The 64,676-nt window shown below is 35.0% G+C and overlaps 3 protein-coding genes across 4 annotated transcripts in view; all 3 read right to left on the bottom strand.

Annotated features, from left to right (window-relative positions):
• Positions 1-26,194: 26,194 nt before the first annotated feature.
• On the bottom strand, positions 26,195-32,271 carry LOC113770882. Of its 2 annotated transcripts, XM_027315497.1 has the most exons (11): positions 32,091-32,271; positions 30,366-30,544; positions 30,137-30,264; positions 29,940-30,048; positions 29,773-29,812; positions 28,908-28,997; positions 28,721-28,820; positions 28,472-28,611; positions 27,913-28,015; positions 26,775-27,454; positions 26,195-26,659 (listed from the first exon to the last, which is right to left on the bottom strand). In XM_027315497.1, the coding sequence occupies exons 2-11, from the start codon at positions 30,502-30,504 to the stop codon at positions 26,377-26,379; spliced, it is 1,812 nt and encodes a 603-aa protein (XP_027171298.1). In that variant the 5' UTR covers positions 30,505-30,544; positions 32,091-32,271; the 3' UTR covers positions 26,195-26,376. The 2 variants fall into 2 exon arrangements, with proteins under 2 accessions (XP_027171298.1, XP_027171299.1); XM_027315498.1 differs by lacking the exons at positions 30,366-30,544; positions 32,091-32,271 and having other exon boundaries at positions 30,145-30,263.
• A 2,655-nt stretch (positions 32,272-34,926) lies between these two features.
• Positions 34,927-35,839, bottom strand: LOC113771179. The gene is made up of 2 exons (XM_027315792.1): positions 35,713-35,839; positions 34,927-35,486 (listed from the first exon to the last, which is right to left on the bottom strand). The coding sequence occupies exons 1-2, from the start codon at positions 35,837-35,839 to the stop codon at positions 34,927-34,929; spliced, it is 687 nt and encodes a 228-aa protein (XP_027171593.1).
• Positions 35,840-57,656: 21,817 nt separating this feature from the next.
• The window catches only part of LOC113771177 (auxin response factor 6-like), a 41,424-nt gene continuing 34,404 nt past the window's right edge, over positions 57,657-64,676 (bottom strand). The window contains exon 9 of the mRNA XM_027315791.1: positions 57,657-57,994. Within this exon, the coding sequence (XP_027171592.1) occupies positions 57,657-57,994 (338 nt within the window). The remainder of the gene's footprint in view (positions 57,995-64,676) is intronic.

The following is a 64,676-nucleotide window of genomic DNA, read 5'->3' as shown; positions in this document are numbered from 1 at the left end:
CAATGTTTTACGTCCGAAGTGTCGCAACGTTTGTCAGACGTCCGGTACTCAGGTGTTGTACGTCCGATCGGGGTCAATGAGCTTAGAGGACTTGGCTTATCATCTTCGGACGTCCGAGAGTGGGTTTTTTATGAGTTCGAAGTTATTCAATGGTTGTCGGACGGCCGATGCAGTCTTTATGTACGTCCGACAGCTATTTCAGCATATGTTAGCCTTTGAACCTATTCTGCTCCAATTCTGAAAAGATCTAATCAGAGAATATTAGTAATATCCATTTGTTTTGTAATCATCAAAAGTTACGGATTGAGTTAAACACATTTATCAATCAAAATTTTAGACATAATTGTCCCTATTTTACTAGATATACTTTCTCACATGCAATAAGCCTAATTACATAATAATTATTTCCAAATCAAGTAAGAATTGAACTTTCAAATTACTTAAATCATCTCACCCAAATAGGAGAAACTGACACTAAAGAGACTTAAACTTCATGCATTTGTGGACTTAGTGAAGGAGATATGAAAATTTTGTGGCAAATTTGAAAATTTGGACAAGATGTTGAAAAAAAATTAACAGAGTTTCCCCTTAATATTGGACAAAACTTCCTGCCAGCGAACCCAAAAATCGACATTTCAAAACATAGGCCAAATTTCCAACATCAAGTCCAAATATTACAAGCAATATAAGCACAAAAGTATCTACTTAGCACCATTTCGTCCCCCACTACTTAACATACACATTGTCCTCAATGTGTAGGGAAAAAAAATATCTAAGTAAGAACAAGTTACTCCCCAGTTTAATGGCTGAGGTCTAGTTCAACCTTGAACCACGAGCCATCGACGTTCTACATCCAATATCTACTTAAACTGCGACAAGTCCCAAATGCAAAATTAGTGGTGCAAATTAACTCTTACAATGAAAAGAGAAAAGGAAACATGGAAGCAAAAGTAAAAGCATCTAGAGATCGGCACGTTGTCTTCTTGCGTATCACGTCACTGTCAATCTAAACGCAAGTGATCCTTTATCCAACTTGTGCGAGCTTCAATCTAGGCCAGATGAGTCTCTATGTCATTAAGGTGACTAAAAAGCCAATGCCAATTAAATTGAGGTGGTAGAGGAGGTTAAGTAGAAGTGGAGGGTCCAGCTTCCTCTTGACTATGATGCACTTTTTGTCATCTTTCCTCCCATGGTGGAGTAATGTGGACTGTGGATATGCCCATCCCATGCAGGGTAGAAAACTTCATCTCTTCACTGGAACGGACAGCAACTCGATCAACTCCAGTCAAGTTAACCCCAACGCTATAAAAAATTAGAGAAAGAAGACGTGAAAATCCATACTTAAAAGAGATAGTGTGTTTCCTCGCTGTCGTCCTTATGTAGCTGATAATGATATTTAGGAGTGGGATGCCGGCGTAGGAGGATTCCCTATTGCGAAACATCTAGTTCAGAAAATATATGTCACTTTTTCGGACCTCCCTGTGACCACTCTTCTTTGGAATCACATTGTACGCCATCATGTAGATTAGAAGGCGATGACGAGTGTCAAAAACACTAGCAACCATTATCTCTCTACAGGAGATCATGAGTAAGATATATTCAAGTACTTCACACTCAAGAATCCACCAACTCTCCATTGTGTCTTGTCTTGTTGACGGTGTTAGCATAAAACTCGTGCACCAAATCCAAATAGTAATAAGAAGGCAAAGTGAGAATTGGCACCCATCTGAGTTGGTTAAACACCTTCGTGATGCGATAGGCTGTCTCAATCTCTGGGTGGATGTGCTTCTTGAAAATGAACTCCAAATTAGCATGCTCTTTGTGCCACTCTTGATTTTTTAAAGTTCAATCTCTGGGTGGATGTGCTTCTTGAAAATGAACTTCAAATTAGCATGCTCTTTGTGCCACTCTTGATTTTTTAAAGTTGTGAATCTACCGCTATCCTAGAATGTAGCTTCAAAGTGTCAAGACGTGCTTTCCCATTGATGCCGAACCACAGGTTGGGGTGAAGGGGACCTTTCTTCCTTACTCTCCTCAAATTCTTTGCTAACTTCTATTTCTTCACTTCCTTCACTATCCTCAGCACTAGAAGAAGAATGCTTGTGAATGACAAGCCTTTTTCCTCTCGTCATAGTATCTAAGAAAAAAATTACAATTATCCTCCAAAACTAGGATAATTATTTGCACACATCACATATTCCCTAAGAAATAATTCTTATAACATACTTAAAGAAAAATCCTTTCACTTATAATAACCGTAGGTATTTTATAGAATTATCATGCATGTATAAGGATTAAAATTAACTCAAATAACCACAATTACACATTTTCATGCCATAAAGAATCAATTAAATACTAAAAAATATCCAATAATATGATATTAAAGACATGACATTAAAATTGTCAAAAAATTTTCAAAATCACCAACTAATGAAAAAGAACAAAAAATATGATCAATTTAGTGATTTTATCTATAGTCATGTTTATATCAATTACAAATTAGTCACAATAAACAACAATTTGCCATCAACATAATTATGCAAAAATTATCCCCAAAAATCACAAAATTCATCAAAATTACTCTCTATAAGCAATGTACATCCTAAAATATCATCAACCAACCAATGTTAGCTAATAGCATCAATCGAATGGGCTCAATAACAATCCAAGCTAGTTTTTCAATTTTATCCAAATATAGCAAATTGAAAATTTTTAATAACTAATAAAGCATCAGATTGTTACATTTGAACATGTAAACATGTTTAAACATCCTTAATAAGCAAATTGGAAGCCATTAACATCATCAAATATTATCAAAAATTTGAAATTAGAAAATGTCAAAAAACTCATGAAATTGAAAATTATCAATTTCTAAAATATAAAGATTCAATAAAAAAAACTTATCTCAATCACGTAGAAGGATGTTTGTAAGGATCCGAAAAATTTTCTTATTTTTATCTTATTTTACTGGCTTATTTAATTATTTATTCACCCGTTTTCTCCGAATAATTTATTTCAACAATTTTAAATCCATTTACATGGAACTGTGACTTACATATATTTTTAAAACATCCCGTTAGTAAATTTAATTTTCGGAAGCTCGTTTAGTAAGATTTAGTGAATACGCATTTGGAAGCAACATTCGATCTGAGAGTACAGTAACCTTGGAGATTTGAGGACTCATGCATTAGTCTTAAAATAGTTATTTTTATGATTAATTACCCAAATATTAGTTACTTATATTATCGTTACAAGAATTTCTTTTAGGTTTTGCTTTATCGCACGCGAATTGGAAGTTCGCGTAAATCGAGCCAGAGCGGTTAATTGGAGATTTAAGAAATTTATTCTAGACTACTAAGAGTGAATAATTATAATGTTAAAGGAAGTACATTAGAGGTTTAGTGCACAAGTGAAACAAACCTGAAAGAAAACGAACACAAAACACGCGCGTGCGCGCACTATTAAGAGTTGACTTTTGAAGGAATTTTAACCACAAATTCTTAAGTTTCTCCGAGAAGCTTCATTTATCAGCCTTCTCTCTCTCTCTCACTCACCATAGCCGGCCAACTCCAAGCAAGGAAGAAGAAGAAAACTCCTCACCATTTCACTCCAAATCCTACTCCAAATCACCTTAAACTTTGCATCCAACCTCAAAATTTCTTGGAGATTCACTTAAGATAGAAGTAAGGCATCATCTCACAGTTTTCTTGGGGCTTTAGAGGTGCAAAAATTTCTGATTTGTCTCAAGGATTAGGAGGTAATCATCTAATCTTTTAATCTTGGCTAAGAAGCTTGTAGCTCCATTATTGAGGTTGTTATTTGAATTGGAAAGATTGATGGGGCTTTATGAAATTCTAACTTGGATGTATGGGCTGTTATTATGATAATAAGTGTTGTTTGTGTTAATTATGTGTTAAACAAGATGATATTAGTTAGAAAAGTGAAAGGAAAATCGAAGGAAATTGCATAGGAAGACCGGCCAAAATCTGTCCTGTTTTTGCCAGGCCTTTGGTTCAAATTTTTATTGGTCAAATGACTTTTAAACTGATGCAGATATGTTGTATATGAGGTGAGGAAAGTTTCTACCAAAAATCATTTGATTTGGTTGAGTAAAAGTTGAAATTTCGAAATTGTAGAAATCTGGAAAAATGTGTTCAGGTGGTCCGGACAGAGCATCTTTGAACGAACATAAATCTCTGCTCAAATGTCAGAATTGAGTACCGTCAGTGGCATTCAAAACTAGACATCTGTAGTTTTCTAATGGTGTATCATGCACCTTATAATTCGAATTGAGTCATCTGTAGTGATTGATCAAATTCAGCTGCCCTGTTCTGTTAGTCCAACCGAGAGGAAGTTAGAAGCTGCAACTTTTAGCTCTAATTTCTCTCACTTTTTAACTGAATTTCAAAATAATTTCTTCTGATGAAACGTATACTTGTGAATCTAGTTTCCAATGCCACTGACCACGCTCAATTTTAAGTTGTATTGAGTGAGATGTAGCCCAATTCCCAAACTGTACCAAAGCTGGAAAACCCTAATTTTGCTAGCGGAATGGCCTAGTTTGACTTGGGACATGTTGTTTCAAACACCTACCAAATGTATATTAGATGTTTCCTGGACCTTAGTGTCGCCAATGAGCCAAATTGGAGTTGATTTCATTGGGCAATATGTTTGAAAAGGGAAAAGGAAACAAGAAGATAGATTTGCCTTCGAAATTTCTTGAATTTTGGTAGTTTTGTTAACTACCTTCCCATACGAGTTTTTATGTGAAATTTGATATAGGAGTATCCCTCATATGGAAGTTGAATTGTACCAATTTTGGTGTCATTCTAAGACTATTTTGATATACAAATGATAGGCCAAATTGTTCTTCAAAATCTGGAAAATTTACCAGCAGTCTTCATTTTTTGGCCAACTTTGGGCTGCTATATTTTGACACTTAAAACTCCGAATTTAGTTCTATTTGTTGTGTTTGAAACTTTGTCTAGAACTCTTATTGTAGTATGAATTTCAGAGGCTAGTTCACTTCCTGTGAATTTTGCCGAATTTCTAAAGTTTGCCGAAAAACAAGACTAAAACTGTCTTGTGTGCTTATAGCAGCCACTTTGGGCTGAAATTTGAATATCTTCCATTTAGAATCCTGGAAAGATGCCTTCTAGGAACTTTTAGTATTTTGAACCAAGATTCCAATGGTATAAAGTTTTCCAATTTTGGACCTATTGAGTGCAAGTTCTGAATTTTCTAACTTGATGTGCAAAAACTGAAATTTTCCGAATCGATGGGAAATGAGTTTTGAAGACTCTTCCCTATCCGTTGATATTGACTGACCGTTTTAAACTTGATTTCATGAAGGAAATCAGTTTTTCCTTGTGTTATTAAACCCCACTTTTGAGTCTCGATTCACGAGTAATTAAGGTTCTCTTTTATCATATTTTCTTAGTATTGTACAAGTGTACAATCTCCCTTGTTAATAGGGGGTTTATAAGTGATAGTGTGTGATTGTAAATTATTAATTGTTCAAGCGCTCAAGGGGACCTTCAAGAGGATCTCGAAGCGGACGCCTAACGACTTACTTGCTCGTTCACTCACTCTTATCTTGACTTGGTGAGTGTCAAGTGTGTAAAAATTGTTACGTGATTAATTGTTTTTATTGATTGAGTATTTTGAATATGCCGAGTCGAGTGTATACTTTATCGCACTCGTTCTCGTTTAAGTGAAGCGTATTTGAATTGTTTGAAGTGAATTGCTTAAAGTGAATTGCTTGAAGTGAATTGTTAAGTGAAATAAGTGAAGTGTTGAAATGGTTAATTATGTTATGGCTGCATAATTCGTTAGAGTGAATCTCCTCTACTCCTAGTGATAATGTTGGGGGATGCCCAAATCTTATCGGCCAACCTTGCGATTCGAGCCGGCATGGGTTTGGTCGAGAAGTTTGGTGAGCCATGGGAAAAGTGTATAAGTTTGATCTATTGGAGAGATCTCGCTTGACATGCTCGAGTAATATTGCCTTATATAAAAGAAGTGCGGGCCCGAAACAGGGGGAGTAACAGTGAACAGGGAACGTGTAAGTGAAGTTCTACGGATTATAACCTACCTGATTGACGGAGTATCAACTCGTGGAGGTACTGGATCGAGCAAGTGAAAAATTGCTTCTGAGAGCTCCCGTATCCTTATCAAGTGTGTTTTATTGTTAAATTGTGAACTACTTGAATGTCATAGCTTTCATTCATGTTTAAGTGATATTGTTATTTGAATTACGTGTTTTGCATGTTTTCTTGGCCTCACGAGCGTTAGCTCACCCCCTTAGATTTGTTTTCCTTAGCAGGAGTAGAAATGGAAGGAATTATGGAGAAGCCAACTTGATGGCTCTTTTGGTTGGGATTTTGATTGTAATTGTTAAGACAACTTTTGGAGGTTGTATACTTTGAAAAGTTGATGTATTTTGAAAAATTGTGATGTAAGATTGAACGTTTGTGTAAGGAAGCGACTTTCTTCATATTTTTGACTTTTATTATTTAGTTATTTACCTTAAGCCTAGATTGGATGGTATCGAGTCCTGGCGAGAGCTGGCAGGCGTCCCGCTGATACCCTTAGGTTCGTCCTTGGGAGAAGTGGGGGCATTACAGTTGGTATCAGAGTCTAGGATTCAGATATCTGTAGTGTATCTTTGGCTTGAAGTTTAGGATGCCGGACTGTAGGAATGGTTCAAAATTTAAGTAACTGTTTGTAGGGATGAAAATTAGAACCTAGGTTTGAATTGATGGACAATTAAGAGTCTCGATCTTGTAAGAGATATGTGGAATAGTACGAGATGATCAAATCTAGTTTATTTAGTGTATTTGGACCTATCTAAGCTTTTAACTTTAAAAGTAAGTTATGAAAGGTAATAGTGGTATTGAGCCGTCTTGGAGGTGCCTTAAGGTGGCCCATTGTCGAGAAAGGCCCAAGGGAGCTCGTTGGAGGTATAACCCAACTCGCCGAACTAGGACTCCATGTGATTTCCAGAGGACTCACTTGAACCCAAATAACGTGGTGTTAGCAGAAACTAGAGTAGTTTGAGAGGATAATCAAGGATTGAGGGCAATTGTGGATGCCTAGACTACTAGAATTCCTGAAATGGAGACTGAGGTACTTGAGGAGCGAAGAAAAGACAAGGGCTCCTTGTGAGCAGCTTCAAAAGCTAAGAACCGACTTGTTAGGGTAGTATACAAAATTAGAGACTGGACGAATAAGTCGATGGCTGGATGTGTACCTTGGTCAAACAAGTGGTAAATGGCAAGATACGTGACGGAAAAAAAAAGAGAAAAATTCCTAGTGCTGAAAGTGAGAACAATCCTATTGAAGTAATAGAGACTTCTAGTTCTGCCAATCACTAAGCTAGTGATCTGGTCTACTTTAGTATGTAGCTGGGATTAGCTGGGGTGGTGCTAGTCCAAAGGCCATTGTATTTTGCTTAACTGTGTGACCTACCTTTTGAAGAACTTGGATCTACTCTTGACTTGCTTGATTAAATGTACTTTTGTAGCACCTGTATGCTATATTTTGTAAATGCCCATTACTTGCTAATTGTATGAACCTTGAAATGCTAGTATATGCAAGTTGGCTTTATTTCAAATGTTTCTCATGTTACCTTTTCTTTTAAGTGTTCCCTCGTATAATTGTTTTTAATTTGCATTTAGACATACCTAAGACTATGAACGGCCGTGGAGGTGTAAGGGACAGAGGGCGTGGGGTTAGGCAACCCGAAACCCATAGGGATGATCAAGGATTGGCAACTGATCCGAGCCAAGGGCAAGTGAATGAAGAGGATAATCAAGTGGCTACTGCCATTAACCGAATAATAGATATTTTTGAGTGGTTAGCTAAACACTAAAGCCCTAAACCAATCAACCAACCTAAACCAAGAGAGGAGTGAGGATAGAGCGATTTCTGAAGTTCACCTATCTAAGTTTCACGGAGGGTCTAACCTCAAAATAGTAGATTGGTTAGAGGGGATGAAATGAGGCACTAGTGAAAATAAGAGGTTAGGGTTTCTTCTTGAGCAACTTTGTAGATGAGTATTGGAGAGTGAACTAGGGCATGGAACTTTTATATTAGGGAATAAGGTCTCCATATTTTGTTATGTTTGTAAGTAATGATAGTAATCGTGTGGAGTCTCAAGAGCTCATCCATATCAAGCAGAGAATAGTTAAAATTTATATTTTGGGGTAACCTATAAGCCGAAGAATGAAAAAGTAATATAGTCAGAATTTTCATTGTGAATAGTTACTCATTTTGATCCTTTGATTTGCCTGGCAGGCTAGCATTTGACTTAAACCAACTAGTAAGATGACAAATTTGGAAGAAATGCGTAAAAAAATGGATATTCTTCGAAATAAGGTAGAATTTCAAAAGAAATTGGCTGACTACTGGGAAGAACGGTGGAAAAAAGAATATACAGAGAAAATTGAGTTGCTACACAAGAACGTGGAACTGGAGAAGAAATACAAAGGAAATTCTCAAACTAATCAAGCCGTGACTTCTCACATAACTTGTGGATATTGTGGCAAGATTAACCACGCTGAGGCCGAGTGCTGGAGAAAACAAAAAAAATGTCTGAGGTGCGGTAGTACCGAGCATAAGTTTTCGAATTGTCTTGGAGCTTCTAAGAAAAGAGGAAATACTCAGCAGTTTGCTAGATCCACTGCAAAGCAATCGAGGGCCAGAATGGGTGATTAATACTATTGGCTATGAGAGAAATCCAAGTAATGGAAGTAATACGAGTGGAGGATGGATTTGACTCCGCTCGAGGAATAGGAGTTGTAGTTTTACCCTAGTCTAGACTAGCACTTTTGGAGGTTGTGATCTTTTGAAAAAGGGAAAGTCTTTTGTTGTTTTGTATCTTGGCAACTTGGCACGTTTTGTTTTAGTCTTGTTGTTTCCCTTTTCCTCTTGAAATGATTTGATAAACCTATTCCAACTTGATGTAACTATTATGATATTTTATGAAATATGAAAATTTACCTTGTTTTTAATTGATTTCATGGCTTATAGGTATATTTACACTTTGCCCCACACCTTTAGATTGGTAATAAGACATGGACGGTAATAGACGTGGTCGAGATTGTACTTGAGAGCGTAAGCAACCCCGAGATCTTGGAGATGACGAGGGATCGGTGGTGAAAAAAAATTTGAGAGCTTAGGGTTGAAGTTGGGACCCAATATTTGATTGCCAAATTGATATATTAAAGTTATGAGACTTGGGTTAGTGAAAGGAAATGTTTGATAGATTGAATGAGCCTAACAATTAAGGGACATGATATAATATTTGGGATGGAAGTTTGAGCCTATACATAGACTATTGAAACTTGAATAATGTGACTATTAAGAACGAATACCCTTTCGTCTCATATAGATGAGAGTTTGATCAACTGCAAGGGTCGTGGTATTATTCAAATTGGATTTAAAATAGAAGCCATTACTAGTTGAGGACCCCAGAAACTAATGTACTCAAGATCACTTTTAATTTAAGACATGACACTTTGAATTCACAGCTACACCTTTGGGTCAACTAATGCACTAGCAGCAATTATGGACTTAATGCATTGAGATTTTAAACCGTATTTGGATCAATTTATAGTGGCATTCATTGATGACATATTAGTATACCCTAAAGTTCGAGAAGATCATGAAAGACACCTGATAATAGTTTTACAAACCTCGAGAGAGCGCCAACTTTTGTTAAGTTTAATCAATGTGAGTTCGATTGGAGAAGTAGCCTTTCTAGGTTATACAATATCTAAGGAAGGAATTGTTATAGACTCAGCTAAAATGGAAGCTGTTTAAGAGGAAACGACCAGAAAATCCTACCAAAATTCGGAGTTCTTAGAGTTAGTCGAATATTACCTTTGGTTTATTAAGGACTTTTCTAAGATTGCAAGACTTGGTAAATTATTTGGGATTTTAAATGTAAAGAAGAATTTTAAAAGTGAAAACTGCTTAACCGATGCACCTGTGTTAATCTTACCGAGCGGAAAAGGTAGTTTTGTAATTTATACAGATGCTTCAAAGGATGGTTTAGAATGTGCATTATTATTGCATGATAAGGTGATTGTATATGCCTCTAGAAAGTTAAAAAATCACGAGAGAAATTATCCAACTCATGATTTGGACTTAGTGGCTGCGATATTTACATTAAAGAAGTGGAGACATTACCTGTATGGGGTAAACATGAGACCGATTAAGTTGCCCTATAATTTGGAAGTTAAAACACCTATTGGGGAAAATCAAAGTTTGATTGCTAGTTGGATGAATAGAAATTGCGGAATATGGGTTGGAAAACGTAAGTTAGTGATTGATCTGATAGATTTAACCACTAAGGGAATGATATTGTTCTAAATGTGAATTTCGAGGATGAAAATCTTTTTAAGGAGGGAAGGATGTGAGGACCCGAAAAATTTTCTTATTTTTATCTTATTTTACTGGCTTATTTAATTATTTATTCACCCGTTTTCTCCGAATAATTTATTTCAACTATTTTAAATCCATTTATATGGAACTATGACTTACATATATTTTTAAAACGTCCCGTTAGTAAATTTAATTTTTGAAAGCTCGTTTGGTAAGATTTAACGAATACGCGTTTGGAGGCAATATTCGATCTGAGAGTACAGTGACCTTGGATATTTGAGGACTCATGCGTTAGTCTTAAAATTGTTATTTTTATGATTAATTACCCTAGTATTAGTTACTTATATTATCGTTACAAGAATTCCTTTTAGGTTTCGCTTTATTGCACGTGAATTGGAAGTTCGCTTATATCGAGTCGGAGCGGTTAATTGGAGATATAAGGAATTTATTCTAGACTACTAAGAGTGAATAATTATAAAGTTAAAGGAAGTACATTAGAAGTTTAGTGCACAAGTGAAACAAACCCGAGAGAAAACGGATACAAAATGTGCATGTGTGCGCACTATTAAGAGTTGACTTTTGAAGGAATTTTAACCACAAATTCTTAAGCTTCTCCAAGAAGCTTCATTGATCAGCCTTCTCTCTCTCTCTCACTCACCATAGCCGGCCAACTCCAAGCAAGGAAGAAGAAGAAAACTCCTCACCATTTCACTCCAAATCACCTTAAACTTTCCATCCAACCTTAAAATTTCTTGGAGATCCACTTAAGCTAGAAGAAAGGCATCATCTCACGGTTTTCTTGGGGCTTTAGAGGTGCAAAAATTTCTGATTTGTCTCAAGGATTAGGAGGTAATCATCTAATCTTTTAATCTTGGCTTTAGTGAGTTAAACTTGGCTAAGAAGCTTGTAGCTTCATTATTGAGGTTGTTATTTGAATTGGAATGATTGATGTGGGCTCTATGAAATCTCACCTTGGATGTATGGGCTGTTATAATGATAATAAATGTTGTTTGTGTTAATTATGTGTTAAACAAGATGATATTAGTTAGAAAAGTGAAAGGAAAACCGAAGGAAATTGCATAGGAAGACCGGCCAAAATCTGTCCTGTTTTTGCTGGGCCTTTGGTTCAAATTTTTGTTACTCAAATGACTTTGAACTGATGTAGATATGTTGTATATGAGGTGAGGAAAGTTTCTACCAAAAATCATTTGATTTGGTTGAGTAAAAGTTGAAATTTCGAAATTGTAGAAATCTGGAAAAATGTGTTCAGGTGGTCCGGACAAAGCATCTTTGAACGAACATAACTCTCTGCTCAGACGTTAGAATTGAGTGCTGGCATTCAAAACTAGACATTCATAGTTTTCTAACAGTGTATCATGCACCTTCTAATTCGAACTGAGTCATTTGTAGTGATTGATCAAAGTCGGCTGTCCTGTTCTGTTAGTCCAACCGAGAGGAAGTTAGAAGCTGCATCTTGTAGCTCTAATTTCTCTCATTTGCAAACTGAATTTCAAAACAATTTCTTCTGATGAAATGTAGACTTGTGAATCTAGTTTCCAACGCTACTGACCACGCTCAATTTTAAGTTGTATTGAGTGAGATATAGCTCAATTCCCGAACTGTACCAAAGCTGGAAAACCCTAATTTTGCTAGCGGAATGGCCTAGTTTGACTTGGGACATGTTGTTTCGAAAATTTTGGTGTCAAACACCTACCAAATGTATATTAGATGTTTCCTGGACCTTAGTGTCACCAATGAACCAACTTGGAGTTGATTTCATTGGGCAATATGTTTGAAAAGGGAAAAGGAAACAAGAAGACAGATTTGTCTTCGAAATTTCTTGAACTTTGGCAGTTTTGTTAACTACCTTCCCATACGACTTTTAAGTGAAATTTGATAGAGGAGTAGGCCTCATATGGAAGTTGAATTATACCAATTTTGGTGTCATTCTAAGACTGTTTTGATATACAAATGATAGGCCAAAGTTGTTCTTCAAAATCTGGAAATTTACCAACAGTCTTCATTTTTGGGCCAACTTTGGGCTACTATATTTTGGCACTCAAAACTCTGAATTTAGTTCATTTGTTGTGTTTAAAACTTTGTCTAGAACTCTTATTGTAGTATGAATTTTAGAGGCTAGTTCATTTCCTATGAATTTTACCAAATTTCTAAAGTTTGCCAAAAAACAAGACTAAAACTGTCTTGTGTGCTTATAGCAGCCACTTTGGGCTGAAATTTGAATGTCTTCCGTTTAGAATCCTGGAAAGGTGCCTTCTAGGAACTTTTAGTATTTTGAACCAAGATTCCAATGGTATAAAGTTTTCCAATTTTGGACCTATTGAGTGCAAGTTCTGATTTTTCTAAGTTGACGTGCAAAAATTGAAATTTTCCGAATCGATGGGAAATGAGTTTTGGAGACTCTTCCCTATCCTTTGATATTGACTAACCATTTTAAACTTGATTTGATGAAGGAAATCAGTTTTTCCTTGTGTTATTAAACCCCACTTTTGAGTCTCGATTCACGAGTAATTAAGGCTCTCTTTTATGATATTTTCTTAGTATTGTACAAGTGTACAATCTTCCTTGTTAATAGGGGGTTTATAAGTAATAGTGTGTGATCGTAAATTATTATTTGCTCAGACGCTCAAGGGGACCTTCAAGAGAATCTCGAAGCAAACGCCTAATGACTTACTTGCTCGTTCACTCACTCTTATCTTGACTTGGTGAGTGTCAAGTGTGTGAAAAATTGTTACGTGCTTAATTGTTATTATTAATTGAGTATTTTGAATATGTCGAGTCGAGTGTGTACTTTATCGCACTCATTCTCGTTTAAGTGAAGTGTATTTGAATTGCTTAAAGTGAATTGCTTGAAATGAATTGTTAAGTAAAATAAGTGAAGTGTTGAAATGGTTAATTATGTTATGGCTGCATAAGTCGTTGGAGTGAATCTCCTCGACTTCTAGTGATAATGTTAGGGGACGCCCAAATCTCATCGGCCGACCTTGCGACTCGAGCCGGCATGGGCTTGGTCAAGAAGTTTGGTGAGTCATGAGAAAAGTGTATAAGCTTGATCTATTGGAGAGATCTCGCTTGGCATACTGGAGTAGTATCGCCTTATTTAAAAGAAGTGCGGGCCCGGAGCAGGGGGGTAACGGTGAACGGGGAACGTGTAAGTGAAGTTCTACGGATTATAGCCTACCCGATTGACGGAGTGTCAACTCGTGGAAGTACTGGATCGAGCAAGTGGAAAATATCTCTTGAGAGCTCCCGTATCCTTATCAAGTGTGTTTTATTGTTAAATTGTGAACTACTTGAATGTCATAGCTTTCATTTGTGTTTAAGTGATATTGTTATTTGAATTACGTGTTTTGCATGTTTTCTTGGCCTCACGAACGTTAGCTCACCCCGTTAGATTTGTTTTCCTTAACAGGAGCGAAAATGGAAGGAATTATGGAGAAGCCAACTTGATGGCTCTTTTGGTTGGGATTTTGATTGTAATTGTTAAGACAACTTTTGGAGGTTGTATACATCAGAAAGTTGATGTATTTTGAAAAATTGTAATGTAAGATTGAACGTTTGTGTAAGGAAGCGACTTTCTTCATATCTTCGACTTTTATTATTTAGTTATTTACCTTAAGCTTAGATTGGATAGTATTGAGTTTTGGCGAGAGTTGGGCAGGCGTCCCGCTGATATCCTCGGGTTCGCCCTTGAGAGAAGTGGGGGCGTCATATATTTAGTGATGCTAACAGTGCAAAAAATCCTATGAAAATCACCCCAATTGACGTCCAATTGATGGATTTAGAAACGAAAAATCCTAACCCTCAATCTCTTAAAACCACATTTGAAGGTGTTTTCTTGAATTTCAATCAGTTAAAAAGGTTCTAAGAGGATCAAAAGGTGTTAGATTGATGATTTCTAGCAAAAAATGGAGTAAAAATGAAGATTTATGAAGTTTGTGTGTGTTTGTGTGGGATACGTGTGGTGAAAGAGAGAAAGAAAAAGAAGAAATAACTTGCGTTTTCCTTCTTTAAAATCTCTTGCCCGAAAATGCAGCTCTGAGCCTGCATTTTAAGGTTGCGTTTTGTGCCTTAAATTTATTGAATGTAATATGCGGGTTCAAGAAAACGTGACCTTTTTTAGCCTGCATTTTTTTCAAAATGCAATACGAAGGCTCTAAAAACATAGGTTGATCCCACGTTTTCCTGAGCCAGCATTTTTTTTTTGCAGTTTTCTACAAAAAAAAAAATTTTAACTTTTTAAAATTATACTCTTTACCTCAATTACACAAAATGCATTTTAGATCATTCTTTTGGTAAAATAATCGATGCACATATATGTAAAATAATCGAACATGCATTCTAACCCTCTTTAACAAATCAAAAATATCATTTACACAAATTGAGGGGTAGAGTTCCTTGATTAAAGTTCACCGATTTCATCTCAAATGGTCATCTTTGCTTCCATTTCCAATTCCTATAAATGAAAAATAATAAAGTAATTTAAACACATGATTTAAAAATAAAATTAACATAAATCACCAAAACAGTGGATTGTCTCCCAATTAGTACTTTTGTTTACAGTCATTGGCTTGACTCTTTTCTTTGAAGTTCCTTAGGTTGAAGAAGAATAGCCTAAAGGACAACTAAGTCCTTTAGGGATCATTTCACCTGCCAAGTGGGGTTTCAACCTTTATCCATTAACCTTGAACCTTTCATTTCTTGCATTTATGACCTCGACTACTCCATAAGGGAATACTTGAGTTATTTCAAATAGTACCAACCATCTCAACTTTAGTTTTCCGGAAACAACCTAAGGCATGAGTTATATAAAAACACTTTTTGCCCGACCTTAAATTGTTTAGGGATAATATGCTTATCATGCTAATATTTGATCTTCTCTTCTATGTCTTGCCATTTTCATAAGCATTTAGTTGGTGTTCCTCCAATGCACTCAATTCAAGCAATCTTTTACCAACTGCAAGATTAAAATCCATGTTAATTACCTTAATAGCCCAATATGCCTTATGTTCAATCTCTACAGGTAAATAACAAACTTTTTCATATACTAAACGATATGGCGACATCTCTAAGGGAGTCTTAAATGCCGTCCGATATGCCCATAGTGTGCCATCAAGTTTTGTTTTTGAAAACATTAGGAGATTATATTGATTAGCGAAAGTAACTCTACAAAAGTATGGGCAAAGGCCTAACTACGCTATACGTCGTGTACAAAGACACTAAGGAAATCAGTGTTCCTCATCCAATGGAATGTCTACAACATATGAACTAATCTGTCTACTTCTATCTATTCGTTCATCTTGGAGCAGATAAAATGAGCATTGCATAAACATTGAGCTTAGGCTATTGATCTCCTGACCCTTTTATATGACCAATGTTGTGCTCTTGCTTTCACCATTGCTAGTTTAAATGCTTTTCCATAATCCAGTAGGCAATGTCCGACACTCCTTTCTCTCATGGCCCATACAGCTTTCTCCTGACCAGATATCAGTTGCAATCACTCCAATCCCTACCTCCTCCACTTCTTTCCTGTTAGCTATAGCTACTTCTATATTGATGCACTCCTCCTGACTTATGTTTAGTCCTGGCTCGTCTGAAGGTCCAGCAATTTTTGAAATAATCAAACTCCTGTTCCCTTCTGCAGCCATCAAGTGTTCCATCCATTCTTGCATTGCCTTTTGTACCACTTGTAACGGTTGCTTTTCTTCTCCCTTGAACACTCTTTCACTTCTTGCTTTCTACAGCTGCCACAAGATATTGGCCCTAAGACCTATATGCTTCATCCCTTCCTGTCTATATCTTGCTCCTACTAAGGCACTCCATAGTCTCCTAAAACTGCCTCTTTGATCAGCTATCCCATCCCATTGTACAGGTGAAATATTCCACACTTGTTCTACTTTCTTGCATTGGAATAGTAAGTGATCCACGGTTTCTATTTCTTCTCCATAGCCTCTACAAATGGGGTCTCCAATCTTTGTTCTGTCAAAGATTAACTCTCTAATTGGTAAAGCATTATTCATGCATTTCTAGATAAAGACTTTTAGTTTTTGTTTGACATTCAATTTCCATATCTGCTTCCACACCTGCCTGCTACCATGGCTTCCGCTTGGATTTTCTTCTCTTCTACTGCCTCTACTTTCCTAAATTTGCTTTTTGTTCAGTTCTTTGTAGGCAGATCTCACTGTGTGTTGTCCACACCCACTATGGACGTAGAAGTTGCTATCCTCTTTCCTTGTCAGACTTATAGGAATCTTCAGTATCTTTGTTGTGTCTTCACTATTGAAAGTCCTGAACACCACTAGTTTGTCCCATCTGAAGTTGGATATTAAATGATCCACTATACTAAGGTTACAGTTTTGTGACTTAACTATTGTTGGCTTCCCCTGTGGAGTATCTGGTATCTAATTATCGTCCCATATCCTTTTTCTCCTCCTATTTCCTATTTTCCTTCGTATGCCTTCTTCCACCTCTTCTCTTGCTCCCATAATGCTCTGCTAGATCCATGAGGATGTTTTAGGGACTTTGCATCTGAGGATTGATTCATTGGGGTGGTATTTGGCTTTGAGCACCTTGCTAATAAGTTTGGTCTAGTTAACAATCTCCACACCTGTTTCTCCAATAGTGCTTTGTTGAATCTCTACAAATCCTTAAATTCCAGTCCTCCACTTCCCTTATCCTGTGTCAATTTCTTCCATGAACACCAATGAAGTTTACTTTTACCTTCTGTCTCCCCCCACCAATACCTAGACATCATGGAGCTAATGTCTTTACATAGCTTGGAGGACAATTTAAAGCATGACATAGCATAAGTAGGCATTGCCATTGTCACTGCTTTGAGTAACACCTCCTTGCCTGCAGCACTCAAAAATTTGTTCTTCCAGGAATTGATTCTTTTCTAGCAATTTTTCTTCACAAACCCAAATGCTTGTTCCTTTGTTCTAGTAATCACTATTGGGAGGCCCAAGTACTTCCCTTGGCTCACTTTTTGTATTTTCCCAAGCATCGTGCATTTCTCATCTTTTTTACCAATGGACATGTTTTTGCTAAAGAAGACTGAGGACTTCTCTATGTTGATCTTTCGACCTGAACTTTCCTTATACATCTTCAGCAAATGCATTAACTCCTTGACTTGATTGGGTTCAGCTTTACAAAATATTAAAGAATTATCTGCAAAAAACAAGTGGGTGATTGATGGTCCTCTTTTGCTGATTTTCATACCAGTGATCTTCTTGTTTCCTTCAGCTTGTTTGAGTAGATTAGACATTCCTTCTGACCATAAAAGGAAGATATAAGGTGACAGTGGATCACCTTGTCTTATACCTCTTTTTGGAGTGACAAAACCTCTGTAATCCCCATTGATATTGAAGGAGTATGTAACTGTGGAAATACAGCTAATCCACTAAACCCATTTTCTTCATTACAACCTCCAAGAACCTCTATTCCACTCTGTCGTATGCTTTAGACATATCCAGCTCTAAAGCCATAAATCCTACATTTCCTTGCCTTTTTTTTCAGGTGGTGGAAAAATTCATGTGATAGAATCACATTGTCTAGTATTTGCCTTCCTGGTACAAAAGTAGCTTGATTTTTGCTTATGCAAAGGTCCAAAACATTTTTTAGTCTATTAGCAAGAATTTTAGGAAACACTTTGTAAGTCACATTGCAAAGACTGATAGGTCTGCATTGCTTCAGATCAGTGGGATTATCAACTTTAGGAATGAGAGAAATGACTGTGTTGTTTATAGCTTTAAGCATAAGGGTGGAATGGAAAAAACTTTTGATAGCATTTACCATATCACCTTTAATGAGGTACCAGAGCTTTTGGCAAAAAAGGGGGACATTCCATCTAGTCCTGGTGCTTTATTAGGGTTCATTGAGAACAAGGCTTTCTTAACTTATTTTTCCTCTACAGCTTTGGTTAATTTGTTATTTATTTGGTCAGTGATTGAGTGTGGAATTCCATCCAGTATTTCCTCCAAACACTACACCCCAGGACTAGTCAATAGCTTTTGATAATACTCCTCAATTTCAGCCCCTAGTTCCTATTCATTTTTGGTCCATGTCCCATCTTCCCTTTGTATATTCAGTATCCTATTACTTTTCCTTTTACCTTTGACACAAGCATGAAAGTACTGAATATTTATGTCATTGAGTTTGCTTGCCCAATCTTTTCGTGATTTGTTCACCATTTTCTCCAAAATGAGTTTGATTTCATGATTTGCTAATTCCGCTTGTCCGTTGACTTGAGAATGGTATTGAAGTAAAGTCTTGTACCTACAACCATACTTGAGCAATAAGGAATCAAGTTGCTTATTATAAAATATTTTTCCTCATCACTCACTACAACTCTAGGTATGCCAAACCTACTAAAAATATTCTTTTTGAGAAATCTAAGTACAACTTTAGTATCGCTAGTAGGTGAAACAATTGCCTCCACCCATTTAGAAACATAATCTACGACTTCTAAAATGTATTTATTGTTAAAAGAACTAAAAAATTGGTCCCATAAAATCCATACGCCACATATCAAACAACTCAACTTCTAAGAAAGTAGGTAAGGGCATTTTAATTTTTCTAGAAATATTTTCGATTCTTTGACAAGCATCATAACTTTTTACATATTCTCTAGTATCACGGTACATAGTTGGCCAATAAAACCCCGATTGTTATACCTTTGCTACATTCTTTGAAGTACTAAAACGACCACCCATTTCTAGGTTATAACAATGATATAGAACATCACGTACCTCATCTTCAGGAATACATCTATGTACCATACCATCGACACAATGCTTATAGAGCAACGGTTTCTCCCAAAAGTAACTTTTACCATCATACAAGAATTTCTTCTTTTGGTGATAATTTAAATCCTTTGACATTATTCCACTTATCAAATAATTAGTGAAATCTGCATACCATGGAGACTTAGCAAGTTTTAGGATAAATTCATTCGAAAAATTCTCTTTAATTAGAACTCGATCGTCAGCAGGGATGTACTCGAGTCGCGAAAGGTGGTCAGCAACAAAGTTCTCCGATCCCTTTTTATCCTTTATTTCTACATCAAATTCCTACAATAAGAGAATCCATTGGATTAAACGGGATTTTGCATCTTTTTTATAAAACAAATATTTAAGAGCCGAATGGTCTGTGTAAATGATAACTTTAGATACTACTAAATAGAATCTAAATTTATCCAATACAAATATCACCGCCAATAGTTCCTTTTCCGTGGTTGTATAATTAAGTTGTGCTTCATTAAGCAATTTGCTTGCATAATAAATCATGTGCAACCTTTCTTCCCATCTTTGCCCTAGAACGGCGCCTATCACGTAATCACTTGCATCACACATTAATTCAAATGGTAGGGACTAATCTAGTGAAATAATAATAGGTGCTAAAGTTAACTCCTTCTTCAACCTATCAAAAGCGATCAAACATTTATCATCAAAATGAACGAGATATCCTTGCATAATAAATCATATAATGACTTAGATATCTTGAAAAATTTCTTAATAAAACGTCTATAAAAACCCACGTATCCAAAAAAGCTACTGATCCCCTTGATATTGTTTGGAGGTGGCATCTTCTCGATTACTTCTATCTTTGCCTTGTCCACCTCAATTTCTTTGTAGTAAATCCTATGCCTTAAAACAATTCCTTTTCGAACCATGAAATGGCACTTTTTCCAATTGAGAACTAAATTGGTTTCTTCACATCTCTGCAAAATTAAGTCCAAATTATGAAGACAATTATCAAATGAAGAACTAAACATAGAAAAATCATCCATAAATATCTCCATAATTTTCTCAATATAATCAGAAAAAATTGCCATAATGCATCATTGAAATGTGGCGGAGGCATTACAAAGGTCAAATGGCATCCTTCTAAATGCAAAAGTGCCATAGGACATGTGAATGTCATTTTCTCTTGATCCTTGGGCACTATAACTATTTGATTATAACCTGAAAATTCATCAAAAAAATAATAGAATTCATATTCAGCTATACGCTCTAATAATTGATCAAGAAAAGGTAAAAGCAAGTGATCTTTTCTAGTAACCGCATTGAGCTTTCTATAATTGATACACACTTTCCATCCTACAACAAGTCTAGAAGGAATAAGTTCATTATTTTTTTCTTTGACTATGGTAGTTTCACCTTTATTTGGGACAACATGAATTGAACTAATCCATGAACTATTAGAGATAGGAAATATTATACCTGCAGCAAACCATTTGATAATTTTTAATCTTACCACCTTTTTCATATTTGGATTGAACCTTCTTTGCAACTCTACCACCAGTTTGCAATTGTCCTCCAAGAGAATGCAGTGCATGCACCCATAAGTTTCATCTACTATTTAGATTTAGAAATTTAGCTACTCATAAAGTAAGAAAGAACATAATTTCATTGCATGAACACATATTGAATCACAAGTAAAGAAAAAGATAGAGAAAGCTGAGCCAAGGTGATGAACAAACTCCCAAATCTTCTATTGCTTCAACAAAATGAGTTGTACAATGAATTCTCCAAGAGTTTCTTACAAGTTCCAAGCTAATAGAATAAAAAAAAAAACTAAAACTAAGCTCCTGAATTAAAATCTGATAATAACTCCCTCTATTTTAGTCTCTTTAATGATTTTTACATATATAGTGTTAAAAGAGTCAAAAAATGACAAATAAAATGACATAAAGCTTCCTTTTCTCTTCCATAAAGATTCTTGAGCATGTGCAGCCAAAATTCTGTGCTGAAATTGAGCTGGAAAGAAGTGAAACTGAGCAAGTTGCGAAACAAGTTGCAAAGAAACATGGGACAATACGCAACTTATAAATACGTGACCTGAGCCCACATATTCAGAGGGTGCGTTTTTAGTTCTGGTGCATTTTCTTGCTTCTTTTCTGCTCCAGTTCACCTCTAAATTCACATGTAAGAGATTCATGTCGTTGTTCATGCCTTCACCGATAATACTTGCATGATGTGTCCTATTCTCTTTCCAATTTGTCGTTGAATCATGCGCTAATGGAGTTTAAGTGATATTATTATCTCGATCCAACATTCATATCTTGTCTCAACTTCTACAATTATAACAAAAATTTGCACATTAATCTGCTCAAATGAAACTCGCAAAATTGAGAGATTTAGAGAGCAAGTTACACCGTAAAAGATCCTATTTTACACCAAAAATAAACAAATAATGCTACTAATAACCATATATAATAAACACTTATCAGTTAGCATAAGCATCGAGGCAATACCTAAGCTTCCAAACAAGTATTCTATCCACATGAACTAGATCACGTGATGCTTCATACCGTGTGCATAGATAACAGAGTTGCTTTGGATAACATGTATGCTAGAACTTCATGCAAACAAATGATTTAAACACATTCCAACTAGAGTTAATAGGGACAATACAAGGACGAACATCATGATCACATGACTTAAGGAAAACAAACAACACGTAAGAACTCAAAACAAGACTCGCACAACTAAGACAACTGCAATTCACAAAATGACTCAAATCATTACTAAAATGATAAACATAATTAAAATAAGTAGCTCTTCAAACTTTATTAACTCAAGATGATTATCTACATTACACACATAGACAACCCTAAAGACAATTCCAATTAACTCAAGAGTTTCACAATGTGTCAACAAATCAAGAAACATATCCTTTGGGATGCACAAAGAACACTCATTCATGTCATCAAAATAAGAATTAAAAGCATACAAAGACATATTAGGAAAAAACCATGCCTCCATAGGCAAATCAAACTTCTCGATTTCACTATGATAACTATGAATTCTAGATGAAAAACTTACCTTGTCAATGGCTAATTGAACAATAATAAATTTACCATGTATAATCGATTCAATGAGCCATTGATTAGTGACATCCACAAGTGAATTGGTTGCCATATCACCAGGATCAAACACAACATGATTAATTACATGTTTCAGGACTAATCAATTCTTTAACCATTGAACATGTATCCATGGACATTGATACACACACTCTTTTATCCACTCCTAGCATATGAAACACTCCAAAACCTATATCCAAAACAAGACAATCAGCACTTAGCGTTCAATCAAAATTAGATAATAAAGACATACTAGCTTGATTGAACCTAATCAATGAAAACAATGTAGCTGTAAGCTTCCTCCCCTAAAGACTTTCATCCCCTTTGGTAGGTAAGACGGTAGATGTATTGCAATTCTCCACAAATAGACGGTAAAGATACGCAACTCCATGACTCAACATGGCAATTAATCCATTAACCTGGCAAAAATCAACAAATACACTAAACAAAATAAGATAAGGATAATTAAACACTCTGGATTACACCTCATCATTCCACTTTCCTTTTTTTTTTTGGGTTCACTCACTTTACTTATGCCCCATTCTGGATTTCTCCTTGTTGTCACTTCCCCCCACTCCCATTCTCTATCCTTGGTATCCATCTATATATCTTTCCATATGTTTATTATTTTCCATCTCACACCTTTTAATAGTGATATTTGTTAGTGAGCTAATTATGCATTTTATTTGTTAATACTCCCTCTTAACTTTGGTCAAATATGTGTTACTATTTTATTGTTTAAAAACTTTCGTAAAGAAATTTACTTTATCCCTTTCTACTATGTGTATCATTCTTAATTTAACCTCATCCAATGGGATTCAATGTACAAATTACTATTTAATGAATGCATTTCAATATCTAATAGCAAGATTCATCAGCACCAGAATCTTGAGAATATCAATGATTATCTCTTCGAAAGGAAGCAGTGACACATTGGTTTAAGTGGTCTGAAAAAGCTTAATCTACCAAAATTACTAGGCAATCTCAAGAAATCATTTCAGTTTATCAGAAGTCTCACTATCCAAATAGTGCAACTTAACCTTAACATCATAATGAAGCTTTTGTAAAGTCTAACCATCGGACTTTATGCACTATTTTAGGCAATTGGAGAATTATTTCGTCGTGTATGTTTTCGGTTTTGATTAATGGCCGTCCGTGTGGATTTTTCCCCTCCTGTCGAGGCCTAAGGCAAAGCAACCCTTTGTCCCCAGCTTTGTTCATAATTTTGGCTGAGGTGCTGTTGAGGAGATTGAATGATTTGCTTCATCATCCGTCTTTCTCTCCTTATTTTGTCGCTCAAAATTGTCCGTTGGTATCCCATTTGGCGTATGCGGATGATATTCCAATCTTTACAAGGAGGGGATAGATCTTCTCTTTTGTTGGTGATGAAGGTGTTACAAGATTATCAGCGGTGTTCAGGCCAGCTAGTGACTGTTTCCAAGAGTTGTTTTCTAGCTCATCCGAAGGTTACCCACCAAAGGATGTTGATAGTTCGCAAGTTGACGGGTTTTGGCTGCAAAAGTTTTCCTATTAAGTACCTGGGTTGTCCGATGTTTGTTGGTAGGAAGTTGAAAGAATTTTTTTTTTTTTTTTGGATATTATTGATTCGGTTGTGGCTCCATCTAGCAATAGAGTGTGAGGTGGTTGTCTTTTGGAGTGCGGATTGTGTTGATCAAGTCGATTTTGTCATCCTTGTTGATTTATCTGTTATCGATCTTAGATCCTCCTAGAGGTGTTATTCATCAGATTGAAAATTTATTTTCAAGTTTTCTTTGGGCCCATGGCAGCACTGGGTGGCCTGGCGTAGGATGTGTCTTCCGACTGAGGCTGGTGGTGTGGGTTTCCGTTCGTTGCAGTCTGTCTCGGTGGCATTTGCATGTAAATTTTGGAGGAGATTCAGGCAAAGGAACTCACTGTGGGTGAATTTTTTATATGATCGTTATTGTAACTCACTATGGGTGTAAATTTTCTGTTGTGGGACCTTTCGGATGGGAGCTACTCCTTTTGGTGGGACAATTGGTCTGGTATTGGTTCGTTGGCATGGAAATTCCCAACTTTGGCTACTGATGTGTCGGTTAGAGAGTTTTGGCAAGGCATGCATTGGAATTTGACTCTTTTACTAAATTCAGCTCCTTAGGAGGTCTATAATCTAGCCAGGGACACCTTTCTTGCCGTTAGGAAGGGTTCAGATGCTGCTCTGTGGTCTGTCTTCCTCAGGAGATTTTGAGGTGCATTCGATTTTGGCTATATTGGATAGTTCACCTTCTTCTTCTCGGGTTTTATTTGGGATTTGGCAGTCGGGTTTACCTCTTAAAATCTCTTTCTTTATGTGGAGATTGTTGCGAAATAAGTTACCAGTTAGGGAGGTGCTGTTTAAGTTTCAGGTGTGTGGCCCTTCTAATTGTTATTGTTGTTCGTCCCCTGAAATTGAGTCGCTTCATCATCTTTTTATTACAAGTGAGATCTTTAATCTGATCTACAAACATTTCGAGGGTCCGTTGGGTATTTTTCGGCCTAATAGTATTGTCAGGCAAAAACTAGTAAATTGGCAATTGCGGCAGTTGTGGCAGTTGTTGCAGTCTAATCCCAGGCTGAAATGGCTATTTAGAGTGGCTCCATTTGTAATTTTCTAGTTTATTTGGCGATTTCGGAATAAAGCATGTTTTGATGGGGTAGTTCTTGATTTTCGCCACACTGTGTTCCAGATTACATCTGAATTGATCTTCATGTTTAGAGCCAAATTTGATATTCCTCTGGCTTCTAGGATCTCTTGGCGAGACTTGGTGCTTGATTTGCAAAATTCTCCGTTGAGGTTTAGGTAAATTTCGGTTGTTTGGTTAAGGCCAATGGATGGGTGTCTGAAGTTGAATACGGATGGTTCTTCGCACGGGAACCTAGGGCTAGGTGGTGGTGGAGGGATTCTCAGAGATTTGAATGGTGAGGTGGTGTTTGCATTTGTGGAATATTATTGTGGTCTTCTTCCCTACAGGTGGAGGCTAGGGCTCTTTACACGGGTTTTGAAATTTGTGCTCTTAATGGTCTTTCTCGTATAGTTGTTGAGATTGATTCTAAAGTGTTATGTAGTGTTCTGACATCCAAATCTTTAGGTCCGTCATCTACTCGTTCGGTGATACGGAAGATCCGTTTATTTGATCATCTTGTGGTTTCGTTCATACATTGTTTCCATGAAGCTAACATGGTGGCAGACTCCCTGGCAGCATTTACCTTATGGCTCTTTTACATTATTGTATTCTCAACAATCTCTCCCAAAGTTATCTAGAGGATTGGTGAATTTAGATAGATTGGGTGTTTATAATTTTCGTATTAGAAGAGGGTAAGGGGTGTTCTACTCTCTCTGGGTATTCTTGTTATATTTGTTTTTAATGAATTATATACCAAAGATCCTTTTTTAGCTCTCTCAATAGCCGTATGTCTCTTATCCCTAGGAGGCCTGCCTCCCTCCACTAGCAAATTTTTTTGAAAAACTCTATTTATTCTGGTGTGGATGCAGGCAGACCTGTATTTCTTGATTTTAATAGAACTCCTTACAAGTGTTGTTTTTATCCACTATTATCTCAAAATAATCAATATGGATACCCAAGCCCACCCGCCAGCGTTGATTAGCAGTTAAAAAAAAAAAAAAACCAATTGGAGAAACAGGCAAACAAAGCGAGAAAATATTAAATACACAAATTCATGGGACAGACTAGTCAATTTGCCGGCTTCACAAATTCATAGCAATTCAAATGGTGATACTGTTGCCAGTTTTGAGCTTTTATCGCAGTAGATTGAATACTGGATTCTCATATGCACGTAGAAATTTCGTGTATTTTCCACAGTTGGAATGGATTTAGCCTTGGAAAAGTGTTAAAATTTGTCATCTGGATAAAAACAATAAACACAGTTGGCTGCCATTCAAAAAAAGCAACTGCAGGAGTAGCCCACTTGTGGTGCATTTCCTATTTTCTTTCAACCTCTGCAACAAACTCATAATTAATGATACTACACTGTTATTATTATCTGGTAATTACAAAAAATTATGCTAAGTACTTTGTTAATTTAATGATAAATGGTACACAGATTACAGCATCGGACAGCTCTACTTAGTTTTCAAGCTGATACTGCCAAGAAAGAGAGCTGAGGCAGCAGAACCGAATTTTCCTGTTCTTACTTCTTCTCGCCTCATCTCCGCCAACACCATTGGCATCAGGACTGAATACATCCTCATCATTTGTTGCCTTCTCTGTAAGAGTTAATTCCATTCTCTGATTTTGAGATGAAAGTGAAACAGCATGGTCAATCTCACAAGGGCCAGAAAAATCCTGCGATGCTGGAGCTATTTTATTATGGTTGGCATACCTGCAATACGTACTGGATCCTGTATGTCTGATAATGGGTTGAATTAATAGGGATAACGTAATCGAACAAATGTAAAGAGACAAATTATCGATATGAAAAGAATACCTGATACAATGACAAATTATCGATATGAAGAGAATACCTGATACAATGGCTACTAGAGCTATTCCTGGGTTCATATGAACCAATCGCTTCTGGATCTTCCTTTTCTGTTGGCTGACCACGTACCTCGGTATTTTTGCAGATTCGATTGGCCTCCGAGTATCCTGCCTCTCTGGACTTGTTATTTTCCAAATATTGTGATTCTTCTTTAGGGCTGCCAGGCAAAATCCTGGTTTCATGATTTGGTCTGCATTCTTGGAAAACGGAGATTACATCATCCAATATTCTCAAAGCTTGTTCAACCTCCGGATGAATAACTACTTTCTTATTGTCGGTGGAAAATCCAGAATCAATTTGATTTGTGGGCAAATTAATAGAACTATTGTTATCTAATTCAGCCAAACATTGACTTCCCTCACTATCATTTTCCTTGATCTCCTCAATCTCACCATATAATTTTTTATCTTCAACAAACGAATCCCCAGCTTGGGAATTAACTGCAGAGTCGTGATTATGAACCATCTCTTGACTACTGCTGACATTTTCTCTCTCTTCCAATTGTTCTTTAAGCAGGCAGGATGTATCATTATTCATTTCAGCTGGTTGAGGAGTCTTGGTAGATAAACCATTTGAGTAAAAGGATTGGCCAACATAAGCATACAGTGGATCTTTCAAAGCCTTGGCAAAATCTTCATCACCTTTTGCAACTGAAGCAACCTCCTGTAAGAGTTCCAAGGATTATATATCTGAGAAAAGCAGATACTAAGCACCAAAAGATCCATACCCAATAACTATAAGTTCAACTGCAAGGACCTGTGCACATTTTTCAAACTTACTAGACAAAGGATTTGCTTGTGGGATAAGAAGACGTTAACCAACACCATCACTTCAACCAGTGGACCTATTTGGCAGTAGATGCACTCATAGCACCACGCTTATGGTAATTTTTATTTTATTTCTATGTAGATGCACATAGTTTCAAGATCCTAATAGTAACATAAGTAAGAATTTGAGAGAGGAACTAAATGGACTTTCTGATCAAAATAACAGACCCTATTCAAGCCACTACTAGATGAATATTCATGAAAAACTTGAAATGCCTTTATCACCAATAGGAATGCAAGTAGAGACTTAATTGTCTCAAGAAAAAAAAAAAACTCCTGAAAAGCATTACTAACCTTTTTAAAAAGCCTGAAACCACTTCCTAAGATCTGCCTTGAAACAAAATTAATGAGTGCTGGAGGAATGAAATCCAATTTAACATCCATGTTTGCAATTGTCCTAGAATATTTGAATTAAAGGAAAGCATTGTAAGCCAGAAACAGCAAAACAAAGTTAAATATGGATATTAAACTCAAAATCCACAGAAATAGAAGTCTTTCATAAGTTCAAGACACATGTGATCTGTTCATAAGCAAAATTCATTTCCCACATGTTTAACAGACTTGTAGTAAAATCTCCTACAAAGTGCTCAAACTGCAGTTACCATGTTGGTTTTACATGCCTAGATTCACAGATAGATAGAGTCATCCTTGTGTAAATTAAATACTCATGTCAATTCTAGTATATATTTCTGAATTCATTCTATCATTGTCCTCCAATTATTTAATTGGTAAGTCATTGATCTTTCAGGTCATGGTATAAATGATCTAAAGTTCATGTAGCACTTGAGACTACCAAAGTTTTTACCTATCATTCTATAATAAAGGTACATGATATTTAACGAAAACTTCTCACCGCACGTAAGATCTATTTGCAGACACTTTCTGTAGAGCAAAACCTCCCACCACATCAATCCGGATTACATCTTGTGCATCAGGTATCCCATCTCGAGTGAAACCATGAGAACTTATATCAATGCTTTCCAAGTCAGATATCTGGATAGACATAAATGTTCAGCTTCAGATACAATTCAAGAATAAGCACCCCAGAGAAGCAAAGGAGAAAAAAAAAATTAGACAAGATTATTTATCTTTAAAATCCTACCGAGTTCAAAAGCACCACAACCAGATCATCTCGTAAGTATTCAAACTCAAAATAATGGATTATAGCCTCCCTTGTTGACAATGGCCATGAAATCTTCAGTCTTCCTTCCAAGTAATCGAGCACCTCAGTAGGCAAGGTATAACTTGTATAGAGTAACTGAAAACATTTGGTTTTGGAAAGAACAAACCTGACTAAACATATCTGTTCACCAATTCTGACCTTCTGCAGACACTGAGACGAGATGAGCTTGAAACTTGGAACAGTAATCTGTGGCCACCTGGTTAAAAAAATCACAAAAGAATGATGTTATTAAAAGCATTAAAATTGGAGTGCTAGAAAGCAGACAGATTTTGAGTTGTTTGAACCACATCACCAGAATAATATGTCAAAATCAAGAAAAAGTTATTTACATACCCAAGGTACACAAGTTTCCAATACATCCAATACGAAATGTAAAAATTTCTGATGAAGCTATTAGGTTGATCAGGGATTTATAGCATCACTGGATCAGTAGATCTAGTTGTACTCAAATGTATCCTTTTCTTTTCCTCTTAACCATTTTTGTTTTTCCACCCCTACTGCAGGGAAATAGTTAGGGAAGAAATGCTAATGCTCATCACTTTAGGCAATATTAGCAAATTACTTCAAAAACATTTCAAGAGCCAAAAGGATGAACAGTATTTGATTCACCCAAGTTGTCCGGTTGTGTCCCCAAATGTCACTAGCTTAGAGTACAGCAGGAAAGAAGCCTCCTTGCATAGTATCATGTTACCTTCATTTGGAAAGCAATACCAAAGTGCTTAATGGGATCAACATTACTGTTGTAAATGTAACCACTGAGCTACAGCTCAAACATATCAGACGGTGCTCCTTTAATAGTTCGTGGTAGCAAAAGCAGATGTATCTCTACCCAATTTTGTTTCCCAGTTGAGATAATTTGTTCAGAACATGTTACAAAATTCAAAAGGTAATACACCCAAGATTAAATTAAGCATGATCACATGTCATTAAGATATTGAGCAGAAACATATTTTTCTGGAAGAAACATTTACCATTTTGGATACAAGCCCGCCTCCCACGAGATGCATAGGCCTGCAAGAGAACAAAAAGACCATTTGAAAGTTCTCAAAGACAATCAACATAGAAGGTGGCACTCAACCTCATGTGCATTTAACATGGAAGAAGAGGGAGATCAGTTCAGCAAATAAATATAGCTTACAAACATCTAAAGGCCCATCCACATAGCCTTCAACAAGTAGGGTATGAAATGGAGTGCCTTCTGGTCCTTCTCTATACATAACGCGAAATTCTTCAGTATCCTGTTTCACCTGACAAAATAACAGTATGGTAATAACATCATTATCACACTTCTTATCACCAGATTGAAAAGTGCAAGCATTATGAATAAAGGTATACTTTCCAACCACGATGTGAGGCCTCACTGTACTTTGACCTCTGAACATCATCCACAGAGGCACTGCTTAACATTCCAAGAAAATGTGAGACTTCTTTGGTTCTCGTTTCTGCAATATTGTTGATAAAATCTACAAAGCATAAATATCAATATTTAGTACCATTTAGTTGCAGAAACTCTAAAGTGAGATAAACTATTGGAACTTAAAATGTCGAAAGAGAAGTTTCTAACCTTCATTCTCCACTTCTGATGAACGTAAAATTTGATCCTTAACAAGTGTCCCTAGTGTCTCCACATCAGTAAGATCATGACAAGAAAGTGTCTTATCCAGCCTATCCCGGTAAAGTGAGATGCTACTGTCCTCCCTCATTTTGTGCCTCACCAATTAAAAGGTGATTTTCTTCCCAATCCTTAAGAGGCAAGACAAATACAGCCAAGAAGAATTATTAACATTTCATTTGAACACTACAGCACATGACTCTACTTGCCACATAATGTTAAACTACAATGTGCCTTTGTTCTACTTCTTCCCCACAAAAGCAGAAATGATGATTCTCGCACCCCTTTTTCTTAAAAGGATAAAATAAAAATTATTTTTATTTTTCTGAAATTAGGACAAGAAAAATCAAAAAGCAAAAAAAGCCTAAAATAAGACTGCGCAAAGGCGATGGATTTAGGCCCACTAGAGTTTAGCAAAATGCCTTTCCAAAATTTTGGAGTTGTCGCTCTTTATTGAGTTTAGGTGTCCAAGTCACCTAAAAAGAGAATTTTTTATTTTTGAAATGCAAATTAAATCCCTTTAATTAGGCAACTATAGATCTTTCGAAATTAGAGAAATGAGTTTGGGAGCTACATTTGTGAGGAGATAAGGTCGAGATTTTACCCTCAAGCACCTCCCTATACCCGACAAATCCAGTTGCGAGTTTAATTATATTCTTTTAATTTAAGGCCAATGTGACTTAATCTATGCTAAACACATCACATGCATTGAATTAATATCGAAACAAATAAAAACATGCATGACACATAAAAGTGAAATAAAGCAAAAGATTAGTTCCAAGGCTTTTGTTGGAAAAGCCAAGGAATAACACGCTCTCGCACACTCGATCGTGTACCACAAAAATGAAAATTAATTAAGGAAAAAAATAAAAGAAAAGCAAGAAAAAGAAAAAATAAAATCACAAACATAAAATGCACCTATGCCCCATATGGGTTACGTCACTTCTAAGAAATAAAAAATATATATATAACTAATTACAACTTGACAAATGAAAAGAAAAAAAAAAATGCTAACTAGACTAATCTAGTCCTTGGACTTAATTGAAAGGTTCTGAATAAGTTCTGGAGTCAAATTACAAAGTCTTAAAATTTGAGGTAAAATCAAAAAAGCAAGGCAAAACTGGGGGACTTAAAATTTGAGTTCCAGGCGCTACTGCTGCCTTGCTTTCATTTCCAATGAACCTCGTTGGACAGCGGCGGCGTCGGACCACTGCCTTGTCTCTCTCCTCCCCACAAGCAAACACCCAATGCACACTGAAATTCTCACCAAAATGCAGAAAAGTAGCAAATCGAAAAAACGAAAAATCAATACCAAAATCTCTAGCTTCTCTCTCGGCCCTCTTGGTTTTCCAGCCTCACTCAGGGGTTCCGGCCAGCATTGGATTGACCAGAATCATCTATCTTGCAACCACAAAGACTCAGCAGATTCTTTTTCCTATTTTGGCTCATAATTTCCTTTTGGGCATATTTACAAACAAAAATCAAGCTTTTATGCAATTTAAAGCAATCAGGCCAGAAACTTTTCAGGAACACAACAAATTTCAGTCATTCATAATCATAAAACAATTAGAAACATGAAAGGATGCTAGCTTAAGCGAGAAGGCAAGCAAGAGGCATGTAGTTCACACAAATATCAGAAATTATAACAGATAAGATAGAAGAGTGACACAGCTTTACAGTGTTGTTCCGGTGAAGATTTGCGACGGGAGAGGTGGTATCGGTTCCGGCGGCAAAGATGGTAACTTCTTTCTCCCCTGCTCGCCGATGAACTGTGCTTGTCTTTTCCTGATTTTTGTTTCTATATTCTGATTTTTCTTTTTTATGTTTTTTTTTAAAATTTGAGATCTAGAAGTTTGGCAAGACCTTTAGGAGACTATTTTTCTTTTTTTTTTTTCCTTTAAAAGAAGAATGACGGGATTGATGAATTGATGAATGAAAAAAGGACGTCTCGGATCACAAATGATATGGGTCCCAAGGCCTCTGTTCTTGGTTTTCTGTGAAAATTAGGCTGATGAACCGCGTGCGAGCGTTTGCGCGTTGGGGTGTGAAGTTCGAGTGTGTGAGCGGGTGTGTACTTGAGTGCTTGACTGCTGCGTGGCAAAGATAAGGAGGAGTCGTTCTCTTTGTTTACTTTTTGGAAAGAGTCCGCGAGAATCACAAAGATAACTATCGTTATATTGGTCAAATTTTGGGGTAATGTACGGGTTGAGGTTTATTGTACGTTGCATGCCTCGTTAATGGTATCGGTTAATGACATCTTGCCCTCCTAAGACTAGGGGTAACAGCATAACCCAGCCCCCGCCCTTCAATATCAATAAGATAACAGGCACTTTAGCCATTTGAGAATACTGCTTTTGATGTTTGAGTCAAGTATTCCATTTGAAAAAGCATAAAAATAAATTGCTTGAATATATTGAATTAATTAGATGGCATCGAATTTCTCGATAAAATTTGCTTTCAAAAATCCAACTTAATATATTCAAATAACTTAATAGATTCAAATTTCGAACTTCAATTTTTAAATTCAATTTTATCAAACGCACTATAAATATAAAATAGGGAAACATTGTAGTTAATAGTATTCTCTCTATCCTAAATTGTCTATCGCATTTTTTGCTTTCAACCTTTAAAAATATTGGCTGATGATGATGTTTGTGAATTTGTTTTCAAAATTGTCTAGAAATTTAGTATGAAATATAGATAAATGTATAAATAACGTTTGAAAAAAAGTTTAAAAGTAACTTTGATTTTGTTAAGTTGACAAATATTTTGGGATATTTCAAAATTAAAAAAATATGAAACTTTCGGGAGTATATAGTACTGAAAGTTAATTACTAATAGCATGATATTAGCCAAAACGCCAAAAATGTTATATTAGTTAATAATAACTAACATAATTAACATGGGATAATAAATAATAATGCATGAGATAATGATTGTTTTAAATGAAATGGAATAAAGAACATCTTTGAAAATTTAGAAAGTGGCACATTTAATTAAATATTTTTTGCTCTCGGTTATAATTAGTATAGATACAGGTAGTATAGGTGTTGGTTTCAAATGCAAATAGTTAAATTAGAAGAGTTAAATTAGAAGACTGTTTTTCTCCTACTTCTCCCTAACTTCCTCCATTCCTAGCAAACAAAATGACATAGTTATTAAATCTGGCCTGGTCCGGCGGTCGAACCGGTCAAACCAGTGAACCGGCCATTGGACTGGGCCGGGTTTTAAATTAGATCATTTGGGCAAGAAGACCGTTGACTAGTCAACGACCCGGCAATCCGACGAATTAAACTGGAAACCCGGCCGGTTTTGTCAACGAACCAGGTCTTGTCAAAAAATTTTATTGCCTTTGTTGGAGTTCGAACCTTACAACACTACAACATACTTATAGGCTACTTCGAAATATGCTAATAGAATAGCTTTATTATAATATATAAATATGTTTTCAATTCTATCTTTTTTTTTCTCTAAAACAAATATATTGGAATCTTTTAATAAAATTTTATTACCCTCCAAACTCTATAAGTTATAAAATGGATTTCAAAAATAACATATTACATAATTCATTTTAAAGACAAATATTATTTTTAATAATTGTTTACACTTAAAATTCATAAATAAGCTAGATAATTACACTAAATATAGATAAAATTTAACACTTGAAGTTTGGTGTATTACTAAATAACTTTATATTTGATTGATTCTTATATGAATTAATTATTTTATAGCAAATTAAATTAAATGAGCTTTTGCTATGGCATTATTTATTACAATTTATATCATATATCTTATATAAAAAATTATGAAATATAATATTTAAATATATTTGGTGACCCACCGGTTGAACCAGTAACCCGTTGACCCACCTCCTTCGCCGGGTTCCTTCCCGGATTGGGTTTAATAACTATGCAAAATAACACCTTCATTTATTGGAGGAGGGAGGTCGCATTTGGGCTCCATCCCTCCGTTCAATGATTTCTTTTTTTTTTAAGTAATAAAATCTCTCCTAAAATTTCTACTAAGAGTATTATCCTTTTCTAGAGTTTTCTAGTGAGAAATTCTTCTATGTTAGAGTTTTTCTAGTGAGAGTTTGTTTTCTTGTGGAGCGAATTGCGCGAAATGTCACTAAACTATTTCAAAGTGCTGGTTCTGGTCATTAAACTTTTTTATTAGCGCGAAATGTCACTGAACTAGTAAATGTATACCGTTTTGGTCACTCCGTGTATTTGTGCCGTTAGGAGAGACGGAAATCAACTTTTTGAGGGGCAATTTCGTCTACACAATAGTTAAAAAATTTATGAGAAAAAGGCTTTGAATGATTTGAGATCGAAGCTGGAAGAAACCATTTTGGGGAACAAGCTCTATAAGAAAGAAGTGGCTAAAGAGGCTCCAAAGGAGTCACCAGAAAAGGAAGGTGAAATGAAGAATACAAGAAGTAGATGGCCTTTATGTTTTCTGCACAGCGTTCCAATGCCTCAAGTTTTGGTGCATAGGCAGTAGCAGACAAATCCTAGACCATGAGTCGTCTTGCTTTATGTGAAAATTGCCCCTTCAAATCTCTATTCAGTTTCTCAGCCAGATAGCATAGGCAATAACCATGATAGCAGGCTTCACCAAATATATCGCGTAATGACTCTCTTATTCCTTTCTGGGAATCAGCAATAAATGTGATTTGCCTGGATGTTGAGACAGCAGACTTGAGTTCTGACAGAAACCAATGCCAATTTTCGTCAGTCTCTTCATCAACAACAGCAAAGGCTACTAGAAAGACACTATTATTCTCATCTGCAAATGTTGCAGCCAACAATGTGCCTTGATACTTTGAGTACAGAAGAGTGCTGTCAAGAAAAATAAGAGGCCGACAACCTTGCTGAAAACCAGATATTGATGCATGAAACGAGACAAAGAGCTTGTGGAAGCTGGAGTCCTCCTTTGTCGCGAATGTAGCAATACTACCTGGATTTGTTTCCATTATCTTTTGACAGAGGAAGGGTAGTTGGCAGTAGGCCTCTTTATAAGATCCCTGAAGCTGCTCACGGGCAATCTCCTTGGCACGCCATGCCTGCAAATCTAAATTGTGGCCGAGAGCGCATGGTTTCAGGATTAAGTATCAGCCACGAGGGCAATTGAATCAGGACAAGCCCTTGGGTAAATTTCGTGACACGTGGACGGTCCAAAGCTGAGAGTATACACTTGGATTCCGATAATCCAAAGCTGAGAGTATACGTGGATGAAACTTCTCTGAGATGGGAGATTTTCTCATTGCCTAATCTTTGAAATCTTGAGGAAAAAAAACCAATTCTTGAACCCTCATTCTTCAAAATCAGTAAGATGTTTGCACCAGCTTCCTTGAAGAGAGACCTTGCACCCTCATTCTTCAAGATCTGAGCAAATGCATCTAGGGAGCTTTTGTACTTCCGCATAGAAGCAGATTCCAAAGTTAAACTTCAAACCCACCATGTTAAACCCTTAAATAAGAAAAAGGGTTTTCTTCTTTTCTGCATAATGGGATAAAAATTATTTCCCAAGAAGCAATTAGGTTGAATAAGTTCTGGTGTATGACAAAAGGGAAAATAAAGACAAGAGGAAGGCAATCCCCTTCCGAAACGTTAAAAAGGGGAAAAAAAGGAAAAGGCATCAAGAGTATCTAAAATCTAAAAGAAGCCAGTCCCCACATCCTAGATCCCAATTTCCAATTTTTACCGTTTGGAGCTGGTGCTCTGTGGTTTTGTTACAAATGGTGAAAGAATACAGAAATCAAGACTGGGTAGTGGGTAACTAAAAGAGGCAGAGAGTCAGAGATCAATTTCCAATTGAAAAATAGTGCCTGCATTTTTTGGTTGAAGTTTGATGGTGCCGCCATTCAGATCAGCCATCTCCTTTATGTCTTTGCCGGATACGGAACCATTGATTATGTAAAAGCTTCAAGGAAAAGGCTGTGCAGACAAATTTGCCCCTCAAAAAGTTGATTTCCGTCTCTCCTAACGGCACAAATACACGGAGTGACCAAAACGGTATAGATTTACTAGTTCAGTGACATTTCGCGCTAATAAAAAAGTTTAGTGACCAGAACCGGCACTTTGAAATAGTTTAGTGACATTTTGCGCAATTCGCTCTTTCTTGTGAGATTCCTAGTAAGCGTTTTCTATTATTTTATGTTTTTTTGGTTCTTTTTCCTTTATCAAATCTCAATTTTTTTTCAGATTGGTTTGTCAATTCTAAAGTTTTCGAGTCTATTTTGTCAGATCTCAACTTAATATATGGGTCTAAAGTAGATAAATAGCGGATTTGGCTAGGAAAGAAGAGATGCATTGATGCATTAGATGTTCGTTAAATTAAAAGATATTGATATCATTTTGAATAAGTTAGAGATTTATAATGCAACATTTGTAATTTTCTCAAATTTGGTGTATTTGTAGATGCCTCGAATATGTTATTCCTGTAACATCTTTGATGATGTATTTTCTAACATTAGTATAGATGTTATGAATGAAATGAGTATTTCTATAAAAAAAAAAATAGAAGACTTTATGTCAAATAGATCATAAATATTATTGGAGTAAAATGAATTTGAAATTTCAACTTCATTTATATACAGCCAGAACTTCCCTGTAACTAAAGCCCAATTTTGATCTTGATAGGAATTTAAATTTTCTTAACTTTCACTAAAGGATATCCGTGTCGATTTAATTGGACAATTCAATTTCTCATTAGAACCCCAAACTCTAGTGTTTTCAAATTAGGGGGAATTGCAATTTTAGTCCCTAATGTGCGGTCTATATGCTAAATTTGTTTCCAATGTTTTGGTCAAAACAAATCTAGTTCTCAAAATTTGTGATTTTTGGCAGATCTAAGACAATTGATGGAAATAGAATAATGGCTAACGGTCAACATCAAAATACCGTTAGTCAACATCTTTGACTTTGTATTTTTTGGTCTCCAATGTTATGATTTTGAATCATTATATTTTTTTTATTTTTAAATAGCGATAGTAAGAGTTTTAGTATGAATTGAGATATAAATAAAATGAAATATTATTAAATGGATAATAAGAATTTTAATTAAACCTTCTTCTTCTCTTCTTTATTTTTATTTCATTTATTCATGCTACTAATATATCATATGTTTCTTTTCTTTTGCATAGTTAGTATCAAATTTGGAATAATATACGTATAAAATTATTGTTTCTCACTACCAATATTTAATTGATAATGAATTTAATTATTTTTATTTCTAACGATAATAAAAAAAACTTAATTAAATATCCCTTTAAAATATAAGGAATACTATATTTTTGTAAATTAAGTTGTTCTTTTTTTTGCATTTTATTAGGTTATGAATTGAGTTTGAAATAAAGTTGGCATTTTATATACATCATATGACTCATAAAATGATTATCAAGGTACATAAATATTAAAATAAATACTTTAAAATTACAATATTGAAGCATTAGTTTTTAATCGGTAGGACATATAAAAATAAAAGATATTTTCTTAAGAATTCCTAAAATTACTTTTGATATTTACCTTCACTAGTTCTTATAAATACAATGGCTAACTACAAAAATTTGAAGCTTATGAGCACAAGACATTCAACAATTTTTGTAGTAATAACTATAATAAACTTGGATTATAAAACTAGAATTCTCCTTTGTGACGCCCCACTTCTCCCTAAAGCGAACTAAAGGGTATCCGCGGGACGCCTGCCCAACTCTCGCCATGACTCAAGCAACTCCATTCAAGCTTATTACCAGTCTACACAACACAAGTAAATAACTTAAATATAGTAAATGCGGAAGCGTTCAAGTTTAACAATAGTCATCCATTATCCAACCCGCACGTCGGGTGTTCAAAGTACATCATAAATTCCAAATATACATCACGCCCCAAATGTTACATTTCAATTCCAAAAGTACAACCCAAAACCAAGGGCATAGCCAAAATATAATAGAAATCCTAAACAAAAATACATCAGGAGGGTTTCTCCAATACATCTCCGAGTTCAATCTTGTTAAGGAAAACAAATCTACAGGGTGAGCAAAACGCTCGTGAGGCCAAGAACACACATGCAAGCACGTAGTCAAGATAACAGTCACAAATAACAGTTTAAGAGATAATTACAAGTAATTAATAAAGCCAGTGAAAGTAAACAGAAATAATTCAAGGATATAGTAGCTCTCAAGAGCTAAGTTCCACTTGCTGTGTCGATGACATTCGTATACCTCCCCGCGATGACACTCCGTCAACCGGGTCAGTATTTCCAATCCGTAGAACTCCACTAACTTCCCATCCGTCCACCGTACACCGCTCCGGGCCCATACAACATTTATAAGACGATACTCCACGAGTATGCCAAGCAAGATCTCTCAATAGATCAAGCTTATCATGTGAATCTCATGGCTCACCGAGGTTTTCGACCAAACCCATGCCGACTCGAGTTCGAAGGTCGGCCTATGAGTTTGGGCGTCCCCCATGTACATGTAAATGTCGAAGAGATTCACTCCAACGACGTATGCACTCATAGCATACCAAGTCATGTATACAAGTATTTGACAGGTCCAAACATGTAATTCAGGATATGTAAGTCTAGCAAGTCAGGCCAAGCATAAATCAATTATTTCAAATGAGTACGAGTGCGATAAAGTAGACACTCGACTCCATTTTATCAAAACCAGGTAGATTAAGCAAGACAAGCATGTATCAAGTTCACAGGAGTTCAAGTAAACATGCACTTGACACTCACCAAGTAGTAAGTAGTCTCAACCGAAATTTAAGCGTTCACCGTGGGATCCTCTTGAGGGTCCTCGTGTGCGCTTGAGCAAATAATAGTGAAGTATCACTCATATATCCCAATTATCAAGGAAGGTTGTACACTAGTACAATCTAAGGAAATTTCATGAAAACGAACCTCAATTACTCGTAAATCGAGGTTTAAATGGAGTTTCTTAAAGTACACGGGTAATTGAGTTTTCATTTTGGGAAAGCAAGTATAAAACGTTCAAGAAATATTGAAGGAATAAGGAGTACTTGAAAACTCCCTTCCCTTGGAATTTGGAAAAACTTCAGGTTTGATACGATACTTTGAAAAATCGTATCTCACATTCTACATGTCAAAAATTGGAAAACTTGGTGCCGTTGGAAACCTCTTTGAAAGTACTAAAAGTTCTTAGAATACACTTTTCTAAGATTCCAAATGAAAAACATTCAAAAATGAGTTCAAAGACGCTGCTTTGGTTCATAAGGCAGATTTAAGTTGGTTTTTGGCCAACTTTGAAAATTCGGCAAAATTCACTTGATTGAAACTAGCCTTTGAAATTCGTAACTCTATGATGTTGTAATCCAAGTTTACAACAAAAGAAGCAGAATGAGAAACGAAGTTTTGAGTACCAAGATATGGTAGCTCAAAGTTACCCAAATTTCCTTATTAAACAAGGGTTTTCCAAAATTAAGTCTTGAAATTTGGTAATTTAGTCGAGTAGCGAAATGGACTCGGATTGGTACCAAATTTGGCAGTATAATACTCCTATATAAAGGGTGTCCCTCTATCAAATTTCATGGAAAAATACCTTCGGAAAGGTAGTCAACCAAACAACTAAAGTTTCAAAAAATCCCAAGGTAGAACTGCCTTGAGCTTTTTGTTTTCCATTCCAAACATTTGGTCAAGGAAAATTCTTCAAACATGGTTTATTTGTGTGGAAAAAACCTGAGGAACATTCATGGTACATTTGGTAAGTGTTTTAATTCCAAGAAATTCAATTGGTAAGTCTACACCAAGTCTAACATTTACTTTGCCCAAAATTTAGGGTTTTCAAGAACAGGGTAGGTTTCGTATTTTGATCACAAATTACTCAATTCAACTCGGAATTAAGCATGGTTAGTGGCATTGAAAAATAAATTCATAAAACTATAATTTTACAGAAGAAATCATTTTGAAATTCAGCACACAACTAGCTCAAATTTGAGCCTCAAGTTGCAACCTCTGTACTTCGTTCTAGGAAAACAGAGAAACAGGACAGTCATCTTAAAACGGTTGGTACGGAATACTCGGGTGGAATTAGGGGTTGTATTTTATACCGTTGGAAAGATGGGAATGTCTAGTTTCAAATGCCATTGATGGACTCAATTTTGATATCGGAGTATAGAGTTATGGATGAAACAAGTGAGCTGTCTGAGCATTACGGGAACAGTTTTCCAGATTTACTAGCTTCACAAAATTAATCCATTTGACCAACCAAACCTCAATATTTTTTAATGAAATTTTATACACCATCTATACAACATATAAACATCATATACCAGCCATTAAATCCCCAAAATTCCGTAGAAATAGGTACGTTCAAAGCAGGGGCAGAATCGGAACGTTTTACCCCATGCACTCCTTGAAGTTTATACTAATAATACACCATTAATCTACCATTTTGAGCACTAAACCAACATTAAATCCATCATCAATCATCACATCAGCCATCATCCAAGAGTGGGAGTTCATAGAACCCACATTCAAAATTTTCCAACAATAACAAGCTACCCACATGAATAACTAAGCTCATAAGTGTAAATCAACTTCTATAAACCAAGTTTCTAGGTTTAGATCATCACTTACTCTAGTTGATGTCCAAGGCAGTGATTTCAGTCCTTTTTGCTCCAGCAAAACCGTGAATGTTAGCTCCTTTTTGCAGCTCAATAAGGTCTCCAAGTGTAGAGCTAAGTGTAGGTGAAATTTGGTGTGAGTTGGATGAAGATTGGTGAAGTTTTGTGAAGAAAATTTTGAAGAACAATGGTGTTCTTTTCCCTTGAGTTGGCCGGCCAAAGAGAGGTGAGGAGAGAGAGTATTTTGATCAAATTTAGCTTCCTAAGGAAGATTCATTTGTGTGGCTCATATTTGTACAAAAGTCAACTCTCTAATAGTGCGCGTACGCGCGCGTTTTGGCTCGATTCCTCTCGAGTTTATTTCACTAGTGCACTAAACCTCCAATACACTTATATTCATATAAATATTATTCACCCTTAATTTTTCCAAAATAATGGTCTAAAGTCCCTCAATTAATCGCGCGCGTGAAAACGCGTATTTCCAAATTAGGCGCGATAAAGTGAAACCTTCGAGAAATTCTTATAACGATCGTACCACTAACTATCACTTGAGTACTTAAATCTAAAATTACCTATTTTAGGACCATCGTACATGTCTCCAATTTCCGAGTTTATTGTACTCCCAATTGGCTAAAATTTTCAAACACGTTTTCACTATTTTCATTAATCGAGCTTCTAAAAAAAATTAATTTTTGAAGCAAGTCACTTTAAAAATATAATGAAGTTATAATTCCATGTATTTAAGTCTAATAAGGTTAGAAAATAATAATCGGAGTAAATATTCAGATAAATAATTAAATAAGCAAAAATAGGAGTCGAAAAATACTAATTTTTTTACGAGTCCTCACATCCTTTCTTCCAATACTTTATGTTTTATTTATTACTATTATATTTTATGCATAAACTTAGGCAATAATATACCAATAAAAAATAAAACATAAAGTATGCAAAAGGAAATAAAAAGAAGGAAAAATAAAAAAATATGATATAATATTAGCATGAATAAGTGAAATAAAAATAAAAAGATAAATAAAATATAAATTATGCAAAAGAAAAGAAACATTTGATATATTATTAGTATGAATAAATGAAATAATAAAAAAAAGAAAAAAGTTTAATTATAATTTTTATTAACCATTTAATACCGTTTCATTCTAAATTGGATCCCAATTTATGTTAAAATTCTTTATATCACTATTTAAAAATTAAAAAAAATAATGACTCAAACTCGAAACATTGGAGACCAAAATTGCAAAGTCAAATTTATTGACTAACAACAATTTGATGTTGGCCCTTAACCATTATTCCATTTCCACTATTAGTCCTAAGTTTACCTAAAATTACAAACTTTGGGGATTAAATTTGTTTTGACCGACTCATTGAGAACAAATTTGGCACATAAATCAAATATTGCATACCAAAGCTATAATTCTCCTTTTCAAATTAAGTTACTTTCCTTAAAGCCCAGGATAGTCAATCTAGAATACACCATGATATCTGCCATGCACTCATGGCGCCTATTAAAGGTAGAATATAGACTAAGGATGCGTTTGATAAAAATGAACTTTGAAAACTGAAATTTGAAATTTGAATCTATTAAGTTGTTAAATTGTTAAATGTTAAATCAAATACATTTAAATGTATATCACATTTATTGATTATCACGCCCTATTTTTTGAAAAATAAAAGAGAAATAGTGAGTTTAAAATGAGTTTTTATTTTATTTTAGAAAATAAAGAAAAGCGGGCTAAAATGGGACAAAGAAAATGTGACTGTTTGGGCCCAAAATAATAATTGAAAAAGGATTTTTAGAAAAAAATAAAATCGCCACTTGGTATCGAATTTAGGTGTACCAAGTTGTCCAAAATATTTGAAAATGAAAAGAAGTAAATAAAACCCTTTCAGACTATTTTAAGTCTTCGAAAATGAGTTCGGGAGTCACGATTGAAGAAAGTAAGGTCAAGATTTTGATTAAGGCACCCTTTCAACCTAGTCAAGACTAGTTGCAGGATTTAGTCAAAAATTTTTCTAACCTAACCTATAAAACTTATCACATTTGGATGCTTCTATATGGACGCAAATCTAGACCTAAGGGCTATCGAAAGAGATGAAATGTCTCTTTGAAACTTAATTGGTACAAGTCACATTAATTGTGAAATCCAAAAATAATCCGTTGAAGATGTCACAAATATGCAAAAAATGAGATTCAAAAAAAAAAGTTAGAATATATAAATAAATATACATGATCTAAAAGAAGGGAATGCAATATAACCGATATGGGAGACTAAAATTTGTGACTCAATTTTCCTTCTTATAGAGGCGATAAGAGTGTGCTAAAACTAAGAAGTCATACTTGTTCATTTCCCATATTTGAAGGGTGATTCTTCTAATCTAGTCAAGTAAATGGATTAGCTTACTTCTAATTTTCTAGAATGAGATACAATTCTAAATGATATGGTCAAAACATATAGAGGATAAGGGAATAATAGTAGGAGAAATATCATACAATTGAAAATAACCTAAAATGGGAAAAAAATGCATGAGATGCAATAAATGTCACACCAAAACATGAATCTAGCGTATCGATAGTGTAAAAGGTCTAGTATTGGACTAACCCATTTCTACAAGGGCAAAAAACCTCAGCGGCCATTAAACTATTGTCAGGATCATATTTTGGCCATCGAACTATTTTTTGTCAATAATTGGTCACTAAACAACTTAATCAGTAGATCCGTGGCCATTTCGTCGGTAATGACTCTTAATTTCTGAAATTAGTATGACACGTGGCAAAGCACAGGGGCAAATTTGTCCTGGCAAGAAATATATGCTGAAGATCATCAATGCTGCACTTAATGAAGAGCTCTTATTCAAGATTGCTGGCCACAGCCTCACGGTTGTTGAGGTTACGCCAGGACAGACCACAAATGCCATTTTAGAGGCTGATCTTGGTACGGGCAAGTACTTGATGGCAGCCTCACCATTCATGGCGGAGCCCGTTCCTATCAACTACACGCTGCCACTGCCACTGTGCATTATTCCGGCACCTAATCATCTGCAGCCACCACATTAACAGACCTTCCACCTAGAAATGCAACTCCTTTTTCTACAACATTCGTCGACTCCCTGAAAAAGCCTCAACTCACAGAGACACCACACCAGAGTCCCCTTGACCGTTGATCACTCTCCTTTTCACAATGGGCCTAGGCTTCAACCCCTGTGCTACTTGCATCCATGGGTCGCGAAAAGCTGCGTACTTCAACAACATCTCATTCATCAAGCCAGAGATCTCGCTCCTTAATGCACATTTCTTTAACATCAGCGGTGTCTTCACCGATGATTCCCCAGGGAATCCGCCAATCCGGTATAAATACACCAGCGAACAACCCACGAACCTTAGGACAATGGAGGGTACGAGGCTTTACAGACTCGCCTTTAACTTGACAGTTCAACTGGTCTTGCAAGACATGGTATGGGTTTAGGAGAGCATCTCGACATTCACTGGCTTCTTCGATTTCTGACATCCAATTTAGGGCTCCCAATTGAGGCCCTATTTTTTCCTCCACAAAAGACCAAACACACTAAACCAAGATTTTCCCTTCCCTCCTCTTCGGTGGTTTAATGAAAACTAAAGTAAACGGTCAGTAAATTGTTGGACAAATTTGCCCCTGTACTTTGCCATGTGTCATGCTAATTTCAGAAATTAAGAATCATTACCGATGAAATGGTCACGAGTCTACTGATTAAGTTGTTTAGTGGCCAATTATTGACAAAAAATAGTTCGATGGCCAAAACATGATCCTGACAATAGTTTAATGGCCGCTGAGGTTTTTTGCCCTTTCTACAAATCCTCACTAGCATTGGACTATTGAGAAATCGAGAAACAGCCACAACTAGCATTGGACTAGTGTGGTGATGTCATCCGTTCATCATAAATAAATAAAGTATATAAAACATAATTAAAGCAAATAAACACATAAACCATGTACACATAACACATAGACATAATATTTAGATGCAAAAAATCTAAGAAAGTGAAAAATACATAAGTACACAAACACACAAGCGTGCAAACAAATAAGACCTAATTATTACATTGGGAACCCTAACTACAATCTAAAAGGGGGATTTTGAAAATAACAAACCTATCTATTACACTTATCTAATTAATTATATTTTGACAAAAATAAAATCTATCTATTATATGGCTTAACTAAATACATTTCTTGAACAACTATCTATTACAATTTGGCATTTAAATGCCTCCCAAATAATCATAAAAAATTAAATAAAATAAATGAAAGCTAAAAAATGAATAAAAGAAAAGAAAAGGCACTTAAAATATACAATCACACAAAAAATACATATGGGCATATAAAAAGAACTTCAAAGACAATAGAGGGTACCTCCCTTGAAACAATGGTTAAATGATGTAGAGTTTGCCCTATTTATATTCCATAACCAACAAAATGGTCAAGACACCAATTTAATTAATTATTTTAAAAATATATAAATATATAACAAATTCACTTTATTATTTTAAAGAAATATGAATAAACATAAAATTTCTAAAATTTACTAATTAAATACATTTAAATGAAGCATAGTTAACAATTAAAGAAGATAAACAATTATAATTAAGAAATCAAAACCATTAATCAATTGTAAAAATTGAAAAGTTTTTGGGGTCAAATTATAATTTTAAAAAGGGTCAAAATTGAATAAAATATAAAATTTAGGGACCAAAATAGAATTAAAGTAAGGATCTAATTGAAAGAAATTTAAAATTTTAGGGTCACAGCCAAATTACTTGAAAGATCAGGGACTTAATTGCAACATTTGTTTTTCTGATTTCTCAAAAAATAAACTTTGGGCCATTTTTATATTATTTCTTGGGCCGTAGACCCTCTTCGGCCCAAAGAAAAAATTGAAGAAAAGACTGGACCAACTACTAAATCGAAACTAAAAGAAATGTTGGGCTAAAGTATTAGACCCCATGTCTAATTTCTAAACCCAAAAATACATCCAATTTACACTCTAATGGTTCAAACCTAATAAAACAAAACAGAACTAATTGAAGCCAAAATAGAAGAAAAGAAATCAAGAAACTTCCGGTGAGTCTGAGGTTTTCGGTGGGTCAATCCATCGGAAACTGGAAAAATTTAGGCGAACTTGGTTGGAATCTCGCCGGAACCCCATTTTTCAAACTTTAAAACTTGGATCTTTTTATATACACGAAACTCATGACATTATAGATTCAAATAAACATCAAACAAGATCCCAAAAACCAAATATCCTAAAAAAAAATAGATCCAATTTTCTTGAATATAAACTCTCATAAATACACTCAAATCTCTTGCATGAACATCGAATAGGGTAAGGAAAAGTCATGGGAATACCTGACGATGATTTCGAATCAGATTAGAATAAGAAAAACGCGAGGGAAGCAAATTTGTTGAAACTTCAAGCAAAATTGCAGCAAGCACAATGATGGCATGGCAGCAATTTTGGGGCCGAATTCTAGGACTTTCTAGATTTTTTTGTAAAAAGTTTTTTAAATAAAACTTGCTCTCCTAACCTTCTAGATTGTTCAGAAATCGAAAACTTCTCAAATAAAACTATATTGAAGAAGGAAATTAGGTCGAAATAGGGCTGAAGAATCAACCTTTTCCGGAAAAATGTTACAGGAAAATTTCCTTTCCTCTCCTCTATTTTTTCTTTCTTTTTGTTGTCTCTGTCTTTTTGCCATTTTTTCTTACCCTCCTCTCCTCCTAGAGACTATCTTAATGGGATATAATTCGAACCCAATTAAATGACAAGTTGGTGAGATATATTTAAGTCCAATTAAATAACAGATTGGTAGGATAAAATTCAAACCTAATTAAATGACAGATTGGTGGGATAAAATCTAAACCCAATTAAGTAACATATTGGTGGGATAAAATTCAAAATCCAATTAAATGACAGATTGATAGGATAAAATTCAAATTCATTTAAATGACAGATTGGTGAGATAAAATTCAAACTCAATTAAGTAACAGACTGGTGGAATAAAATCCAAACCCAATTAAATGATAGATTAGTGAAATAAAATTCGAATCCAATTAAATAACAGATTGGTGGGATAAATCTAAGTCCAATTAAATGACAGATTGGTGGGATAAAATTCAAATCTAATTAAATAACCAAATGGTGAGATGAAATTTGAACCAAATTAAATGACAGATTGGTGGGATAACATTTGAATTTAATTAAATGACAGATTGGTAGGATAAAACTGGAACCTAATTAAATTACAGATTGGTAATATAAAATTCAAGATCAATTAAATAACATATTAGTGGGATAAAATTTAAACTCAATTAAATGACAGATTGGTGGGATAAAATTTGAACCCAATTAAATGACAGATTGGTAGGATAAAATTTGAACCCAATTAAATAACAGATTTGTAGGATAAAATCCCAACCAAATTAAATAATAGATTGGTGGGATAAAATTTGAATCTAATTAAATAACAAATTGATGGGATAAAACTCAACTCCAATTAAATAACAGATTGATGAGATAAAATTCGAATCCAATTAAATGATAGATTGGTAGGATAACATCCAAGCCAATTAAACGAAAGATTGGTGGGATAAAACTCGAATCTAATTAAACAACAGATCGATGGAATAAAATCCGAATCCAATTAAATAACAGATAAAATGAAAATGCGTTCCAATTAAATAAAAAGACGTGGAGTGCTTTTGCTATTTTTCTAAACAAATATTAAGCATACTTATAAAATTAGATATCACTTTTAGAAAAAATTTGTCCAAGTGTAAATCAAATTTAACTAAAATAGGTGCTGCTATTTCTCTCCATTCGAGAGGGTATGAATAATAGTCGTGTAATCCAACCTGTAAAAAGAGAGCAAAAACAATTACGACGAAATATAATGCCACCACCGTGTGATCTCTCGAGTTTTGAGAACCATGTAAACATGAATTTTTAGATGTCTAGAAAATGTCCCGTTTAGAACTGTTGTGCAGCTTGTTACGGATCTTTTAGTATCTGTGCTTAGTCAGCCATGCTGTATACCATGAGACATACACGCCTATTTATCTATTATGATAAATTATGAGAATTGTCTTTTGGTAAAATTCAATGAAAAGCATATAAAGTTTTAGACAAGATTATTTCATGCAATGACATGAAATAGAATAAAAATGATGTTCAACCAAAAAATATCCTTTATTAAGTTCATGAAAAATGATTTAGACACTCTAAATGAATTAAATACAAATTTGAATTGCTAGTCTATGAGAAAAATGTCACATTTTACACCTTCTGATATCACCTTCCAGGAATTCAGTATTGCCAAAAGAAACTTAATATGAAGAGAAACCAAAATGAATATAGTCACCAGCTATTCAATCTTCTACCTTCTGCTTTCTATTCATGGTTCTCTATGTGTTTCGAAACCCTGCCTTAGTACCCTTTTGTGTTTTCACTAAGGTTGCCTCCACCCATTTTTTTTTTATTTTTTTTGTTTTCTTTTTTTTTTATTTTTCTCCTTTTTTTTCTCTTTTTTTTTTAAAAGGTGCCCTTTTGAATTTTTGCCTAATGGACAGCTTTGATCACCAGCCTATATTCAATTTAGAAATATGTTTCAAGATCGATGGTATCAGTGAGATAATCCTTCCCTTTCAAAATTGATGAATGTATATTTACATTATTTGCCATTTGATTAAGAAATTTTCTATTAAAAATACTACAAAAGGCGAAAGTCAGAAGGTTTTTGGCTTTTATAATGGGGTCAGGTGGGGTGTTAAAACGTTAAGGTTTAAAAGCAGATCTTTAAAACAGTTAAAATAATTATAAGATCGCATCCTACAAAAATTTTGGCATAATGTAGGGCTATTAAAACTCAAAAAATTGCCTCAGTTTAATTTTTGACTGGGTTTTCTTCTCTCTTTCCTTTATTTTGTATATTTTTGCTCTTTTTGTTTTTTTTTTTTTTTAGAAAAACTCAATGAACAATAAAACCTATCCTAATGTGGGTTTGCAATCTTCAGGGGGGTGCCAAATGAAAGAGTAGGTCAATCTAAAAGTTCAGAACGAAAAATTATGGATAAAGTATTTAATTGAAAAGGAAGAAGACCCGCCCTTTTAATCCATCCTATGCAAGTTCAAAAAGAAAATTTACATAATCAAATGAAAAACTTCTTGCATATATCTGAATTAATTGGTTGAGAAAAACCTGTCCGTCTATCTCTATGAGAATGAGCACTTCTCCGGGCAATACATTCTTGACAATGAAAGATCCCTGCCAATTTGGGAAAAATTTTTCCTTGGTTTCATCTTGAATTGGAAGAATTCCCTTCAGGATCTTGTCTCTCTTTTCGAATAGGTGAGGTTTGACTTTCTTGTCATAAGTACGAGCCATTCGCCTTTGATAACATTGTCCATGATAAATAGCATTTAACTGCTATTTAACCCATTCAACTTTCTCCAACTAGGTTTTCATTAAAACGTTCAAGGATGGGATCTCAACCTCAGTGGATAATACCACTTCCATTCCATACATGAGAGAGTAAGGCGTTGCCTTAGTAGAAATCCTGATTGCAATCCAATAAATCATTAATGCATGAGGTAACTTTTCATACCAATCTCGGTGGCTTTTCATTATTTTGTGAATAATTTTTTTTAGGTTTTGTTTACGGCCTCCACAACTCCGCACACCTGAGACCTGCAAATAGCAGAATTTTGGTGTTTGATCTTGAATTATTCATATAATTCATCTATCATATCATTATTGAGATTTTTTGCATTGTCAGTGATCAGCGTTTTTGGCACTCCAAAACGACAAATAATGTGATTTCTCAAAAAATCTGCTACTACCTTCTTGATTACGTGCTTGTAAAATGTTACTTCAACTCATTTGGTAAAATACTTGATTGCCACCAGAATGAATCGATGCTCATTTAAAACAGGCGGATCAATAGCTCCAATCACGTCCATTCCCTATATTGAGCATGACCAAGAAGTAGTCATACTATATAGTTCTGTTGAAGAAGCGCGTATAACATCACCATGCATATGACACTTGACGCATTTTTTGACATAATCTACATAGTCATGCTCTATAGTGAGTCAGAAATATTCCGTTCTCATGATTTTCTTAACAAATAAATGCCTATTCATGTGTGGTCCACATGCGCCGCTGTACACTTTTTTTGTCATGTAATCAGCTTCCTTTTCATCAATACATCTTAAAAGATCCAAATTTGATGTCTTCTTATATAACATTTCTTCATTCAAGAAGAATTTTGACGATATTCTACGTAGAAAACTTTTGGTAGCTACATCGGTACCTAGAGAATAAGATCCTGTCTTTATGAATTCTTTAGTATCACTATATCAGAGACGACCATCAGAAGATTTTTTCACAATCAAACAATGCGCCGACCTTTCCTGAAATTGAATCTGTATAGGTTTAATTATCAACTCATCTGGATGTCGAATTATGAAAGACAAGGTGGCTAAAGTATCAGTGAAAACATTGTGAATGCGAGAAATATGGCTGAATTCAAAATTACTGAACTTATCAGTCAAATTGAGCAGACTATAATAATATGGCATAATTTTTTAATTTCAAGTTACCCACTGTTTGAGTATTTGATACATAAGTAAGTCAGAATCACTGAACACTATTAAATCTTTGATCTCCGTTTTTAACGTCATTTTTAATCCAAAAATGCAAGTCTCATAATCAACCATGTTGTTGGTGCAGAAAAATTACAACTTAGTCGTAGCAGGATAGTGATTTTCCTCCAGTGATACAAGAATAACTCTTATTCCAATCTCAAAAGAATTTGAAATGCCGTCAAAGAATAGTCTCCATACAGGGTATTGTTCACTCATATCTTTCAGTGTGGCAACGAACAAAATCTTTTCATCCAAAAAATAGGTGTGTAATGGCTGTATTGTCTTTTGATTACTTTTTGAGTTGTGAAAACAATATCGAATTCAGAGAGAATCATCTGCGACTTTGCCATACGTCCTATTGGCATCGACATTCTTAATAAATATTTCAAAGGGTTAGAACGAAAAATGAGATAAGCAATGTGATTGAGCAAGTAGTACATCAATTTTTGAGTTGTCCAAACTAAAGCACAATAGCTCCTCTCAAGAAAAGAATAATTGATCTCGTATGTTGTGAATTTCTTACTGAGGTAATAGATGGCTTGTTCCTTCTTCTCCAAGTCAACATGTTGTTCCAAAACACATCCTACAATCTTATCAAATACAGACAAATACATAATTAAATGTCACCCTGATTTGGGTGGCACTAAAATCGGAGGGTTCAACAAGTATCTTTAATTTTATAAAAAATATATTAACATTCTTCATTCTAGTACATTAATGCATTTTTCTTTAATAATTTGAACAAATACTCATATGTAGAAGCCAATGCGTGATAAATCTATCAATAAAATTTATCTTTTCTAAAAAAAATTTCACATCCTTCTAAGTTTTCGGAACGGACATTTTTCAAATTGTTTTGATCTTTACAGGATCTATTTTTATCCCCTTTTTACTGACAATAAACTCTAACAATTCACTAATAGAAGCTCTAAAAGCACATTTTACAGGATTTAATTTCAAATTATATTTTCTCAAACTTTCAAGCAGTTTCTTTAAATCGACCAAATAATATTCAACTTTCTTGACTTTGTTTATAATATTATCCATATAAATATCCATCTCCTTGTGAATCATATTATAGAATAAGATGGTTATGATTCGTTGATAAGTGGTTCCGATATTTTTCAAATCAAAAGATATCACCAGATAGCATAATGTTTCCCACGGAGTGATGAAAGCAATCTTCTCCCTATCCTCTTCTATCATTAGAATCTGATGATACCCGGTGAAATAATCACCAAATGACTCAATTTCATATCCAATAGTATTGTCCAAAAGAGTATGAAAATTTGACAAAAGAAAATCGACTTTTAGACTAGCCTTATTGAGGTCCTATAATCAACACATACTCGCATTTCTCTACTCTTCTTTAAAACAGGTACCAAATTTGAAATCTAAATGGGATAATGAGATATCATGATAATTCTAACATTGAATTATTTCTCAATCCATTTCCTTATTTTGAGATTTTTATCTGGTTTGAATTTGTGAGACTTTAGATTTACTGTTGAAAAGTTTGGATCAGTTAGCAATTTATTGTAAGAATCGAAGACAATATAAGGGGGGTGAATTAGGTTATTTAAAACTAATCAAGTTATGAGACACTTTTTGGCTCGATATAAAATTTACCCTATTTTCTAGATAACTACACAATGAACAATTGATCAAGAAAGCAAGATTGCTCAGGAGTAGAAGAAATAATCAATTTATGTTTGCAAGATAGTAAGTAAAAAGGAAAGAATAGCAAAACCAATATTTCCAAGCTCCTCTTGAGTTTGAGTATCACTTTATAGAACAAGACTCTTCAAGTGGATCAAATACAACCAATTTTTGTGTACAAAGGAATGATCACTTCCTCCTTGCCCCAAACTATACTTGGTCAAGTTAAAAAGTTTTACTATCACTCGGATAACCCTCACAAAAATACACTATTGAAGTATTTATCTTAAACAAGAAGAGCTTACGCAAAATTCACACAAAACAAGAGTACAAATCTTCTTTAAATAGCATTTTCTCACTAAAATCACTCTAAATCTTTTGTAGTCTTAACGTGCAAAAGTGGTTTGAAAGTGGTTGACCATACTCTATTTATATGAGACCAAAAAGTTTCTCTATTAATGCTTCCAATGGATAGAAGGCAGCTGAAGAGTCAACTAGCCGTAGGTAGTGCCGGACGTCCGGTAGACCTATTTCTTGTATCCGACAGCAGGCAGTGAGGTCAAGAAATTTACTTCAATTCTTTCGGACGTCCGGTACCTTCAATGTTTGCATACGAAAGTAGATAGTGAAGCTGAGAATTCTTCTTCAATCCTTTCAGACATGCATTGCTTCCAATGTTTTGCGTCTGAAGTGTTTCAATGTTTGTCGGACATTCGGTGCTCTAATGTTGTGCGCCCAATCGAAGTCAGTGATCTTAGAAGGATTGACTTAATTTCTTCGGACGTCCGGTGGTGAGTTCTTCATGCGTCCGAAGTTGCGCAATGATTATCGGACGTCCAATCCAGTTTTCACGAGCGTCCGACAGCTTTCATTACTCTTTGCCTCTTTTACTTGAATTTAATCTTTGAACCTGATTTGCTTCATTAATGAAAAGACCTTTGAGGAGATATTAGTAACATCAATTTATTTTATAGACATCAAAAGTTAGGGACTAAGATTAACAATCTCCCTCTTTTTGATGATGACAAAACAATGGATGGAGGAAAAAAAAATAGTTGAGTCGAAACTCCCCCTCATATAATGCATCCAAAAAGTTTGTAAGTACACATTCCCCCTCACACATATACCAGATTACACTTCCTAGCAATCCAGATTAACATCCATTTCTCCCTCTTTTTATCATCATTAGATAATTTGAACAACTAATATCAGAAATCAAATCCAGTAACCAATCCCAGAAATCCAACATCAATGTCATCAATAACATATTGATGATCCAGCATTGTCAATAACACCCATCATAATAAATAACAGCAATCAATTTCAGAGATGCAATTAGATATACCAGCGTCCAATATAATATACCCAAACAGTAGAAATACAGTTGACAGTCACAGAGAATTAATACCAGAATTCAACAATCACGGGTATACTAATCATCCAATACTCATTTGCCAAAAACAAACATTATTAACCAGATAAGAGTTAACCAACAGAGTAACCAGAATAAACAAAGTAACCAGAAACCATCAAGGTTATATATCACAACATAAGAGTTAACCAAATAAACTACAAACCAACAGAGTTATCCAAATAACCATAATTCTGAGTACAGAGTATTTGAATTGTCAAAAAACAAAAAATGCAAATGTCTACTATGAAGTGCCATTCTAAAATGAAGTGTAAGTGCCTAAAGGTGTCTAAATGGTGATTTTGGACGATTCAGGCCTCCTCCTTGCTAGGCGAAACTGAGCAGGATCCACTTCTTTTTCTTCAGTTTCCTCATTATCATCACTGTCTTCAGTTGTTGGAGCCTTGCCCTTATCTTGTGGCTGAGAACTGGAAGCATGAACTTCTAGAGTGGATTCAGTATGTGGAGTGTGCTCAGTTGGTTCAGTCCTCGGCTCCTTTTGATGCATATTCTCATCTTCTTGAGGAATAGGAGGCACAAGCAAGTTTCTTTTGTCAATGAAGGTAGCTTGTTGCTCAGGTGACATGGTCATCATCAGACCATCTTTGAGAAAGAGAATATGCTGTTTGAGATCCTCAAACAAGGAGATGACCTCAGAGTTAGATGAAGAAGGCAGAGTGGATGATTTTCTAGAATGGATAGTCAAGAGTGAAACAAATTTAGACTAATCTCGAGGAGTTTTAAGGGTGATAGGAGTTTCATAGTGACATTTTGTCCTAAACTCCAAAATAGACTCTTTGTAGCACCACTTACCATAAAAAAATCTCAGATTTTTCCTTTCAAAATAAGTTTTTGAAAAGATGGTGGATGCACTCGGTTTTGGTGACACTCCAATGAAAAGAATCTTAAAGTGAGCAAAGATTGGAGTTAGAAATTTTCCATAGGAAGTTTTCCTACGGCTATCAGTGCTGATTTTAAATAAAAACTTGCACATAACAAAGCCAAAGTCAATTCTAATCTTTTCAAGAAAACAATAAAACAAGTAAAGCTCCATTTTGTTGGCATCAGTCCTATGACCATCAGTAGGAACCAATAGATTTGAAATTGTTGAAAAGATGATCAAATTTTGAGAACTGAGATCCTCCAATTTTGCCTCAGCAGGAGTGTTAAAGTGTGTTTGAAAATAGGTCATGAGTTTTGCAACATGAAATTGATGATAGGCAGAAGGAAACTTTTTATAAGAGAAAAAGTTTACAATTTTTTCTTTAAAATCATCCTTAATTTTGGTCTTTAAAATATCATTAACAATGTCAGAATTAAAAGCAATATCGACTGAATTGACTCGAGAAACAAGATCAGTGTGTGAGTTATCCTTCTTAAGATTGGCAAAGAATTGGTAAAGCATATCAAGATAGTAAGTATTGAAAATTGTCAAAATGTGAGTCCATTTTTTAAATTCAAAAAACTTAATAACTGGTTCAAGGTCAAGCTTACAGAATTGGTAGGGGATAATGGTCCTCTGAGTGATGAACCCTTTCTGTGAAATCCATTCAAACCTCTCCCTGGCATCATCATCAATGAATTTGGGTAATGGAGTAGATTCTTTTTCAGTTTGAGCCTCATGTTGTTTTCTGGCAGGGCATTTTCTCTTTCCACTGCATTGAGCAGATGGTACACCAGTCTGTATATCAGTCCTTGTCCTTGGTAATTTCCTTGTGGAAGGCTTAGAAGTTTACTGTCTCGCAATAGTTTGCTCAGCAGTTTGCTATTCCTCAGTTTTCTCAACAGAAGGCTCAGTGATTACAGTTCCTCAGTTTGAGCAGTCCGTTTCTTTCTGGCAGATTGTGTCATTTTTTCACCACGTGCCTTAGTTCCTTTTGTGGGTGATTTTGTGGTGGAATGTTCGACAATCTCAATGTCTTCATCCCTTAGTCTGGTGTGTGCCCGGCACTAGCAGATCCTTCTCTTACTCTAACCATGATGATATGCAGGATGTTTTTATTGCATAGTATGATACGAATGTGTATGATATGGACTTAGAGTATGGTATAGACTACAATGTATACTTGAATTGTGCAAAGAGAGTGAATTTTGAGTGATTAGGGTTTCGGCTGAAAATTGGAATTTGTGGGGTGCTGGCAGTTAGAGGAAGTTATAAAGGCTAATGGACGCGCAAAAGGAATGTAATGGTATTGGACAGATCAATTTTTTGAAATTTGTTCAGAAGAGAGATGAATTTTTAAAATTTGAAAGTGGGAGAAGAGGAAGGGTTGCGTCCGAGACAGCAGTTAAAAAATGAATTGAATGAATGAGAGAACTGCTTTATAATGCATATCTTTAGTGTGTCGGACGGCCGAACGAAGAGAGGCATCCGACACACCCGTCCAAACCAAAATTTTTCTGAAAAAATGACCAAGAACACTATCGGACGTCTGATAAAGTGTGACCAAAGAATTTTTTAAAGAATCTTTTCTAAAACGCCCAATTTTGTTCTAAAAAATATAAATTGGTCCAGTGATAAGACTTTTGTAAGAATATCAACAATTTGATCTTTTGAGCAAACATATTATAAATAAATTTCACCATTTTGAACAAGATCACAAATGAAATGATGTTTTATGTTTATATGCTTTGTCCTAGAATGTTGAATGGAATTTTTTGTCAAATTTATGGCACTTGTATTATCACAAAACACAGGCACACAATCATACTCCAATCCAAAATTATTTAAGATACTTTTCATCCACATGAATTGAGCACAACACGCACCGGCGACAATATATTCCGCTTCGGCCGTAGACAAAGACATAGCATTTTGTTTCTTACTAAGCTAAGACACTAGACAATTACCAAGAAAGTGACATGTATCACTTATACTTTTTTTTTTATCTATCTTACATCCACCAAAATCAGCATCTGAGAAATCACATAAAGGAAATTCACGACATCTTGGATACCAAAAATCATAGTTCAAAGTTCCTTTCAAGTATCTAAAGATTCTTTTCACAGCAGTCAAGTGAGATTCTTTTGGACAAGATTGGAAACGGGCACACAAGCAAACAGCAAACATAATATCAGGTGTACTTGCAGTTAAATAAAGTAAACTGCCTATCATACCTCTATACTTCTTTTTATTAACATTTACGCTTTCTTCATCCTTGTCAAGTTTGGTAGATATGCACATTGGTGTTCCAACTTACTTTGAATCCTCAATTCCAAATCTTTTGAGCAGTTTCTTAGTGTATTTAGTTTGATTGATGAACTTAGCTTCTTAAGTTTGAACCACTTGTAGCCCAAGGAAGAAATTTAATTCTCCCATCATATTCATTTCAAACTCTTTTTCCATAATAGTGAAAAAAAATCCTTGCACAAACACTCATTAGTAGCATCAAAAATAATATTATCAACATATATTGGTACAATTAGGAGATCATTGGAACTTTGTTTAGTAAAAAGAGTGGTGTTCACAATGCCCCTTTTAAAATCATTCTCAATTAAAAAACCACTTAACCGTTCATACCAAACTCTTGGAACTTGTTTTAATCCATACAAAGCTTTTGAAAGGTTAAGCACATGATTTGAAAATGTTTCATTCTCAAAACCGGGAGGTTGGTCAATATAAACCTCTTGATTAATAAAACCATTTAAAAAAGTACTTTTAATATCCATTTGAAATAATTTAAAATTCTTAAAACATGCAAATGCAAAAAACATTCTAATTGACTCTAGTCTAGTTACAGGGGCAAATGTTTCATCAAAGTTTATTTTTTCTTCTTGAGCATATCCCGTAACTACAAGTCTAATCTTATTTCTCATAACTTCACATTTGTCATTCATTTTATTTCTAAAAACCCATTTTGTACCAATAATAGGATTATTCTGAGGTCTTTAAACTAGTGTCCAAATCTTACTCCTTTCAAATTGATTTAGTTTCTCTTCCATGGCCATAATACAGTTTTCATCTTTCAAGATATCAACAATATTTTTAGGTTCAAAATTATCTATCAATTTCTTAGTGGAGGAGCGAGTTCTAACCTTCTCGGATGGATCACCAATGATAAACTCCTTGGAATAATTTTGAGCAAACTTCCAAACTCTTGAAAGATACCTAGGTGTATCATCATCTTTGTCATTTTCTTTCAAAGTTTGATTATCCTTTGAATTGTCTTCCAGTGGAGCATTGTCTTGATCATGAATTGTGAATTTCTTGAGTCCCTCCTGAACACCTACATCATCATTCTCACAACAACTCTTGAAAATATCATTATTAGATTCATCAAATGTGATATGTATGGCTTCCTCTATGACAAGAGTCCTTCTATTATAGACTTTAAAACCTCTTTTGCTTTCACAATAACTCAAGAAGATTCTTTCATCAGATTTCTTATCAAATTTTTCAATGTGTTCCTTGATATTTAAAATAAAATATTTGCAACCAAAAATTTTGAAATATTCAATAATTGGATTTTTATTAAACATTAACTTATAAGAGGTTTTGTTTAAAATTGATTTCAAAAGAACTCTATTCATAACATTACAAGTCGTATTTATAGCTTCGACCAAAAAATATTTTGGCAAATTGCATTCACTTAACATGGCTCTCACGGTTTTTTAAAGAGTTTTATTTTTTCTTTCAACAACACCATTTTGTTGTGGAGTTCTTGCAATAGAAAATTCATGAGTGATTCCATTATGATCACAAAATTTCAAAAAATCACAAAATTTAAATTTCGAGCCATTGTCACTTCTAATTTTAATAATTTTCAACCCAATCAGATTTTGAACTTTTGCAAATAAGGAAACAAAATTTTTGAAAGCATCATCTTTGTGGGCAAGAAACATCACCCAAGTGTATCTAGAATAATCATCAACAATAACCAAACAATATCTTTTACCACCCACTCTAGTAATTTGGGTAGGACCAAACAAATTAAGATGTAAAAGTTTCAAAAGTTTTGAAGTAGAAACGCATTTTTTGGATTTAAAAGAAACTTTTACTTGCTTTCCAAATTGATAAGTATCACAAATTTTGTCCTTTTCAAAATTAATTTTTGACAAAGCTCAAACAAGTTTTTTTTTGAAAATTTCTTTTAACAAATCCATGTTGAAATGACAAGACCTGCTATGCCACAACCAAAGGTCTTCATCTCAACTTTAAGACATTTAAAACTAGATGAATCAACATTTTCGAGAATAACTACGTAGATGTCATTTTTCCTTTTTTCCTTGAAGATAATATTAAATTTAGAGTAAAAAACAAGACACTCATACTTTTTGAATAACACAAACAGATTTCTATCACATAATTGACTAACACTTAAAAATTATAGCTCAGATTATTAACAAGAAGGACATTATAAATAAAAGTTTGACCATTCTTACCAACATCTCCTATTCTAACTATTTTGGTTTTGTTATCATCCCAAAACGTTACTTTTCCACTTGATTTTGACTTGAGATTGATGAATTGTGATGGATCACCGGTCATATGCCTTGAACATCCACTATCAATGAACCATTTTGATTCCTTAATAATGTTCACCAAATTCACCTACACCAAAGTTCACAAGATAATATTTGATACCATTTACTTTTGGATTCTTGAGAATTAGCATTATGTCTAACTATCCACATGCATTTCATGTTATTTCTACTATTCTTCCTGACATAGCAATTACTCTTTCTGTGACCAATTTGGCAATAAAAGTTACACATAGTCAGCGAATTACTTGTATGAACAGGTTTAACAAATCTAACTTGCTTTCTCCTATAAATGGTAAATTCGTTTGCACTAGAATTCAGCGTTTTCTTATGAATGCCAAAATAAGATATTGAATCGTTCCTTTGAAAATAGTTTTATTTCTTGTATTGAAGCAAATCATTTAGACAATCCATTCTGTTTTTCAAGTTACTTTGTTACTTTTTAAACAAATCATAAAGTTTTATTTTTCTATCAAGTTCAAAAAGTAAACTAGTTTCATTCTTTTTGAAGTGATCATTTTCATCTTTCAGATTCTTGTTTTGTTGAAAAGGTTTGCACTGTCTTGAATAAGAAAATTGATCTTTTGTTTTAGTTGCTTGTTTTTAACACAGGATTCTTTCAAACTAGCATGCAGTCTCTCAATAAAGAAATTAACATCTTCATCAGATTCATCATCACTATTAAGTTGAGAGTTGCAAGTAGTTACCTCATCATTACCAATGGCCATGAAAGCCATTTGAGCAGATTCTTCTTCCTCTTCAACATTACCGTTCGAGTTGCAATCATTCCAGGTAATTTGAAAGTTGTTGAATCTAGGTTTTCGTTCAACATTTCCTTCTCTCTTCTTCTTCATTGGGCACTCATTCATGTAATGTCCCAGTTGGCTGCACTTAAAACACTTGTCAGCTTGTTTTTTATTAGCCTCTTACTTTCCTTTGTTTCTTGCAATGTTGAATTGATTTGAAGATGAATTGATGGGTCCTCCCTTTCTGAATCTTCTCTTATTGAGGATTCTTTTGAAACTTCTTGTGATAAGAGCAAGATCATTGTCGTTAACTTCCGCATCATCTCCATCCAAGGAGGCCGAGTCATATTCATTTTCAAATGCTTTTAGAGCAATACTCTTTCTCACCTTTGCATCCTCTTTTTCTTGTACCTTGGACTTAAGTTTCAGCTCATAAGAGATTAGAGAATTAATAAGAAATTCAATAGGCATAAAATTTTTAGGTGATTTGAAAGTTGTTGAATCTAGGTTTTCGTTCAACATTTCCTTCTTTCTTCTTCTTCATTGGGTACTCATTCATGTAGTGTCTCAATTGGCCGCACTCAAAGCACTTGTCAACTTGTTTTTACTAGCCCATTGTTTTCCTTTGTTTCTTGCAATGTTGAACTGATTTGAAGATGAATTGCTGGATTCTCCTTTTCTGAATCTACTCTTGTTGAGGATTCTTTTGAAACTTCTTATGATAAGAGCAAGATCATTGTCGTCAACTTTCACATCATCTCCATCTAAGGAGGTCGAGTCATCTTTATCTTGAAATGCTTTTAGAGCAATGTTCCTTCTCACCTTTGCATCCTTTTCTTTTTATACCTTGGATTTAAGTTTCAACTCATAAGAGATTAGAGAATTAATAAGAGATTCAATAGACATAGAATTTCCTAGTGATTTGAAAGTTGTTGAATCTAGGTTTTTGTTCAACATTTCCTTCTTTCTTCTTCTTCATTGGGTACTCATTCATGTAGTGTCTCAATTGGCCGCACTCAAAGCACTTGTCAACTTGTTTTTACTAGCCCATTGTTTTCCTTTGTTTCTTGCAATGTTGAACTGATTTGAAGATGAATTGCTGGATTCTCCTTTTCTGAATCTACTCTTGTTGAGGATTCTTTTGAAACTTCTTATGATAAGAGCAAGATCATTGTCGTCAACTTTCACATCATCTCCATCTAAGGAGGTCGAGTCATCTTTATCTTGAAATGCTTTTAGAGCAATGTTCCTTCTCACCTTTGCATCCTTTTCTTTTTATACCTTGGATTTAAGTTTCAACTCATAAGAGGTTAGAGAATTAATAAGAGATTCAATAGGCATAGAATTTTCTAGTGATTTGAAAGTTGTTGAATCTAGGTTTTCGTTCAACATTTCCTTCTTTCTTCTTCTTCATTGGGCACTCATTCATGTAATGTCCCAATTGGCCGCACTCAAAACACTTGTCAGTTTGCTTTTTATTAGCCTCTTGCTTTCCTTTGTTTCTTGTAATGTTGAACTGATTTGAAGATGAATTGCTGGGTCCTCCCTTTCTGGATTTTCTCTTGTTGAGAATTCTTTTGAAACTTCTTGTGATAAGAGCAAGATCATTGTCGTCAACTTTCGCATCATCTCCATCGAAGAAGGCCGAGTCATCTTCATCTTGATATACTTTTAGAGCAATGCTCCTTCTCACTTTGCATCCTCTTCCTCTTGTACCTTGGATTTAAGGTTCAGCTTATAAGAGATTAGAGAATTAATAAGAAATTCAAAAAGTATAGAATTTAGATCTTTGGTCTCTTTAATGGCAGTGTAAACACCAAATTTTTAACTTATGTATTTTATTTTTGCTTTTAGTAATAACTATTATCTATTTTTTGTTTTAAGGCACCTTTTAGCATTTTATAGCATTATTTTTATTTTTAAATTCATATGTTTTTTTTAGTGTTAAAGAGTTCCCGGAAAATGGTCTCGAAAATGGGCATTATCTCTGTTAGATTTTATTTTATGGAAGTTTATTATTAAAAGAAAAAAAAGAGAAAAAGAGAGGAAAAATCATTAATCCAACACAGGAAAAATCTTACCTTTTTGTTTTATTTTTTGTTACAAGTTTTGTACATTTTATTTAAGTTTTATTTTGTATTATTGTTGTTTAATTAAGTGAAAAAAAAGAAGCCGCGCATGTAGCAGCGTGGGAAATGATATCATTTTCATGGGTGATTTTTCTGATGAATCGGATGGCTGAGGATATGGGGAGGAACCAACCCTTCATCCTCACCTTTGAGGTGAGGGTTTAGGGGGTCATGGTTCCCCTATAAAAGGAAAGAAAGACGGCAAGAAACATAGGGAGAGGATAGTTGGCGGCTGGGTAGGAAAAGCTAGGGAAATCGGATAACAGTCAGTGGGGGGTGGAAAAGAAACGAAAAAGAACAGAGAGGAAAGACAAGATGGGTGGCGGACAAGGCAAAAAGGGACTGAAAAAGAAAAATTTGGGCAAGACGGAAGCAAAAAGAAAAAAAGAAACAGAGGAGAGGTCGGCTGTGAGAAACGGCGAGGGTTTGGGGAGTGAGCAAGAGAGAAGCGGTCGGAAGAGAAAGAAAAAACAGAGCAAGGAAATAGAAGAAGAAAGCTTGGAAGGCATAACCGAGAGCAAAAAGGGTGATTGGGAGAAGAAATTTTCGGGAGAGGAAAAGGAAAATCTGGGCAAAGGAAGTTGCGGAAAAAAAAACCCAGAAAACTCCAGATTTTTGCGTTGCCTTCATCAGAGCCAGTAGCAAGCCCCTTTCGATTTCTGTGGAGAACGATCATCTTCAACGCTCACGGGTTCCACATATTCGGTGTTAAGATCTTCAAGGTAACCCTTTCTTTCCACTTTCCTTCACTTACATATACTCAGATTTACATTCTATGCTGATTGGTTTTCTGGTTTCATGGTTTTGTTTTTCTCTACCTTCGGTGTTTTCTTTTTCATACGTGGTTGGTTCAGATCTTTGCCCTATCTCCTTGCATCTGGGTTTTGCGTTAATGTGGATCATTGAGACCTTTTGTGTAGAAATTACCTCATGTTTCTTGTAGTTAGCAACAAACCCATTCCATTTGTAAAAAGTTTCATAAACAAATCTGGTTTTGCAAGCTGTTTCTCCAACCCAGATTTTCGTACTTTTGGGTGTTTAGTATTGAATCCGGATGATGAGTTTATGGGTTTTTCTAGAAGTTTTATCTGATGAATATATGGGATGTTGATGTTTTTGGCTGTTTTTCATGCATTTGAGCAAACAACTCATAAAATGGCATGAGGTTTCGAGAAAAATCTGTTCTAATGTTTCTTTAATCGCCGTTCCACTTCTTTTTTTTATTGTCGTTTGTGTAACTTTGATGTTGAGTTTCAGTGTTGAATGGAGTAAGTGTCCAATTTTTGTTGTTTGTCTGGAGTCTGATCCACCTGGTCTATACGTTTGCTAATGAAAATAAAAATGGATAGAAAGCCTGTTGAATGGATCTGGTTTGTTGTCATGGTTGGACTTTAGTTTTGCTTCCTCGAAGTGTTTGAGTTAGAGTTCCGTAGATGTTCATGTTGTTAGCTTGCACGGCTACCAAACTTTGGTTGGGTTTGGGATGATTTACTTGTTGAAGTCTTAGTCTGTAATTCATTGCAGTCGAATTAGTGAAAGAGGGTTGAAGTAGTAGTTGCACTTGAAGTCAGTCAAGGTCTTCTGTGTTTTGTTTTTGCAAAGAAGATTTCATTTCTGGGGTTGAATTTTTTTTTACTTGTTTGGATTGCTGAAAACACTAGCTGGGCTTAGCTTTTCTTTTGCTTTGGCGTGCTGGGTGATGGTGATGCCATGTATATGCCTGCTTACCAATTCAATTAGCAATGGGCGGCATACCATTAGACCGCAACAAGTAGTTAAAAACTGTTGCAGCCGTGGCCTGCTTTCATTTTTAGGATTTTAGCTGTTCTAACCAAAGTCTGAGCTCACATTTGTTTGATTCTGGTTTCATATTTTCTTTTGTGGTTGCATGTTTTCTCTTTTTCGACAAATCAAGAATCTTGTCCAGTTTGTGTTAGCTAAATGGGTTGAGACTTTTATTGGTTTTGGGTTGATAAACTCGCGCGTTTGGTGCATCTTTTTGGTGTGAAGTTTGCGTGAGTTGAGCTGCAAAGTTGCAGCAGAAAAATTGCAGAAGGAAGCATCATTAGCAGCCAAAGACTGGAGCTTTTGTGTTCCAGATTTGCATGATGTCTTTTCCAAGTTTTTTGCTTGTTTGGCTTGGGATAATTGTGTTTATCTGGTTTTAGATTAAGGTTTAAATGTGTTGGTTGAAAGTTTTTGATCAAAGTTGTGCTTGAGGTGGAAGGCGGCGTGCGAAAATGACTTGCGGCTGTGTTTTCTTAGTTGCAGAATGCTTGTCATTAGAAATGTTTTTGTTGCAGACAATGCTTCCGTAGCTTTGCATGGAAATTTGCATGGGAAATGTTCCAAGAATTGCATTTTAACCCCCCAAGTTTCCTCTTGTTTCACCATGGCCCAAACAATTGAAAAATCAATCAAGTTGACCCCTCAAATTTTTTTAGTTTTTGCAATTAAGTCACTACTTGTTTTAATCTTTACGTGGGTTGTTCACCTTCCTTTAAATGCCTTGAATTTCATGCTTATTCTCATTTCTTGTGATTACTTGTTGA

This window comes from Coffea eugenioides, chromosome 5, assembly GCF_003713205.1.
Source record: "Coffea eugenioides isolate CCC68of chromosome 5, Ceug_1.0, whole genome shotgun sequence".
Taxonomy (NCBI): domain Eukaryota; kingdom Viridiplantae; phylum Streptophyta; class Magnoliopsida; order Gentianales; family Rubiaceae; genus Coffea; species Coffea eugenioides.
This window is presented reverse-complemented; position numbering and strand designations above follow the sequence as displayed.

Coding starts and splice junctions, on each gene's coding strand:
- LOC113770882 (XM_027315497.1), bottom strand. CDS start 30,504: ATGAGGGAGGACAGTAGCATCTCACTTTACCGGGATAGGCTGGATAAG. Junction 30,049..30,136: donor CCTCACATCGTGGTTGGAAA/GTATACCTTTAT, acceptor TTATTTTGTCAG/GTGAAACAGGATACTGAAGA. Junction 28,612..28,720: donor TTGTGGTGCTTTTGAACTCG/GTAGGATTTTAA, acceptor ATGTCTATCCAG/ATATCTGACTTGGAAAGCAT.
- LOC113771179 (XM_027315792.1), bottom strand. CDS start 35,839: ATGCGGAAGTACAAAAGCTCCCTAGATGCATTTGCTCAGATCTTGAAG. Junction 35,487..35,712: donor GAATGAGGGTTCAAGAATTG/GTTTTTTTTCCT, acceptor GCCACAATTTAG/ATTTGCAGGCATGGCGTGCC.